Raw genomic sequence first — 72,089 nt, 5'->3', positions numbered from 1 at the left:
TAAAAATGAAAACCTAATAATTTTTGTTTCATTTCTTTATTTCCTCTCTCATCTGAAAATGTTTGTATAATTTCTTTCTTTAAGAAAATTTAGACATATTGATTCTGGACATATTTTATGTTTTCTGGTTTTTTTTTTCAGGGTTTTTTGGCCATTGTTTTAGCTTTGTTGTAATTTATGTTCTCATTAGAAAACCGCATTTTCTTCCTGGTTGGTTTTCTATTACTTCCTGAATCATTGCTTTTCCTCCACTTTCTTAGACTTTTCTTGTTTAAAGCCTACTGGATCTACCGGCTCTCATTTTCCCCATTTTTTTGTACATATTTGTCATGTTGTACTCTCTCCTAGAATGGTATTTGCATTTAATCTTGAAATTCTTTTATCTTTTACTTTGTTGTACTTCAGTTGTAGTCCATAAACATATTGTTAGAGGAAAAGCTCTAACAATATGTTTATGGACTTCCATGCTGTCTTCTTAAACAAGAACAGGCTATAGCAACATTAATCTGAAAGGTGAATGAATCTAATGAATAGTAGACATCAATTACACCCTAACCCTTGTCCTCCTAATTGCTGTGCCACAGGGGCATAGACTCTCTACTCTATTAAATACCTCAAATAGTAGAAGTCCAGGTAGGTTGCCCACCCACCAAGCTCCACACTCTCATCCTCTTCCCACCCTATACTCAGTCACCCACCCTTCTATTCACCACGCCTCAACCCCTAACTAGATAGAGATTACCAGCTATACTAGAAACCTGGCTGGAGCAGAGACTCCACACTTTACTAGAGACCTTCCAGATTGGGAAAAGCCTAGGTAGGTTCCCTGCCCACAAAACTCTCCACTCTCTCGACATCTGTGTCCCCCACCTTATCACCAGTCCTATGCCCTCCTAGTTGTTGTCCACCCATCTACAACTAGGGCAGAGACTCCCCCACTCTACCAGAGACTACATTGACTGGGAAAAGCCCAGGCCACACTGACCAAAAGAGCAGAGAAGAAACAGAAACCAAAGAACAAAACATCCATCCAACAAAGACAAACTCCGAAATTGGTACCTAGACCTTTAATTACCCCAAACCCAGATGTCAAGGGGCCAGAGTAAGACCACACACCAAAAAAAAGCCCAGTCAATACATTATGTTACAATCAGAACCCAGCTATCCTACAACAAGTAAGAATATTCCAACACAACAGAAGCACAAGAAGAAGACCGTAAAACCAACTTTATGAAGATGATTGGGGTCCTTAAGAAGGAAATGAATAAATCCCTTAAGGAAATGCAGAAAAACACAAACAACTGGGAAAAATGAATAAATTCCTTCAAGAAAGCCAAGAGGCAAACAAACAAACAAACAAACAAACAGCTCAAGGAAATTAATAAAACTGTTCAAGACCTGAAAATGGAAATAGAAGTAATAAAAAAAATATAAACTGAGGAAATTCTGGATATTAAAAATCTATGTGTGATGGGGTGTTCAGGGCTTGCTATGATGGGGGAATTGGGTTCCGATGATGCCATGTAACTTTGGTTTCTGTTGCTTACGTTCTTGCGCCTGCCTTTTGCCATCTGGTTAATTCTAGTGCTACCTGTACTTCTGTCTCTGATTGAAGCCTGTCTTTCCAGTTGTCTCGCTTGTGTTTGGTCTTCTAGGAGTCCAGATGTCTCTGTGATTTTTTCCAGCTGCCCTGATTACAGTGGTATCTCTAGGATGCCTCAGGATATGGTACCTCCAAGGTAGCAGTCCAGCTAGATGTCTGCTGTTCTGGGTGCAGTGTCTCCTCTTGAATATCTCAGGATATGTTGTCTGACACTCTGAGTTCAGTTGTTCCTCTGTGGCTCTGGGTTGAGTGGACCTTCCAGTATGTCTCAGGCGGTATCCGGGGTCCACACAACTGCAGACCTGGTAGAGGTCTGGTCCGGGACTCAGACCCGGGAGATGGGCAGAAGGGGAGTGCTAGCCGGCAGGGGCGCGGGGGAGGGGGGTGGGGAGGGGTATCTGCTGGGTTCTGAGCACTCAGGGCACCCAGCTATGAGCTCAGGGTAGTATGTGGGTTTTCCTACCTAAAGCTGGTTGTGGGATCTGTGGATCCCCCAGAATATGTCTGGCGGAATCCGGGGTGCACTCACCCGCAGGCCTCAGACCGGAGGAGGGGCGAGCGGCAGAAGGAGCGTGCTAGCGCTGGCTATGGGTTCTATGGATCCCCCAGAATGTGTCTAGCAGAATCCAGGGTGCACTCACCTGCAGGCCTCAGACCAGAGGAGGGGCGAGCAGCAAAAGGGGCGTGCTAGCACTGGCTATGGGTTCTATGGATCCCCCAGAATGTGTCTGGCGGAATCACTAGATGCTGAGAAAGCATTTGACAAAATTCAACATCCCTTCATGTTAAAAGTCTTTGAAAGATCAGGAATACAAGGCCCATATCTAAACATAGTAAAAGCAATATACAGCAAGCCAGTAGCCAACATCAAACTAAATGGAGAGAAACTTGAAGCAATCCCACTAAGATCAGGGACTAGGCAAGGCTGCCCACTCTCACCTTACCTATTCAATATAGTACTGGAAGTCTTAGCTAGAGCAATTAAACAACAAAAGGAAGTCAAAGGGATACAGATAGGAAAGGAAGAAGTCAAAATTTCACTATTTGCAGATGATATGATAGTATACTTAAGTGAACCTAAAACTTCCACCAGAGAACTCCTAAACCTGATAAACAACTTTAGCAATGTGGCTGGACATAAAATCAACTCAAACAAATCAGTAGCCTTCCTCTATTCAAAGGATAAACAGGCAGAGAAAGAAATCAGGGAAATGACACCCTTCACAATAGCCACGAATAAAATAAATTATCTTGGAGTGAATCTAACAAAGCAAGTGAAAGATCTGTATGACAAGAACTTCAAGTCTCTGAAGAAAGAAATTGAAGAAGATCTCAGAAGATGGAAAGATCTCCCATGCTCCTGGATTGGCAGGATTAATTTAGTAAAAATGGCTATCCTGCCAAAAGCAATCTACAGATTCAATGCAATACCCATCAAAATTCCAAATCAATTCTTCATAGAGATAGAAAGAGCAATTTACAAATTCATTTGGAATAACAAAAAACCTAGGATAGCAAGAACTATTCTCAACAATAAAAGAACCTCTGGGCGAATCACCATTCCGGACCTCAAACTGTACTACAGAGCAGTAGTGATAAAAAACTGCTTGGTATTGGTACAGAGACAGACAGGGCGATCAATGGAACAGAATTGAAGACCCAGAAATGAACCCGCATACCTATGGTCACTTGATCTTTGACAAGGGAACTAAATTCATCCAGTGGAAAAAGGACAGCATTTTCAACAAGTGGTGCTGGCTCAACTGGAGGTCAACATGTAGAAGAATGCAAATTAATCCATTCTTATCCCCTTGCACAAAGCTCAACTCCAAGTGGATAAAGGACCTTCACATAAAGCCAGATACACTGAAACTATTAGAAGAGAAGTTGGGGAAGACCCTCGAATACCTAGGCACAGGGGAAAAGTTCCTGAACAGAACACCAATGACTTATGCTCTAAGATCAAGAATCGACAAATGGGACCTCATCAAATTGCAAAGCTTCTGTAAGGCAAAGGACACTGTCAACAAGACAAAACGGCAACCAACAGATTGGGAAAAGATCATTACCAATCCTACATCTGATAGGGGGCTAATATCGAATATTTACAAAGAACTCAAGAAATTAGACGCCAAACAACAAAATAACCCCATTAAAAAATGGGGTACAGAGCTAAACAAAGAATTCTCAACTGAGGAAACTCGAATGGCCGAGAAGCACCTTAAGAAATGCTCAACATCCTTAGTCATCAGGGAAATGCAAATCAAAACAACACTGAGATACCACCTCACACCAGTCAGAATGGCTAAGATCAAAAACTCAGGTGATAGTAGATGCTGGCGAGGATGTGAAGAAAGAGGAACACTCTTGCATTGTTGGTGGGGTTGCAAGCTGGTACAACCACTTTGGAAGTCAGTCTGGCAGTTCCTCAGAAAATTGGACATAGCACTACCTGAGGACCCAGCTATACCACTTCTGGGTATATACCCAGAAAATGCCCCAACAAATAACAAAGACATATGCTCCACTATGTTCATAGCAGCCCTATTTATAATAGCCAGAAGCTGGAAAGAACCCAGATGCCCTTCAACAGAGGAATGGATACAAAAAAATGTGGTACATTTACACAATGGAATATTACTCAGCTATTAAAAATAATGAATTCGAGAAATTCTTAGGTAAATGGATGGAACTAGAAAATATCATCCTGAGTGAGGTAACCCAATCACAAAAGAACACACATGGTATTTACTCACTGATAAGCGGAGATTAGCCCAAAAAATTTGAAACAACAAAGATTCAACTACTAGACGACATGAAGCTCATGAAGAAGAAAGAACAAGTAAGGATGCCTAGGTCTTTCTTAGAAGGAGTAACTAAATAACCAAGGGAGCAAATATGGAGACAAAGTGTGGGTCAGAATCTGAAGGGGGGGTTGTAGGGAGACCATTGTGTCTGGGTATTCATTCCATAGGCAGTCACCAAAAATAGACGCTGATAGGGATGTCAGGATGGGAAAGCTGACAGCAGCCTGATAAGGCTGTCTCCTTAGAGGTCTCTCAGAGTCGGACATACCCAGAGACAGATACCCACAGCTATCCATTAATCTGATCAAAGTTCCCAATGGAGGAGTTAGAGAGTAAATTGAAGGAACCGTGAACCTTAAGGGCTGGTGGCCCCGTGAGGAGAGCAACAATACCAACCAGCCAGAGCTCCCCAGGGTCTAAACCACCAGCCTAGGAGCACATAGGGAGAGACACATGACTCCAGCTGTATATGTAGGGGAGGATGGCCTTGTTGGGCATAGGTGGGAGACAAGATCATTGGTACCCTGAAGGCTGAGCACTGGGGGGGGGGGGGGGGTTGAGGGTGGGGAGGGAGGCTGGGGGTAGGTGGGTAAACACCTTCATAGAGGCAGGAGGAGGGGGGATGGGATAAGGGGTTCCTGGGTGGTGGGGGAAATATGGTAAGGGGATAAAATTTGAAATGTAAATATTATATCCAATAAAAGAGGGGAAAAATAGAAAAGCGGTTAGAACCAACATTCTTAATAAAATGTCAGCCCTCTTTAAAAAAAAAAACTATCTTGATACTAAAATTTGTTTTGAGAATTGTATATTGCAGAATGATCAGCCTTGGTGTATCTACTCAACAAGCAAGCTGGGCAGACCTGCTCAAACCTCTGAGGTCTGTGAATTCCATCTGGAGGCAGCGAAGACACAGCATCAGAGGATTGTCAATTTGCTCTCCTCCCCACTCCTCTTCTAATATCTCAACGCCCATAATCAGCTTGAAGAAGCTAATGATGAGTCAGCGCCCCTATTCCCTGGGCATGGGGACTAAGGTGGTAAATGTTGGGCTGTCTCTCTAGGGAAAAGTAGTGGTTTTGTCGGAATAGAGAGGATTAGCTAGGGTTTATTGCATAGCTATAACCTATTAGTAGAAATCTGTATAATTAATATCAAGATGAAGATATAAATTCTTAAATGGCACCAATTTACTTTGTTTACAAATTTTAAGGTTTTCATTGGCATGAGCTTCTTAGTGATATAAGAGTGAGATGAATATTGTTACTCTCATAAGCATTGTACCAGTATAACACATTTAGGAATACAAAGCTTAGACCCAGTCCTTCTTTAACTTTTTTAACTGATTTGAGATGGTCAGCCTGTGAGTTAAGGGACTATAGCAAACTCATGACTTGGAGTTTATTATAAGGGTGTTCTCTATGTTTTACTTAAGAAATAGCTGAGTGGAGTTAACAGGCAACAGTCCAGATTACCTTACATGGAATGCTGGTTTTCAAAACATCAGAAATCCTTAGAATTGACATGACAAACATTTCAGTATTAATGTTCATTTTCATTAGAGACCTGTCTGCTCCGGACAGCTTCCTATGTTAAATTCTAAGAAGAAATTGAGCATCCTTGGAGTTACTCCAGTTGTGGTGAGACAGCCACTAGGCAAGAATTGCCACTTTCCTTCTACAGACAAATTACTGTCCAGAAAAGGACACACTTGCAGAATAGTCGACTGATTATATCTGCCTAGACAGAGTAATCAGCCCTTAATAATTCTGCAGCACTAAGGTCTGTCAGATGATCCTGTGCCAGAAGGCAGAAGAACAGATGCTCCAACGTTTTGAAGTAGAGGGAGTGTTCAGGTGTTCAGAGGTCTCTATAAATTGGCTAAGTTTTAGAAGCTATGCTTTGTGCTTCCCACAATTATAGTTAACTCAGTCATTCTGGATTTCTGACGGGGTTGAAAACTTATAGCTATTTACCTTGAGAGAAAAGATTTGAGTGGATGGTCATCAGCTGACATTCATCCTAAAGCCAAGGAAAAAGCCAGGTTCAGAACTAAGTGTTTTAGTTAGGATAGATGACAGAGGTGCTGGTTAGTCAACAAAAGGATGGACTGGGTATTAGGACTATCTTGTACCTCACTGGTACAAATTGGCATAATTATGCTCTAATTGTACTTTGAGAGAAAAGTTTCCTTTTAAAGGAAGGGTGATGTGTAGGAGAAGCTAAGGTGGGAGGAGTACTGAGAGGAAGAAAAGGGGTAAGAAGAGGAGAAGAAGAAGGAGAGGAGAAGCTAGGTGATGAAAGAGAGATAGAGGGGGGAGACAGGGAGGCAGATGTTCATGTATCTCCACCAGTCAAAGATAGTTGATATATCTAGGTTGGGTAGTGGGTTACACCTCTGATTGAACAATACCAAACTTATAAAGCCTATGATTAACATTTTTTTCAAAAACGTATAAATGCAAAAAGGAAAAGGGGGCATGGGATAGGGGTTTTCTAAGGGGGGGGGGAATGGGGAAAGGGGATGGCATCTGAAGTGTAAATGAAAGATCTAATAAATAAAAAATATTTCTATTTAAAAAAAAAAATCTATGTACATGAACCAGAACCACAGACGCAAGCAACATCAACAAAATACAACAGATGAAAGAGAGAATTTCAGAGGTAGAAGACTGGATGGAAGAAATAGACACATTAGTAAAAAAATAAAATAAAATAAAAATAAAAAAAAATGTTACAACTAAAATTTCCTGACACAAAACATCCAGGAAATCTGGATGCCATAAAAAGACCAACCCTAAGGATAATAGGAATAGAAGAAAGAGAAGATTTCCAGCTTGAAGGCCCAGAAAATATTTTTAACAAAATTACAGAGGAAAAATTTCCTCACTTAAAAAAGGAGATGGCTATAAAAGTACAAGGAACTTACAGAACAACAAATATATGGCAATAGAAAAGGATCACCCCTTGCCATATAAAAACCAAAACATTAAATTTTCAGAACAAAGAAATAATACTAAAAGCTGCAAGGGGAAAAGACCAAGTAACATCTAAAGGCAGACCTATTAGAATTATACCTGACTTCTCAATGGAAGCTCAAAAAGCCATACGGGCCTAGACAGATGTCCTATAGATTCTAAGAAATGACAAATTCCAGCTCAAACTACTTCACACAGCAAAACCCTTGATAACCATAGACAGAGAAAAAAATGATATTCCATGACAAAGCCAAATTTAATATATGTCTATCAATAAACTCATCCCTACAGAAGGTACTATAAGGAAAATTCCAACCCAAGAGAGTTAACTATACCCATGAAAACACAATAAATAATCTCATCACAGCAAAACCAAAACAAAAGAACACACACATACCACCACCACTAAAATAACAAAAATTAATAATCATTGCTCATTGATACCTCTCAATATTAACATATTCAGTTTTCTAATAAAAGACATAGGCAAACACAATAGATGTGAGAGCAGGATCCATACTTCTGTGGCATACAAGAAACACAACTCACCATCAAAGATAGACATTACCTAAGAGTTAAAGCTTGGAAAAAGATTTTCTAAACAAATGGTCCAGAAAGCAAATGTGTTATAGCCATTCTAATATCTAAAAAACAGACTTCAACCTAAAATTAATCAAAAGAGATAGGAGAAAACATTTTATATTCATCAAAGGAAAATTCCATCAAAGTGATGTCACAATTCTGAACATCTATCTCTCAAAATCAAGAGCACCAACATTTATAAAAAAGTATTACTGAAGCTTAAATCACACATTGAACCCCACACAGTAGGAATAGGAGATTTCAGTAATCCACTCTCATTAATGGAGTGGTCATCCAAACAAAAACCAAACAGAAAAATAACAAAACTATCAAATATTGTGGCTCAAAGAAACCTAACAGATATCAACAGAATACTTCACCCAAACCCAAAAGAATATACCTTCTTCTCAGAACTTCATGTAACTTTCCCCAAAATTGAGCATACTCAGTCACGGAGCATTTCTTAACAGATAGAAAAAAAACTGAAATGCAATAAAATTCAAATAACGCCCTACATCCTATCAGAACATCAGACTAAAGCTGGACTTCAAAACAACAGAAACAACAGAAAGCCTATAGACTCATGGAAACTGAACAACTCTCTACTGAATGACTACTGGGTTAAGATAGATGAAAGAAATTAAAAACTTCCTAGAATTCAATAAAAATGAAGACACAACAATTTCAAACATATGGGACACAATGAAAGCAGTGCTAAAGAGAGAAGTTCAAAACACAGCCTTCATAAAGAAATTAGATGTCATACTAACAACTTAATAGCACACCTAAAATCACCAGAACAAAAAGACAAGCACACTCAAGATCAATAGGTGGCAGGAAATATCAAAATAATCAAATATCAAAGTAATCAAACTCAGGGTTGAAATCAACAAAATAGAAACAAAGAGAACAACACAAAGAATCAATGAAACAAATAGTTGTTTTGGGGGGGAACATCAACAAGATAGACAAACTGTAGACAAGCTAACTAAAATAAAGAGAATATCTAAATTAACAAAATCAGAAAGGAAAGGTGAAACAGATCATATCACTTGAAGATCTAGCTAGAGGAATAAGACAAATAAAGAAGACCAAATGGATACAAATTGGAGAGACAGAAGTCAAAATATCTCCATTTTCAGATGATATGATACTATGTATAAATGAGCCCAAAAAGTCTACCATTGAACTTCTACTGTTGGTAAATACCTTAAGCAAACTGGTTGGATACAAAATTAACTAAAATATAATCACTAGCCATCCTATACACAAACAACAAATGGGCCGAAAAAGAAATTAGCAAAACAACACCCTTCACAATAGCCACAATAATGTAAAATAGCTTTGGGGAACTCTAATTAGTCAAGTGAAAGACCTGGATGATAAGAACTTCAAGTCATGATTGAGTAAAGAAATTAAAGAAAGTATCAGAAGATAGAAAGATCACCCACCCTCATGGAACTGTAACATAGAAAAATACCCATCTTACCAAGAACAATCTACATATTCAATGCAATTTCCAACAAAATTCCAACACAATTCTTTACAGACCTTGAAAAATAATATTCAACCTCATATAGAAAAATAAAAAATCGAGGATAGTGGAAACGATCCTGTAGAATAAAACAACTTCTGGAGGTGTCACCATTCCTGATTTTAAGCTAGAGTGATAGAAAAAAAAAAAAACTGCTGGTATTGGCATAAAAACAGTCAGATTGAACAGTAGAATTAAACCCAATACCCAGAAGTAAATCCATGGACCTGTGGATGCTTAATTTTTGACATAGAAACCAACATTATACAATGGAAAAAGAAAGCATCTTCAACAAATGGTGCTGGTCTAACTGGATGTCTGCATGTAGAAGAATGCAAGTGATCTACTACCTTGGACAAAACTCATGCCCAAGTAGATCAAAAACCTCAACATAAAGCCAGATACCCTGAACCTAGTAGAAATGAAGGTGGGGGATAGCTTTGAATGCCTTGGCATAGGAGACAGCTTCCTGGACAAAACACCAATAGCACAGGCACTAAGATCAACAATTAATAAAGGGGACCTCATGAAACTGAAAAGCTTCTAAAGGCAAAAGACACTATCAATAGGACAAAACGGCAGGCTATGGAATAGGAAAAGATTTATATCAACTCTACATCTGACAGAGGGTAAAATTCCAAAATATATAAAGAACTGAAGAAACTAGATATCAAAAAAATCAAATAATCCAATTAAAACTGGGGTACTGATCTAAGGAGAAAGCTCATCAGAGGACTCAAATGTCTGAGAAGCACTTGAAGAAATGTCTAACATCCTTAGCCATTAGGCAAATGTAAATCAAAATGACTCTGAGACTTCATCTTACATCCATCAGAATTGTACTAGTGTCACTAGTGAGAGCTCATGCTGACAAGGATATGGAGCAAAGGAAACACTTCTCCATTGCTGGTGGGACTTCAAACTTACACAGCCACTTTGGAAACAGTTCTACCTTAAGACCCAGTTGTACCTCTCCTGTACATATACCCAAAAGATACTACATCCTACCACAAAGATCCTCGCTCAACTATGTTCATAGCAGCTTTGTTTGTAATATCAGAGACTTGAAACAGCATGGATGTCTCTTAACTGAAGAATGGATTTTTTTAAAACATGGTACATTTACACAATAGAGTATTGCTTAGCTGTTAAAAACAATGACATCATGACATTTGGAAGCAAATGGTTGGAACTAGACAAAAAAAATATCTTGAGTGAGGTAATGCAGATCCAGAAAGGCAAACATGATTGGTACCTAATCCAATTGTCACTAAAGACTCTTTATCCAGCAACTGATGGAAACAGATGCTGAAACCCATAGCCAGGCATTAGTTGGAGCTCAGGGAATCCTACTGAAGAAGGATTGTAGGAGCCAGAGGGGAGGGGTCAAGAACACCACAAGGAAATTCACAGAGTCAATAAACCTGTCATAGGGAAGCACTGAGACTGAACCGAAAAACAGGGAGTCTGCACAGGTCTTACCTAGGCCCCCTGCATATATGTTGTAGTAGTGGAGCTTGGTCTTCTTCTGCGACACCTAACAGTGGGAGCAGGGGAGGTCTCCGACTCTTTGGCACTCTTTGGGATCCTTCTGCTACTGGAGTGCCTCATCCAGTCTTATTATGAGGCCAGGTACCTAATCTTTTTGAAACTTGATATGCCATGTTTAGTTGCTATATCTTGGAGGTTCTGTCTTGTTCTAAAGAGAAATGGAGAAGTGGATGGGGAAAGAGGAGACGGGGGAGGGGAGTTTCTGGAAGAAGAGGAAGGAGGTGAAGTTATGGTCAGGACATAATACATGAGAGAATAAATTAATAAAAATCCCAATAAAATATGAACTGGGGCACGTCTCTGGTCACTGATAATTCTATCTGAGCAGCTGGAGCTCCTCTAGAAGCCATCTGTTTCACCTGGCATAAGTTAGCTGAAACATTTTGCTTTTAACGTCCTACAGAGTTGGTAGAGTAACTTCCTTGTCAAGGGCTGCTTATAACTGATGTATGGATTTCAACTAAACTTATGTTGCTTGGTTTCCATTAACTAGAATAGGTACGGTGCTCACAGACTTCCTAATAGGTAAAAGTAACAGTTTTTCTATTCATGAATCACACTGTATGCGCTAATTGAATAACAGAATTTGTATGTTTTCACACAATCTTTAAGACTAAAAATTTTACAATGTGACTGGAGCAAAACAAGAAAACTCTCCTGTCTTTCCAAACATTGTTAAAATCATGTTTGCTGTGTGTGTGTGTGTGTGTGTGTGTGTGTATGTGTGTGTGTAACATAAAGATATTATAAACCTATTATAATGTAAAACACAGAGATGGTTATACATTGAAGATAACTGGTTTGTCTGACTAAAAATAGCACCAGAAATCAAAACATAACAGTAGATAATCACTGAACGCAATGTGAGGCCTAGTAGGCAATGAAATTGTTTCTTAAACTTAACAATTCCAGGAAGAACAGAAAAGGACTCTAAAAGATTATCACTTATGCCTGGCTTTATAAACTTGATTCTAAATCTATGAATTTTTTCAACTCATATTCTTTTATGACATCTATTCATTTGACTAGCTCCAAGTATACACTTCATCAACTGCTCTGAGAAAATTTGACTGGGACCTTAAACTGTTTCCCTTTCAAAACGATAAACTTTGCCAGCAGAGAGCACTCCAGAGACAGTGTAGACAGTCCTTCTCAGGGTCTGATACACTAGCTTAGATTTAGTATCCTGGACAACTTTGTCAACACCTAATCTTGTAGTGCACAGGCATCAGTGGCCAGCCTCTTCTGGTGTCATCCTTGGTGCTTTGGTGCTTATGGGATTTCAGAGACACCTTTCTCTAAAGATTTGAAAGGAAGATATTCAATAAGTTCCGCTGCTGTCCACCCACATCTAAGCCTCTGACAGTCAGTGAGCAAACCCTTCACTATGTCCTCCCCCAACAAGATCTGAATCAGTTCTTAGTGGGGAAGAGGGGGGAAGGCTTGGAAGAGGTTATGGGTTCTTCACTGGGTGATCTGCCATTGCTTTCTATAGTGTTTCAAATTGTCCTTAAGTCCTGCTGACCAATCTCCAGTCTCAATTGCTTATGATTCAGTACATTAAACTTTCTATGCTTAATACTTTATGCCTTTCTATCTCTTAATCAAACCCTGATTAGTGAAAAAAATAGATTCCTATATTTTGTAACTTATCTCCTACATTACAAATAGGCAGAATTCTGATGAGTAATATTTGGTTACACACACACAAACAAACACTCATAGACATATACACACATTAACATATACATACACATACACACATACATATACACATGCATACACACATACACATCCACACATATGCACATGTACATAGACATACACACACACACACACCACACATTGATTTTCATTTACTCTCCCTTTCTTTTGTAATTCATAAAACACACCCCCATGAATTACTGTTACTAACATTAGCAACTTATTAACATCTTCAGGACACAATACTAAAGTTCACCACCAAGGAAAAACTAGTATTTACAATGAAAACAACAAGATACCAAATTAAATTTTATGTAATTGAATTTTGATTAAGAAAAGTACTATTTTAAGGTCTTTCTTTTGAAGCTCTGAAGAGTAAAAATAATCAGTAAATGTTTAATAATCACAATTCTACCTTTTTCAAATTAGAAAGAAAACAAACAGTAAAAGTCTAACCTATTGAGAAGGAACAGCTGGTACTACCAACAAATAATAAATGAGTCCTGAGAACAGGAAGAATAGAGTTGAACAATAAATCTAATTCTTGATTGTTTCAGGAAAAGGCAACAAAAATTTATATTTCAAATTAGGCAAGTAAAGAAAAACTGTATTAATATAAATATCAACAAAGTATGATAGGAAGAGAAAAGATAGGTGAAAGGAAAATAATATAAGGAAATGAAATAATAACTAATTTGGAAATCTTTACTCATAAGTAAATTAAACATTTGTCCCTGGATGAAATTCTAAGAAAGCTGAAACAGCTACCTCCTTACAACCATAGAGATGCTGTCTGTAATTGCAGCACTCAGTGTAAAATTATGGAAGAATTTCCATGAATCCACAAATCCTGTAAAAAAAGGGGGGGTCTGAGAAGGGGTGGTTACAAAAGAGAAAAGGCAGAAGTGTTTCATTGTATTATAAATTATAAAACTTGGTAGTCATTTAGATTGACTAGTGGGAAACACTTTATCATTAATGAAATAAGTAAAATCCTACAGATGATTCCATGTATTCTTTTACATTAAATTTATTTACAGTGAAGCCCTAAATGTCCAATACCATTCTGTAAACTAAGAAGTTTTGAACACTATTAAGAGCCACAGACCTAGCAGAAGAAAAGACATTTACGACTCAGTATACCTTTCAAGTGCAACACGGTCAACAAACGAAGCCAACAGTGATGTTCCTGTCAGACTTCAACATCCATTTCCCACTGCTCTGCAAACACACAGCTCCCAGCCACCCAGCTCCTTGCTCTTACTGTGGTCACTGACTCTAACCAATGAGATGAACAGAAGTAGGATGCACTCTCTTGGAAGGTACCGGAGGCTGGAAAGGCAAGCTTTCCCACTGGAACTTTGTTGATTAAGTTATCCACTGAGCTGGCTGGGAAAGGGGCAGCTGCCTTGACCTGTATCATGGAAGTGCTGGTGTTTGGTGTAAAACTCAAGTGTGGTGGGATATGGTGAGTCAGAACTAGCCTAAATTTTCAAGCTAGCACATGACTCTAGTATGCCTACATTTCTGTGCATTCAGCGCTTCAGTCTTCTGAATTGTGTTGTGGTTTTAATCTTTGACTCATGGTTGATCTTGAGTAACACATGAGCCACTGTCCCAAACTAGCATAGCCTCTCTGCTTCCATGCAGACATCACAATTTCTCACTTTGTTTTTTGAGATTTGTATAAGCCAGTTTGATCATACCCACAACTCGCTTCAATACTATGCAACATTTTTTATAATACGTAGAAGCAAAAAACCTGCTCGTGCTAACAATTTAACTCTGGGTCAACCAATCAGAGTCTCTGCTGTTAGTTTTTTGTTTGTTTGCTTGTTTGCTTTTGTTTTTCATTTACAACCACGAGAATGACACCTACACACTACTATGAAGTGGACATTAGAACAGATGCTTTGTAGATAAGCAGAATTTCCGAGAAGTTCATTTCTCTAGTTTGCACAGGTCTGGATGGCATAGAATAGAAACCCAAACTCAAGTTCATCTTAGCTGCTATGTTCCTTCCAGGACAATTGTCTTCTGTTGCTCCAGTGAACCAGTAGTGACTAAGGGAACCTTTGAAGGTTGATTGCTTGTTATAGGATAGCTATACATTATCCCAGAGTTAGCTTCCCCTCTACCCTGGCGTATTGAAATTGTAACACTTTGCTTTCATGCTCTCTCTCTAACCTTACCTTATGAGAGCTCTGTTGAAGAATGGGGCTGGATGAAGTCCATGTTTAAATGAAAATATCACCAAATACAGTTTTACCCTTGAGGAATCCCAGGCTTGGTAATTTCTCAACAGATTGAATGCATTAAGCTTTTGTATATGTATATAGAGAGACCCTTGCTGGAAGATATACAAAGTTAATCAGAAAGTAACAACTCCTACCCTCTAAGAACTTATAGCTTAAAATATGCTGTGGAGACATGGCTCAAATGCGCAAATGCAAACAAACATCAATATGTGAACAGGGGAACAAACTGTGGACTTTCAGGGTTTTGTGCAGAGCTGCCTTTAACACACACAATATCTGCCATATTTAAACAGGAGTTACCACACATCCTTCATGAGTAGCAGGATGGAGAGCCTTTCTGAGAAAGGCATCCTTCCAAACAGGGTCACAACACAGTTCTTCTGACAGATGACTTCAAAATGACTTCAGAGACTAGGGTGCAAAATATGCTTGCCACACTAATTTTTGATTATTCAGCAAAGTCATTAGAAGCATTTCCTTTAAGACAATATAAAAAGAAGACAAAGTCAATGGACTTTTTTTTCCAGAAAAGAAAAAAAAAAAAAAAAAGTAGTCACAGAGAAGCAACCAGGCAAGGATTTTGACCTTCGCCAGTCTTCCATCAGGTGATTGTCAATCAAGAAACTCTTGGGAAAACTGTCAATGCTAAGGAACCTGACTCTTTGATCACACAGCTCTTGGTCATTTCCTTGCTTTATTTCTGGAATGTCCACGATGCACACACAGTAGTAGCAAACCTGCACTAGTTCAATTAACCACCCTCCCCACCTGCCTTCCCATTTCTCTGTTGTTCTCATTCACCCCTCCTAGAGGCTGGCTTTCATTTAGGAAAAACTTCTCACAGTAATTAGAGTCCAACCAACTCTGTCTGACCCTCTTCAAAACTTAAAGGCAGGCCCAGTTTCAATTGCAGCCCCTGGCTAAAGCTACCACCTGTGTATTGATAGATTTAAAAAAAATAAATATAGAGCCAAATTCTACCTCCTCTCCTGCTTATGAACCATAGGCTGGTAGATTAACCTGAAATTACAGTGGGAAGGATCCTGCAGAGATCCAATGCTAAATTTACAGACAGCCCCAAGCTGAGGGTTTTCATCTTCTCTGAGTTATTCCTTCCTTTCTTCATCTATTTCATTCCCAAGGCAGAGACTCAATCTTTTCTTCTATTGAAGTCATTGAAAGAGTGAAATCCGTTTCATGCAGCAAAACAATTTCATTCATCATACTGTACTCATATCAGTTAGGAGTTGGCGGGCTAAATAAAGCATCAAGGACCATTCATTTGACTCGAGATATTTTTCCACAGTGCCAAGACCTCGAAGTATTAATTTCTTTACTACTGATTTATTTATTAAGTATTATTGACTGCCCATTTGGGAAGCATGCAGTACACTAGGAACATGTTATTTTCGCTATGTACTTGATACTCTGTTGGTACAGTCACATGCTGAGGGTTCATTATATCTCTCATCTTCCAATAAAATCATTGAGAGTCAGGATGTGAGGAGTAAAAGGAACCATTTTCTTAGTTGCCTATCCTAGAATTCAAACAATATTTTCTTCAATAAATACTTTATATATGGAAGACCAGGTTTATACTACATGACTTTTCTGTTTGAAGTCTCATAAAACCCTAGCCATCTCAATTAAAAATTCTGATGTTTCTTTCTGGTCTGTGGAATGTAATGGGCAGAGTTTACCTCTCTACAAGTTAGAAGGAAATTAAATTTCTGCCTTTGGGGAATCACCTACATCTCAGACTCTGCCAGATGTGTTGGTTACACATGCCTGCTTTGTGACTACAGTGATTCCAACTTATTTTATCGACTGCATTAAAACAATGGCTAATTTTACTCGAGACTCCACAGTGTGTTACACAACTGTATGTGCCATAATAATATTATGAAACCTTGACTATGTTAGCACAAGACTTGCCAACTTCAAACATACCTTCAGTGGTGTCAACTGCTTGTGACTCTAGTTAGAGAGGAAATGTCTTTCCATCCTTTAGTCTTTGAATTACTGTTGGTATACAATCATGCCCCCTTGAATATCAAGGAATTAAAATCAAGTAATTTGCAATGCTTAATAATGTTTATATATTAAAGGATGTAAAATGGAAGTGGTTGTCTTCCTTGCTATTGACTCCTTAACACTAGGAACAAGTGTTAAGTTCTAAGTCCCTACATCTTCTATTCAAGCTAGAATATGTATATAGGATTTATTAACTTATTACAGACATATTAGGTCTGTAGCCATTAGCCTATTGCCCAACTCTGACCTAGGTAAACAAAAAAAAAAAAAAAAAAAAAACCATAGTAAATGAAAATGGTTCAATTAACAGAAAGAATCTCTGTAGAGTAAGTTACTGGTTACTTAGAGTTGCCTCTCTTTTTCTAATCAGGACAAACAATGCTTGCTGTCACTCTCAGACCTGAATACAGGAAAGGAAGATTTGATAGTCATGGATGATTTGAGACAAGTCTTTGGTTATATGACTCCTGACAACCTTTTCTGGTTGGAAAGAAAGACAACAAACTTTCTGTCCTGAAAGACAGAAGTTGTCTCTAAAGGCATAAGAAAGAAATACAGTGCAAGGGGAGTGGGGTTGAGTCAGACTGAGTCATTAATTCAACATGTTACAGAAAGCCCCTTCCAATAGGGCGCAGGAGCTCTACCACTGGAAATTAGCAGAAGCTAGAACTTATAAAGACAAAATGGACGTATCTTCTGCTTTAAGAAAGAGTGCAGCATGTTCCCAGGGAGGAGGCTGTCTTAATACTCACAAGATGGCCTCCAAAGACAGATAGTAGTGTTACTTTGGAAAGCTAAAGTTCTAGAACATAATATTTAGCTGGATTAGAGGCCACTACTTCTCCATGATGTGAACATTTCCACTAACATAAGCTGAGTAGCTCCAACATGCCTTTATAACATATGTGAAACTTTTGAAACCGTGAACCCAAATAAATCTCTTCTTCCTTACCTTATTTCCTTCTGGCACTGTGGTCATAGTAATATGGAAAGCACTTATACTCTTTAATCAACCAAGAATCTCCCCACTTCTAGATTCTTCTCTTTCCCCTCATCCAATCCTAGAAAGCCAGAGATAGCCTAATGAGTTTAGTATCTTTCTCCTCTGCTATCTTTGAGGAACTGACATAGCTCTTTATAAGGATGTTCAAATACCCTGAGGACCAGTTTTGTGCAGAAAGCAACAAAGTCATGGCCGTAGTTCCAGCCACACAACAGAGTTGTCTTGAACTAGACTAGCCAGTCCCCAGTTAACTCATATCTTCTGACGAATGTAGAGCACAGATGCGCCAGCCTTGCCCAGATTGCAAACTGATAAAATGAAGTTCTTACTGTGGTGTGAAGTCACTACCTCAGGGAGTATATTGTTACCTAGGAATAGTAACTGGAACAGATTATTCAAATTAAAGAATATAAAAGGAGCTTTAGATTGAGAAATATTAACACTTTGATAACAGATGCACTGTATTTTAAAATGCAGGAAACGGCCCACTGAATCATTAAAATCTTTCCAGAGTCTGTCTGAGAGGATGTGCAGAATTGAAAAGGAAACTCCTGTCTCTTCCAAATGATTTAAAATGTATCAATAAGGAACAATAGATTAAAGCCTTTTTATTTGTTTATTTCAGTTTGCGCCACTCACATACCTTCCTAAGTAAATAAGTTACCCACTAAACAAAAGTTAGGATGGTCATTCATAATGTTAGAAAGGGTTGGTTGATGAGTTGGAATGATAATGTAAAGACATAAAAGTGGCATTATATATAACTATCATTTTTACTTTGGAATGGCTATTTGTAGAACCACCTAGGATCTCCTATTTCAAACTTATCAGTAGACATTAAAGTAAGCATAAAATTATGAATATTTCAGAATATGCATCCCTACCTCAAACTTCAGCAGGGTTATGACTACTGAATGAATAAAGGAATAAATGACTTAGTTTTTAGAAAATTAATCTGTCTACTTAGTTGAAAATTACAGTGCTGGGCAGTGATGGCACACGCCTTTAATCCCAGCACTTGAGAGGCAGAAGCAGCACTTGGGAGGCAGAAGCAGGTGGATGTCTGAGTTCGAGGCCAGCCTGGTCTACAGAGTGAGTTCCAGGACAGCCAGGGCTACACAGAGAAACCCTGTCTCGAAAAACCAAAAAAAAAAAAAAAATTACAATACCAAAATTGGAAACTTGTTTCTATTATTGAATTCATCTTGACCTTCAACACATTGACTCACAATGCCATAGACTATGGACAGCTTTCCATGGCTATGTTTCTGGTTAGAACCATACAATATCTTCATAGATGTCATAAGGGCAAGATCTTCTATCTGCACCCAGGCAGGGAAGAATTAAGCTAAGGTATCAAAGAAAATTTTTAATAATATGGCCTTGTTACAAATTGTTTAAAAGTAATATTCATGGTAAATGTTATTGAAAGTTCCTTACTCTTAAAAACATGATGCCTGGAAAACATACATACTTGACTTTTAAGTGATTATTTGTTAGTATTATTTATATTATCCAGTCATTTCTGTCATTTTGAGAACTCACTGTACTACAAATCAATCCACTTCATACAGAATTATGAAATGCACAAGCCAAAATTATCTTTAAAATCACACAATCTAATTTTGTGATTTATGATTAAGAAAATTTAAATTATAGAAATGAGAGCTCACTTACCATAATGCATATCTTTAAAAAGGGAAAAGAAATACATTACTTTTATTATGAGGTGTTTTTTATTCTTCTTAATATATATTTCATTTTATGTGTTATGAATGTTTTACCTGAACATATGTGTGTGCATCACATGGGTGCCTGGTTTACTCTGAAGTCAGAGGACAGTATTGGATTTTTTGCAACTCAAATTACAGATGATTGTTAGTTGCCACGTGAGTTCTGGGGGCCAGACCCAGGTACTCTGATGAGTATTGACTGCTCCTAACTCTGGAGGTATCATTCTGTTCCTGTATCTTTTGTTGTTTTTATTGCTTTGGTTTTTCAGGGTCTCTCTACCTAACTCTGGCTATCCTGAAACTTGCCATTTAGATGAGTTGTCCTTGAACTCACAGAGATCTACCTGCCTCTGGCTCCTAATTCCTGGAGGTAAATGAGTATACCACCATGCCTGTCTTATTTGGGGTTTTTTTGAGTATCCTATGTCTTAAAATTTATTAAATATAGAACTTTAATAACTATAAAATTTTGAAGAAATAGACTAATAAAGATACTAAGGTTATGAACATGAGTTAATGGAATGATATGTTGAGACATGCATAATACAGAACTTGCATGTATGCTTTAATGAAAAATTATTTCAAATTATTTGAAGCATTATCTTACATTATGATAAAATATGGTTCTCAAATCTAAATAGCACATCTCACAACTTTTCCCTCATTCTGTAAACAACAACTGGATATTCTCCTTGTGCCAAAGATTCAGGGAGACACTCAATAAGCTTTGAATCAAATATGAAGTTTAGAATTTAGAGTTCAAAAGAAAATAGAGCCCATAAAAGTATGGCATTATGTGGCAACTCACCTATTCCGTGGCAGGAACACTCAGACTGGTCTAAGAAGTACATGAGACTTACTTGCAAAAATTACACTATGAAGTGAGAATTAGCCAAGAAGGATCATGGGTATGTTATAGGAGAAAGAGTAGACTATTACAAACCGGAAGGACTGGAAATCAGAGCAGCTGCACCTCTCTTGAGGAACCATGGTTGTGCTGTCCCGTTCAACAGCCTCTAATAATGTGCACATACGTGTGAATGGAAGTAGATGGCAATTCAATAAACCCAACTCCTTGGTCATACCATTCACATTGCACGTTCTCAATAGTTACATGTGGCTTCTGGTTAACATATAGGCAAGCACAGACATACCATTTCTCCTACCAAGGTAAGCTCTGGAGGGCACTGAACTGGATCTTGAAGACTGACAATCCATATGGCTAGAGAATCAAGTGAGGGAAGAGACTGTCATAATCTTTGGAGGCATATCAGTAGAAAGAGAAATGTAAGTCTTAACAATGTATATATTGAACAATATATATAATCTCACATTGTACATTAAAATAAAATGATTTTATGTCAGTGCACATTGCTTAATTATTATATTTCTAGTGAGAAATTTAGAAGTAAAAATGTTAAGATAGTCTTCTTAACTGCAGTTCCACTCTGTGCTTTGCCCCAAACCGAACCACACTTAATTGAAATTTCAAAATAGAATGTCTCCTGCGTCTTTTCAACAAGTATATGTGACTAAATATAATCACATTATATTTTTTGTTTACTTGTAGACAAATTCTTATGGAAAACATTAATATTTCTGTCTACACATTTTAAAGTATTGATGTTATAAAAATGTTGATAACATAATTGAAAGGATCGTCTCAGGATTACTTTCTACAAATAGCCTAATTTTACCTTTGTATTTTTTCTACCCAAGGTCGATTAGAGACACTTCTCCATAGAAAGTGAAGTAACCTTGAGGGGGTTTAATCATTGGCACAGTTAAGAGTGGCATTGAGAACTGTGAGAAAGACACACACAAGGTCCATCTAATATTTTGTCTTTGCACGATGGGGCATAATCACCGCTTTTAAAAGTATAATGTAGTCTTTTATTAATTAACTTGGCAATATTAAAAATTGTTCCTATTGTGTGAGCAAAGCACATTCCTTACATTATTAATCTCTCTGAAACCTTCATGTCCAGACTATTTCATGATTTAAAAAAACACTTAAGAAACGATAAAACAAGATGAAGTGCTGCATCGCAGTCTCAGAGGAATGCTACCTGAGGTCCATGGCTGGAATAAAAACATTTCCTATATTGTGAGGTAGACAGCATTCATATTAAAGCCACTTTACAGTGGGTGGTTGGCTGGGCTTTGTTCACTCCTTCGACTTAGCCCTTCTCAAGAGCTTGTGAAGGTTATGATGCTTGTTCACAAGGACTCTTTATTATAAATGGAGTGATATGTCAAGACCAACAAAGCAATTTGCAAAATATTAGGTATTATACTCAGCCACACTGTTATAATATACAGCCCTCAGAAATGTTGAGAATGGATGGCATATTCAAATGAATAGACTAAATAAATCATTTACTATCAGAACTCTGGTCTCACAGTACATCGATTTCTTCAACTTAAAACTTTCCTCAGCAAACCATCAATGTACAAGCCTATTCACTGGCAGTCATCAAATTTATTCACTTTAAATCAAATACATATTAATATTCTTACTCAAATTTTACTAGACATATTCATTTTTTCCATTATTGGGGCTAAGGAAATCTATTTCCATTTTCTAATAAGAAATATTAATTTTTTAAAAGTTCCCATACTGAGTCACTGAGTACAATTCAACAAAACCCATATCATTGTAATTTTTCACAAATTAAGTATTTATTTTAAATATACACACGTGTGTGTGTGAATAAATGTATATAAAAATAGGTTGAAATTTTGGCAACCAGAAAGAGCTTTCTAGTAGACAAAAGTACATGAGTCCAGAAGTCAGGGATACATACACTAAAAATTGACTATTTATATCTGTGATTTGTTTGCTACTAAAGCTCTCCACACATAAAGAGTAGGGTCACCTCTAAAATTCACCTTAATGTTTTTTATGTACTCTAACTACAATCATCTTATCCATGGAGTAAAATGAATGTTTCATTTTACACACTAAGAAACTGGGACAAGAGATCTAATCACCTCCCTGGGTTATTTGGAATTAAACCAGTATGCAAAGCACAAGCTTTTCAGTATAATACTGGTCTCTCCACAATATTTCACTGTGTCTTAGACTCGACAAGTTTTAATGCTTCCACAGCTACCAAGATGCCACTTACAGCAATTTCCTCCTTATAGGACATTGCTTCTCAAAAAAAAAAAAAAAAAAATCTAGAATCTCCTTTGTAAACTAGGTGAAAATAAGATTGAATCTGAACTGAGCAGAAGTAATGTTTCTTGAGGTTTAAAAAAAATCCCTATGGCCAAATCATTTCATATTCCATTGAAAGGGATAAAATATTACTCAAATTGCAATTATCTGTAAAGAACAATCTTCCTCTAGGTGCTCTGTTTGGAGAAATTGATTGATTCTTTATGTCCCTCGTTTACTCACTTTTCTTATACTTAAGGGCTGACTAGTGACCATTTCATTATCAGAAGATACTTCTCTCTTTTCAACAACTGATTCTTCTCTTCCTTGTGCTTAATGGTAGTGGAAATGTTCGTAGTTAGATCTAGATTCATTTGCAATGACAAAGTGATTTTGTAGATGATTTCCTGACCATATCAGGCTTTCTTGAATGTTTTGCTGTAGTAAGAGATCTATACAACTTGTTGAAATTTTCCTTGGATGCATTTGTCTTAATCTTTCCTGAAGGTAAGTCCTTCCAGGCCAAGAAAGAGGAAAGAGAATCATGGCTATGTGTGGCTCAGATTTATGGCTCACCTATGTCATAGTACTCTGGTGTGGAGAGAATCTCTCTTTGTATTGCTACTCTTTGTCTGCACCCATACAAATTTTGCCACCACAGAATAAAAGCCAATCAGGGATTTTAATTGCCTAAATGACAAACAGCCCAGATGTGCAATAAAATAACCTGAGCTTGTATCTCAAACTAAACCTTTTTTTGTGAAGGTGGGGGTTCAAATGCAAATGGCCTCCACAGGTTCCTGTGTTTGAATACTTGGTCTTCAGTTGATTGGAACTGTTGGACAGAATGGGAAATGCGGAATGTATATAAGAGGACACAATAAAGAAATTTCCAACAAGACTGGTTCAGCTCTACTGGGTATTGTGACTAAGAGGGACACAATATCCGAAAGTGTCCAAAAGAATCCAGAGCAAAGAGAAAAGAAAGCAAATAGGACATGACCAGGGTTAGGAAAGCAAGAGAGAGCAGTGAGTTAAAGAGGTAGCAAGAAATAGAATAGAAAATATCTAGAGAACAAGAGGACAGCAATTGATAGAGTTAGAGAGGATAGCCAGAAAATGTATAGTGAATGAATACTAAGTGGATCTATATTTAAGGAGGATGAGGAGCTGGGGAGAGAGAAGTCTGTGAACTACAGGGACTGTAGAGTAGAGATGAGAAGGATATGTTCATGTGAAGTTTTGGATGTATAGGGGGTACTGGTGATGCTGAGGGAGCTTGGAAGTCATCATGGGCTTCCGTATGCTGACTGACACCATGAGTATATGTCAACTGAAAGCCAAAGGAAATTACTTCTTTAGGGGAAGAAAACTCATTTCACATGCTTCTGAGGAATACTGGCTTTGATCCAACCACCAGGAATCCTTCTACAGTTCACCTTGAGCTCATTTCTGGATATATGGGCAGCCTAAGACCTAAAATGAACTTGTCAGAGGAGGTGTGTCACAGGGAAAGGCTTTGAAGTTTCAAAAGTCTCCTGTAAGTCCCAAGACACCATCTGCCTCCTACTTAACATCTTGGAAGTTAAGCTTTCAACTGTTCCTACAGCCATGCCTTTGCTCTTCCATCATGGACTCCAACCCTCTGGGCTGGTAAGTCTTATGAAATGCTTTATTTTATAAATCGCCTTGGCCATGTTGTTCTATCACACCAATAGAAAAGCAACTTGTACCGTGAAATTGTTTATTTTATCTCAAAAGTTCTGTGTGTGTGTGTGTGTGTGTGTGTGTGTGTGTGTGTGTGTCTGTGTGTGCTCATGCATGCAGGTGCTCATGAAGGCTAAAGAGAGCACTGAATCTCTAGAGCTGGAGTTACAGGTAGTTGTGAGCTACCTGATGCAGGTACTGAGAACCAAAATCTTATCCTCCACAAAAGGGGCAAGTATTTTTTTTAATACAGACCCATCTTTCTAACTCCCTAAAATATTTTATTTTACCTTAATATCTTTACCTTTAAAAATTGATATTAGTGGTTCCCCCCTTACAGATTGCTTGTGATAACCCACATAGTAAGGATGGAAAGCAAATTTGTTACCAGCATGGATCCTCATCCCTTCACCTAAAAAGAGCCAACAGTCACCAACTTTCTTTTGCTCCTCTATCTGCCCATGCTTACATGCTTTGTCCTCAACAAGACTCAGCACTTTTCACAACCTCCAAGACTAAGGATATTTTCTAAGCTTCCTGTACTGTGATTAATTCCAAAGGGAAAAATACTGTGTACTAGTGCTTGGAAACCAAGATTATCCTCTGCTGCTGCTTCTCAGGCATTAGACTCAAGGGATTCTTCACAATTCAATAGGCTTGATGAAACCAAGAAGGAAACTTAACAGCATCAGTAAATGGTATGACAGCCTGAGCAGTTGGCTCACTACTGTGCCACTAACCTGGTAGCTATTACCCAAACTGACATAAGATAGAAAGGATTTCAATATTGGAGGTCTGGAAATTCAGAGATCCACTATATTAGTTATTTTCTGTTCTTGTGCTAAATATCCTAACAAACGCAAATCTCTTACTTACCTTTCTATTGCTGTGACCAAGACAATTTATAAGACAAAAAAACTGTGTAATTTGGGGATCATGGTGGCAGAGGGTTTGAGACCATGACCATCAGGATGAAGAAGATGACAGCAGGCTGGAAGGCATAGCTCTAGACTAACAGCTGAGAACTATATCTTGATCCACAAGCACACAACAGATGGAGAGGGGGAAGGGTCAGAATGATGTCATCTTTTAAAACTTTAAAGTCTGCCTCCAGTGACACACCTCCTCTAACAAGGCCGTATCTCCTAATGCTTCCCAAACAGTCCCATCAACTGGGGACATATATTCCAACATGTGAGCCTACTGGTATTCTAAATCAAGCCATCAAGACAACTTACGACAAACATGGTTTATTTTAGTTTATGGTTTCAGAAGAATAGAGTCCATCATGGAAGAAAAGGCACAACATGGTAATAGAAACAGGAAGTTAGCTAAACATATCTTTATCTACATACAGGAAGCAGAGAAATAACAGGAAGTAGAACAAGGCAATAAGTTGTCAAAGCCTGTCTCTGGTGATATACTTGTCCAGCGAGGCTTCGTGTCATAAAAGTCCCACAACCTCCCCAAACAATGCAAACAACTGGAGAGCAAGTGTTTGAAATCATGAGCCTAATTGGGACATCTCTCATTAAAACCACATCTTCCCTTTATCCAATGGATTCATTGCCAACTCATTATGCAAAGTTTATTTAACCCAACATTCAAAGTTCCTATAGTCTCTAAATAATCTCCCAACATAGTTCAAAAATCAAAAGTCCAAAGTCTTCTATGAATCTCTCAGTAACCTCTTAACTGTGATTCCTTGTAAATTGAAAGTTTAAATATGACACAAATTATATATAGTTCTAACTTACAGTCGCACAGTACTTATATTTCAATTTTAAAAAAAAGAAGAGGAATGGGGAATAGGGCAGAAAACTTGAGCCAAAGCAAGACTGAAATCCAGTAGGACAAGAAGCAAATTCTGTAGCACTATGACTGTTGTCTAGAGATTTGCTTTCAGGCTTAGATAACTCTGTCCTTCCAACTTTGCTGCATAAAACAGACATCTCACCCTTGGACTGGTGCTACTCCCTTTTTGAATCTCTCTATAGCAAGATATCTTATGACTCTGGCATCTCCAACATCTTTGAGTCTTCATTGCAACCAGGCTTCACTATAACAGCTTCATGCTGTGTCCTCTCAGGATGTTTTCATGGACCTTCTACCCTCCTACACATTGCCTGGCCTTTGTAGCTCTCTCAAACTGCAAGGAAATAATCCATGACCACTGCAGTTTTGCCTCTTTCTTGTCTCCAAAACCAGGACCACATAGACAGCCTGCCAAGTATGGCTGCCAGCTTGGGATGGGCCCTGGAACCCTTGGACCACAGTTGCATCAGCTTATGAAGCTATTGAAAAAAAAAATCTTCCTAGACAACTGCTTTCTAGGAGCAAGCAATCCCTTAGGGTGTTTTTTCACAGATTTGAAGCTTATCTTTGTAGAGTCTGGCCTTTAGGGCACCTTTCCTGTTGTTTTTCTATTGTTTCAATGTAGATCAGTTAGAGTCTCTGTTATGCACTAATCTAACAATTATAGTCTCTGTTTTCAGCATGTGTCTTGGTTACCACAGTAAGCTTCCTGGTGATCTTTTTTTCCTTCAAGCTATACACTTTAGTTTTTCCTTCCCTTCTTGTTATTAGCTTTTAATATGCATATGCATACGACTAATAAGAAATATCTGTGCCCCAGACTCAATGTTTTAATATCATGAAATTTCCTCTGTAGAAAGATATTCATGCATTGTGTTTTAATTTGTCCCCACACAAATTCTCGGGTTATAGGCAGAATAGGGTTTGATGGTTTGCCAGAATATCCCATGAATAGTCCAGTAGTTCATACAGTTCTTGTTCCCTTCTAAAACCTCATGAACTAGTTAATCTTCCACCACCCTCGTTACTCTCAGCCCTGCCTTCCCAGCTTTTGCTGGAATGGCCCACTAACCTCTGTCTATAGCTTTCAATGTTTTTTTTTCTACTACAAAGTTTTAAAATGTTCCACATTATTCTAAAAGCATCATTGTCAGGGGATTCACAGCAATGGTCTCACTTTTCTGTATTCGTTTCTTTTCTGTGACAACATTAGTAATCAAATACCCTCACAAAGGAAACCTAAGGAAGAAATGGTTTAAGCTTATGGTTTCAGAGATAGTGTTTGTCTTGGCAGAGAAAGCATGGCATGGTAGCAGGAGCAGGAGGCTGGCTACTACTGAGCTATCAAGCTGGTAGTGGTGGCACCCTATTAGAGATAGAGACAAGGTAGAGCTTCCTCTCAGGATAACAGATCTAAACATTTAGAGATCCAGGCTTCAAAGCTAAGTCCTGTTCATGGTTGTCTCCTTTATCACTGTGACAAAGTCTCCTGCTGTAGAATTTCTCAAAAATAGGTTTGGGCTTATTTACAAACTAGCAGCCATGAAAACCACACACATTGTGGTTTTTAAGGCCATAGTTCAGAAGGCTTTCACTAACCTACTTAATTTTGTCAGTGAGTATAATTACTCATAGAATATTTACCTAAGCCCATCCATATCACAGAAAATATCCTAAGATCTGAAAATTTTTAAAATGCAGGGACAAATGGCCTTTTTCACAGAGAGTTGATGTGAGAATAAAAAAGATAAATATTAATCAAGTAAGCAAAAATATTTTTAAAGGTAAAATAAAAGCAATTTAAATGATTAGACAATAAACAGATAGGCCATGCCAGAATGCTAAAAGAGATATAGATTATACAGCAGAGCAGAGAACACATAAAATAGGTATATAAATAGGTAAATAAAATAGACTATGATTAGATAGAGATAACAAAATGTTCAGTCATAAATAAATTATGACAAAATTTATTTTAAAACAATTCTTTGGTATTTTTTCTTTTTTATTCAACATTTTATTTATTTATATTTCGGATTTTATCCCCTTTCCCCATCCCCTCCCCCATTAATCCCCTATCCCATCCCTCCTCCTCCTTTTTTACTTTTATACCATTTAAATTACATGCAAGTGTTAAAGTCAGTTCTAGGTTGAAAAAGTAACAATACAATAGATGCAAACAGTCAAGGAACAAGCAAGACAGTAAACTCAGATAGTCAAAGGACACAGAGGACAAAAAACAGAGTTTTGTGGTCACTACTGTGATCACTATTTCTAGGCTTATCAGAATGATCAAAATATCTGAGCCTATTTCCCTGTCCCAGACCAAAAAGTATTAGAAAACCTTGATTCTCTGAAAAAAGCTTGAAAGTGCTGGAAGAAGTGAGTTAGGCTTTAAGCAGAAGCAAGAGGGTAGTGGGCTTGATGATTGTTGGTATAACAATTTTAATTACATTAATTGCTAGCACCACTGCTGCGATAGCTTTGACACAAGAAGTTAAGATAGCTACTTTTGTTAATCGCCTAGCAAAAAAAAATGTTACTAATGTGTTGAGTGTACAAGAGGATTTATATAGGTGTTTGGAACAACAGATTGATGCTCTATATCCTATTACATTATCGGAAGGAGTTTCAGGGTTTAAGAGTTAGGAGCCATTTCGAGTGTCATGACAAATACCATTGGAGTGGTGTTACTTCTAAAATTTACAGTGATAGTCATTATAATTTTTAAAAAGCTTAAAGACACCTGTAGAGTATTTGGCATAATTCTAACACCTCTCTGGATGTTTTAACTTTGCATAGTGAAATTATACATCCTTTGGTATTTTAAAAGTAATTTTACTATTAAAGACAAAAGCAAAATTGAACACTAATGAGATAGATGTGCACCTTCTGCCTGTTTCTTTGATTTCTCTTCTATCTTTCTTACCCTCTCTCCCTCTCTTACCATGAATGACACAGAAAGAAATCTATTGCCAGATGCCAACACCTTGTTAGTGGATCTCCTTACCCCAGAACAGTAAGGGATAAACTTGTCCACCTATAAATTCTCTTAAATCTTGTTACAATACAGAGACCAAATCAGAATCAAAAAGAGAAAATCTCAAGAACAGTGGGAAAAAAAAGGAATGAGAGGGACCATTTTGGATAAGTAACAAGCCTGGAAAGAATTGTGGACAGATGGTATACCCTTTGGATAAGATTTAGCCTTCCAGAGGCAGGGTTCCCTAAACCACTTTCAGGAAGTCTCTAAGGTCAAAACTGTCTTCATAACAATGCTGACATGCTGTCCTCTGTCTAATAACCTCACAATACAGACTTGTTGCTATGTTTTCTCATTCTGCATTGGAGCTCACCTTTAAGAAGCTTACTGAGTTTGAGTACATTATCAAAGCTGAGCAGTCACAGTGTGTGGTTACTGTGTCTGCTCAAGAATGCATCACAGATTACCATAGAAAACAATAAAATTTTCCCTTGTTATGAAAGTCAGCAAGTCTAAGATCAAAGAGATTCAGCATCTAATGAGGGTCTGTTTCCTAACTCTATGTGACCTCAGATGGTAGAAACTTGGGAGGAAGATTTCTAGAGTTTGTTTTAAAGAGGAAATGATGCCATTCATGAGGACTCCAGTACTCAAAGGACCCAAAAGACCAGAGGTGAATGTTGCAATATGTGAAACTTTGGAACACAGTCAATGTTGCTATCAACATGGAAATACTCACTCTTGAGCTAGGTTGTTTAGCACCAATTGACACAGTCAAGGGAATCCCCTACAGACATCTGATCAACTCTAGGTAGTCTCTCATCGAGACTCTGTTGAGTCGCTAATTAAAACTGATCATCACAGGCTATATCACAAAAAGATTGAGGACTGTTTGTCTAGGCAGTTTGCTTCACACTTTGTTCAATTTAGAAGTTAATAATTTACACAACATCTATAATCTTTTATGCAACTACTCAGTCTTTTCCATTGAAAATCTGCTTAAATCCTGTGACAGATTGTGTTTTTTTAAAAAATTGTTTTCATCAATGATCATGGTCCCAAAAATTTTGATATCCTTCCTATTAAAAGGCAATATCTAGTTCCCTCACCAAATTTTAGCCAACTTTACTGGCTTATTTCCAATTAAGGGAAAGTAGTGAGCAGCTCTGGGTGAGTCTCACAAGCAGCCTAGACTATGCCTAGTATTCTCATTCAATATGCCTGGTATATTTTCATCCCATCTCTCCCAACCCTCATGACCTTGTGGAACTCCCTAGCATCATTTGGGGAATATTTGGGGAAGATTCCCTGAAGACAGTGCATGAAAGAAGTAATCTCTATCTGCTCTACATTCTGGGCCACATCAACTCTCCTATGTAAGATGGTCTACAGTCCCCTGCCCCATCTTCAAATTATGCTCACTGTATCACTGGGGCAAGGAAGAGTGACCTCCACCAACTTTCACCCAAACTGCAAATGTGTGCAAAGCTAATGTTGTCATCATTGAATTTGCTACACAATCTGAACTAACTAAAAACTCAATTTGCTATACAACCTGAACTAACTGAAGAAAACTCTGTTTTGGGTGCTGTGAAATTGTCAGCGGGTGCAGTGGGACGTGCAGTAAGGAGAGTGGTGAATGAACAGTGTGGTGCGCAGGGAGACTAGTGGGAGAAAGCGTTCTTCAGCATCTTTCTTACTAAGGACCACTGGTCATGGAGGAACATCAGCCAGGCAGCATCAGTGACACAGATGAAGGGATAGTGAGGTCTTGTGTTCATTCTTCCATATCCAGGAAGATGCTGATCAATCAAAGCATAGAAGGCAAAATGAGAATCAAAACTTGCCAAATTCAGCATTAGAACCAGTGAGGGAAAGGAGAAACCAGCACAAGCGGCACTAGAAAGAATCATTGTTTTATAAAGCTTACAATAATGATTATAGCAGCTGTAGAATCATAATAAAATGTTATATATTATATTAGATGCATTATGTATTATCTATTTTTACTGGTTTTACTATTTATTAAGAAAACATTACCATTTTCTATGATAGATGAGAAAATACATGATGCCAAAGGCTGCTTAACAATCTCCCTGAAAGCACAGACACATAATAAACTTAGAAACCCTGACATTTTTTGTATATTAAGGTAAATCCCCCCTCTCTGAATAAATAATGTGGCCTCAAATTTCATGCTCTAATCTAAGATACGGGGAGAGTAAATATGTCAAACTTCAAAGGCAGTATTTCTGCTTCCCTCCTGAGGGAGAATTATCTGCAGAGCCATGAGAAGACTTGGCTAATAGCAGGTGGCGATAGGGAGAAGATGGGACGAGGAGAAGGCTAACAATTTACTATAAATGATTTTTCAATTCAAGAGAAACAGGAAATGTGCCAGAAGGCTGTGGATCAGAGGTCAACACCTGCTCCTCCCTCTGCGTGTCCACAGATTCTGACATCTCATCTGCTGGGAAATCAGATGCACTGAGATGCCAGCCAAGCCAGAGAGCACCAGGGTCTTTCTGCCAGCTACTGCCAGGTCTTAGCCTCTTGAATGCCACTCAGCAGCATTCTGCTCCTTGAAGTGACTCCCACCACCCTAATGTACTGTGGCAAAATAAAGGCTGAGTGTGATTTTACGTGAGGAGCAGATGCCCAGATGCCTCTCTGGTACGTGTCACAAGTAGCATATGTATTGCTTCATTGCAAATGTGCAGTCGCAGGAATCTGTAGGAATGGAGAAGGAGCTTGCTCCTTTGGAAAGGGCTGAAACAGAAAATTTTAAGCACCCACTGTGTCTAGGAGCTGGTATTTACTAGTGAACATTGGCTTAGGGTTCTAGTTTCTCGGGTGACTTCCATGCCAAGCCTTAGGCCCATGACAACTTTCATTCTTTCCTCATTCTGATACAAGATAGAAATGTCTAGTGTTCATTCAATGCTAACAAATCTTTCTAATACCTGCTGTACATTAGGAGCTGGAGGTGGTAGAAGCCTATGATGCCCTTCCTGAATCGGAGCTAATACGTAAATCCACAGACAAGCAGTCCACACTTGGTTCCTTGTCCTGTAAGTCATTCAGTCCCAATTATTCTCCTAGTTTGTGGAGCCATGATTTCTTCTTTTCTCATCAGGTTTTCCTGTCCTAACTTGGAACTTAATTATTAATTTACTCTTGACATCAGGGTCTCACTAACAATACCCAGGGTACTCAAACTCCCAAGTTTAATACATTTTCTCACTCCCTTCTCAAGTGCAGGGATTACAGGTGCATATCACATGTCCAGCTTTAATTATTTAATTATTCTATTTGATTATCATTTATTCAATTTAGCAAACATTTGGAAGGAGTTTTTTTGGTAGCTCAAATGGCTTTCAGGGGGAGAGAATTAACATGGAAATGGTTTATTGAATCCTGATTTTCTCTGTTGAATAGAGTTATGAATAGAGACTAGAAAATGAAGAAAATTAAACAGTGTTATAGAGAAGATGGACATCACAAAACACACAAGTACATATCTGGGTTAGAAGAAAAGGAAAAAAAAAAAACCTCAAAACTTCCAAGACACACTGATGAGTTATCTATTACCCAAGATGATCAATGAATTTACAGTAGGAAAAGTCAAGGAGATCTAAAACAAAACAAATAAACTAAATTAAATAAGCTCTCCCCCTTTTATTGAAAATATAATCTCTTTTCATACAATAAGTCCTGATTACAGTTTCCCTCCCATGTCCACTTCCATCCACTTCCTGTTTGTCTCTCATTACAAAAAATAGGCATCTGGGAGACAGCAACAAATCATAACAAAATAAAAAATATAATAGAAAAAACATTATCAAATTGAAGTTGGAAAAGGCAAATTAACAGAAGGAAAAGAGCCCAAGAAAAGCCACAAGAATAAGAGACCCACAAGTTCTTACACTTGGGAGTCCCCCCTATAACGTAAACTGAAAGCCATAATATAAAAGTTTATGTCAAGAATACACATGAACTAATAAATATAAAGAAATAAAATTAAATAGTTTTAATAAGCAATAAGTAAGGAAAATAAATACTTTGAAATAAACAGGAATAAAGATATATTATGCAAAAATATACAAGATACAAATCTAGGATTTTAAAATGATATTTATAACTTTTAATGACTAGATTATTAACAAAATTACTGAAATTGGTAACCTAACCTTTGATCTGAGAAAAAGTATGGCAGATTAACCCTACTTCAAACAGGAAGAAGAAAAAGTTAAATATAGAAAATCAATTCATGAAATAAATAATGAAGTATACAAAAAGCCATTAAACAAAGCAGTTTTGAAATACTTATTCAGTAAAAAGTTCTAACTATATAGTCAGGGCTGGCCTAAAGCCAACAATTTTCCTAGTTCAGCTTCCCAAGTGCTGCAGTTACAAGTGTGTAACACCTAGGAGAAAACTAATCTTTTGCTTCTTAAATATTCATTTAATATCTGTTAGCATTTGAAATCTGCAATATTTTAATACTTTTAAAATTTCCATAAAATATACTTTGATCATATTCTTTCCTTTATCTCAAGCCTTTCAAAATTCTTCTCATCTCCCTCTACCCACCTAAATTCATGTAGTTCCCTTCCTCTCTCTCTCTCTCTCTCTCTCTCTCTCTCTCTCTCTCTCTGAAAAGAGACAACAACAAGAGCGTATGGATAAACACTGAGTCTGTTTAAAGTTGGTCAGCTACTCTTGGGCATAAGGCTTTTGATAGATCAAGAAAACTGTAAGCACTTAGACCTATTCACCAAGATAAAAAGAAAAAAACTCAACAAATTATTGATTATTGATGTATGAAATAGGAGAGAGGTCAATGTTAGTTTTGACCTTACAAAAATAAAAATGACTTTAAAGGAAGGTAGTAGTTAATAGAAATTTTCGGATTTAATGGAAAAATATCTAGGATAACATAGACTACCAAAACTAACTCACAATGTACATATTATGAATATCTGTACGCTATATTATATAAAAATGCACAAAAACTTTACTACTGAATGCTACTAAACATTTGGAGGCTAAATGTCAATTCTTCACAAAATTCACCACAAAAAGAAATGTAACCATTAATTATTTTGTCATATATTGTGATACTATTATTACTTTGATCTCAAAATTGTACTTGAAACAACATTAGAAAGATATGGGCCGGTATCACGTATGACTACAGTAGCATATATCAGCACAACAAACCCAGAAAAATGAAAAAAAAAAAAAACATACAAACAAAAAATACCTTCGATGTTTAAGTGAGAACAGTTCACTGAATGGAGTGGCTTTGTTAGTCCTAATAGACGATATTGAAACACAAGAAATAAAAAACTACATTTGAAAATGATGTAATTCTAGGAAATCCACTGAAAACGACTGGAACTAGCCAGCACATTCAGCACCTCTGCAAGCAAAACTGCAGAAGCAACTCCATGTGTAATAGCATCGATACAAAACATGGAGATGAAGGTACATGTAGCGACAAGTAGCACTACAGACTCAAGGTCACTATAGAAACCCAATATAAAGTCAATATAGAAATGATGCATTTCTGTAAACTGACAAGCTATGCTGAAATATACGGAATTATAAAGCACAAAGAAGAACTAGACACAATCTTCTGAAAAAAATGAAAATATGAAAAATACACACTTCATAATTTCAAAACTTACTACAACTAAATGGTAATCAAGACAGTGACATTTTCACAATGATAGAAAATTAATAGAACATAGCAGAGTGCAAAAATAGATATTATATATACAAATATACACACACATATATATATGTATGTGTATATACATATATATATACATATGAGAAAGCTGCTTGCAGAGTAATGAAGTTTGGCCTGACTTTATAATATTCCATAAAGCAATGAAAAAGCAATTAAAATGTATTAAGAATGCACTGTAAGGCTAAAGCTATAAAATTCTAGAAAAAAAAAACCATGGGGGTCAATGTCTGTTCTTTGATTTGGAATAATTGGTCATATGAAACCAAAGAGTATGCAGCAGGAGAACAAATAATCAGGCTGCATCAAAGCTAAAAAGTCCAATGTGTGCAGGAATTATTAGGAAGATGAATATGAGAAACCATACAATGAGAAAATATACTTTAAAACCACATATCAGATGTAATCCTATCATTTAGAATATAGAGTTATAGCTAAAGATACAAAAATCCAATATAAAAATGAGCGTAAAATTTTTGTAGAATTTTTTTCCACAGAAACTATATAAAGGACAACAATCACACAAAATATGTTCAATGTAATTTGCCCTTCAGGAAATTCTAATCATATCACTTTAATGAAATATCACTTTACATAGGACAGATAGGAATACAAAATGTACCTGCCACTGTGCAAAACAGTTTTATGTCTCCTAAAATGTCTCAATATGTAGAATTACTATGCAACCAGTAATTCCATTTCTAGGTATATACAATAAGACACTGTGAAACTTAAAAATAATTCTTTGGAGGTAAAAATACACATTTCCTAGAGCTTCTAATAAACGACAACCAAACAAAGTCTAGCTAAACAAATCAGCACTAGAAATAAAGGGAGAATTACGTTATGCAAACAAGGCCATGAAAAGAGAAAAGGAGAAACAAAGAGCAGATCTCAGAGTAAGGAAACAGTGAAACGCATGTAGAGACTGGAGCACATCTGGAATTAGGGTAAGTGCAAGTATTTGGCCTGTGAGATGGTCAGTGGGTAAAGGCTCTTGCTACCAAGTCTGTTGACCTGACTTCAAGCCTTCCACCTATAGGATAGGAGCAAAACCAAACTGAGGAAGTTGACTTTTGCCTTCCACACCTGCAGGACACACACACACACACACACACACACACACACACACACACGAATAAACAGATGAAATAAAATATCTTTTAAAATAAATGATGTTGAACAATAACATAAATATTCCAGTTAAAAGGAACAGAGGTAACAAGATCCAAACAGACCTTGTAAGAGATGCTCACCAGACTGTGTTATGCTAATGCCAACGGGAAGGTCAAGCTGTGCTATTGTTCTTTGATGGGCTTTCTTACACACTGCTCTACTTACCCCAGAAAGGGAACCAAAGTACACACTGGTAAACCTGTGAGTTTACATTGGGCTTAGCAATGAGTGAAGGGGTTCTTACAGCAGTGAGGTTGACTTAAAGCAGCTGCAACACCAAAAAAAAAAAAAAAAAAAAAAAAAAAAAAAAAAGATCACCCCATACAGGGATTGGCAATTCAGAAAAACACAGCCCTTGGGCTCTCTGCTGAGATCCTCCCTGCAGCTCAGCTGGCCAGTCTCCACCCCAGCACTGGTTACTCCCCTCTGTAAAGTGGTTAAGGGCCTTTTTGAGAATCTTTTTGAGAGTATTTTTGCTTCTATGGTTCCCAAACCTGGGACGGTTAGTTTACCTCCTGAGTTTCAGCAGCCTTCCGATTTCACCTACAGGGAATATTTCAACTAGAGGAAACTGCTATACAGAACCTACGTAAATGTTACTAATAAGTTTATGAATGGAAAAATAAATGGCTAAATTAATTGTGAAATTTCAGAACTAGGAATATTATCAGGAACATAGAAGGACATTTTGTAAAGGAATGGAGATCCATTCATCACAAGTGCATAGCTACTCCAAATGTTTATATATCCAGTAATTTATAAGTTCAATTTTATAAATAAAAAAGAACCTTAACTTCCCAGAAGAAATACAAAGATGTATAATTACAGTTGTGAGCCTGATGCTTCTCTTTCTGTAATTAATTGAAGGAAAAGATGATAAATCAGTAAGCCTTTTAAGGCAATCAATTTAATTTATAGGTTATACATTCAGAATGTACACATACTGAAGATTTATTTTCTTTGTGTATGTGTGTGCGCACGTGCACACGCGTGTGCATGGGCGTGCGTGTTTGTGCTTATGCGTGTATGTGTGCGTGTGTGTGTGCACATGCGTGTGTGTGTGTGTGTGTGTGTGTGTGTGCTTGAGCATATGTATGTGCACCATGTACATACAAGTGTTGGTGTATGCCAGAAGAGGACATCATGCCCATCATGCCCATGTAACTATAGTTACAGGCGAGTGTGAGCCATCCAGTATGGATGCTGGAAGTCAAACCCATGTCCTAAGAGCAGCAAGTGTTCCCCCTGAACCAGCTCTCTAGCCCCAAGAATGTACATGATCTTAAAGTACACATTGAGTTTCCCAAACTACCAGTCAGCGGTCTCTAGAAATATGGTTCCAATAGGTCAGATACAGACATACACTAAAAGATTTGCTCTAGGAATGGACTCATGCCCTATAGAGGCTGTGAGGTCCTATGGTGTGAAATGTGCTGTATTCAAGCTACAGAGCAAGGAAGCTGAGATGTAGCTCAATCCAAGTCCAATGATCTGGGAATCACAAGAATTGATTTGATTCTCAGTCAAAAACTGAAGGGCTGAGAAACAGTGACACAGTATACCTTTCAAGTATCATGAAAGACAATGAAAGACAGAATCATCACAGCCTTAAAAGACTACAAAGAAGTAACATTGAAATGTAATGTAGATGCAGGAACAGAAAATATACATTAGTGGGAGATACTGACAAATTTCCAGTAAGTTCTGTAGTTAATGTGGCTGCCAAGGTTAGTTTTTTTCTTCTCTTCTCTTTTCTTCTCTTCTCTTCTCTTCTCTTCTCTTCTCTTCTCTCTCTCTCTCTTTCTCTCTCTCTCTCTTTCTTTCTTTCTTTCTTTCTCTCTTCAGTATATTATTTGATTTTATTTAACTAATCATTAAATGCCCCACACTTAAGATCATAATAAAGACATAAACCGCAGATGCACCTGTCTGAAGCCAAATGGATAAATGGATGAAGAACAACCTGGACAGCCTTTCCCTGGGAACTGTTCTTAATAACTCCTTATAAAGTTTCCAATGTCCCATAAGTGGAGTCTGTGTTTCTACACAAAGCAAATCAAGTAAGGGATAGTTTCTTAAGTGTGCTCTCTGCTCTGTAGTTTGTGGGGTTCTAACATGGTGGGAGTGTGTGTGAAAAACACACTAGTCCTTTGTGTCCAGTGTGTGATCTTTTCAAATGTACAATAATTCCAAATCAAGAATTCAAACCAAAGTCAGAGGCCTTGTTTTGACATAAACTGGCAAGCTGCTTTAACACTGGGAAGCTGAAAAACAGACAAAATGCATTTTTTGATCATCAGAATTGGAGTCATTTGCTGAATTCAAGAAACGACAAAGCTCCACAATAAGGACAGGTGGTCTTTCTATGAGAATAAAAATATAGATTAATAGAACAGAACAGATTCTAGAAACATTTATTCCTTGTGTATATTGGCAATTGTGATTTGAACAAATATGTCTAGCCAAATCACTGGAGAAATAAGTCCTTTTAAAGAAAAGGATATTCATTTAAAAATCAAACAGACAGACATTAATTATGTATTCTAAATCATAGACTTAAGAATACATATTAAAACTTTGTATTTTTAAAAGAAGATGAAAGTTTGTACCAGGATAGGAAAGTTATATTAAATAGAGCAAACAAAAAATATAACTTAAAAAGGATAAGTTGGAATTCACCAAAATTAATTTCACCAAAAGATTATATGCCTTTCAAATGTTTAATCTGGAAAAAAGTCACAAAGCCTTCCTATCCAGACTGAATAAAATCTCTTCAGACTCAATTGCATGTGTTGGGTGGTGGGTGCTCATGATGTGTGTGTATGTAGAGGCCAAATGTCAATACTGAGTGTCTTTCCACCTTACATTTTGAGACAGTTTCTCACTGAACCTGGAGCTTGCTGATTGGCTGGGCTGGCTGGCCAGTGAACTCTCATAACCACATCTCTGCCCCCTGGTGTTGGGAGGGTAGATGTGCACCGTAGCATCTACCTTTTAAGTATGTGCTTGGGATCCAAACCCAGCCCTTCATATTTGCATACTGCGTGTTTACTAACTGGGGCACCTCCCATCTCTTATTGCTCAGTTAAATGACTCAATGAACATGAGCAAAAAAATTAAATTTACACAAAACACCACATGAAGAGCAGCAAATACACATTCTACTCGATGTCTTAAACAGTGCTGACTCCGCGGATATAACAAAAGGCACTGTTCTCAATCAGGCATCAGAAGGAAGGGAACTAACATCGTTTCTACAAAGAAAGATGTAAGTGTGTCACCTAACAGAGACAAGAAAATCAATAAACTTTTCCAAAAGCCTGTGAATTCTGTTTTTATCAATTCAAGGTCATATTTTTGCCCAAAGAATATATTTTAACTAGCAAAATAATTCTAGACCATTTAATCATAAAATGGTGATGAAAATAAAAAAATAAATAAAACAACAAAAACAAATTTGAAAGAAGCAACATTAGGAATAAAAAAAAAAAACAGGGTGGAAATGAGCTATAATAGAATATGCACTATATCCATTTATGTGAGTGTCTTGAATCCATGGCCAAAGCTGGCAGGAAGCAGATCAACAGAGATACACACTCACATGGAACACACTCAAATGATGAGCATGTCCCACTGTCTAGAGTGCTCTCCACATCAAAATATCAGAGATACAAGTAAATTAGGAAACAGTCTCTGACAATGTTTACTGACTTGCATACATATATACATGTATTGTGTGTGTACTAATAGATGCTGAATTAGCTTGATTTTGATTTTCAGATGGACACACACATATGCAAATAGTAAATTATGCCCCCCCACACACTAAATACCATCAATATTGAGCTTACGGACTGACTCTGTATGAGTGAAGTGTGCCATGAACAAGATAGCATCATCAGGACTGCAATAAGCTTTTACTGTCATTTCTCTGTCATCTAATTTTCAATCAAAACATTATCTAAACATAGGCCTCTGGAACCAATGTGCTAAAACATATATTGAAGCTAACATGCATGTCGACCTTGATTTTTCTCACTCCATGACATGGCCTGAATCTTAAAACTTCCCCAAATGGAGCGCGATGCACTTCTGCAGATCCCAGGATGCCAATGGCCCCATTTCCATGGTAACTTTAATGCTCGAGAAGTAAAAAACAGAAGGAGTCTTAAGAAAATTGCACAAAGTGAACAAAATAAATTATTAGATTGAACATATGTGGCATAAACAAAATATGGGGTGCCGTTATTAAAAATGAATTGCCTTTTTAAAGTGAAAACAAGCGTAACTCAGGCATGGAACTTCAACTTATGGGAAACGTGGTCATTCCACACTCAGCAGACGATCTCAGAACATCCTGGGATGCAAAACTATAGCTCACAAAGACATCAAAATAGTCAGTCTCCTTTTATTGCCCAGGTACATGCTTTTATGTGATTATAAATTATCAATGAATAAAGGTAACAAAACATAATTGGAAGTCATTAGATTTATACCCGTAAGAACATGTGTCTACCATTTATATTACAGCAGCACATTATATATTTACTATTATTAAATGTATTTTCAATCCACAACATGAATACACTGTCAATCTTATGCCACAAAATAATTTTTAAAATGTTTTCATTGAGATGACACCCAAAAGTCCCACTTAAGCCTGATATTTGCAGGCAAGCCATTGACACTGGAAAAATTCACAATGAATTGATCATATGATGACAGATGCCGAATGTAGAATTAAATCTGCCATAGTCAAGTAAAATATTCTCTTTATTTATGAATGTGTTTGAATTGGCTGAACTCAAGTTAAGCCAAGTTTGCCTTTCAAAGACATTTGTCTCCTTGCTGAAGACTACCTTAGACTTAACTAATCTGTGTTATTACTTCCACCTCATTCAATCATCACTATCTTGGTCTGGCTTTCAATGTCAATGTTTTTATTTCTACCAATTGTGAGTGAATTACATCCTTGCTACCAAATATCTTTGGAAAGAACAATGTAGATTTCCTGGAGACTCACTTGGCCTAGCTCATCATTTTGCTTTAATAGTATTAATGCCCTAAACTGAAAAATAAAATTTGATTTTCAGTGTTCAAGGCCTCTAATCCAATAAAACCATGAATAATAAGATGTGATGTCTTCAGAATTATAAACTAAAATTTGATTTTCAATTGCTTATTTACCCATCCAATGAGTGTACGCAATGATGACTGTACACGAGGCACTGTCCTCGGCACTGAAAACCCAGGCATGGATCTGATATACCACATCTAATGGGGCTGCCTGGTTAGGTAATCCAAGAGAAAAATATGCTAATAATGCCCTTTAATGTAGTAAAACATAGAACGATATGTCTGAATAAAAAAGAAGTCTGGATGTAAGAAATAAAATAAATGCTAGATATTTTTTCTTGTATAGGTCTTTTGTTTACATTTCCCCCCTAGTTTTATAATGATTAAACCCAGGGCTATACGCATGGTAGAAAAGTGTTCTGCCATTGAGATACACCACAATCCTCTTGTATGTCTAGAAAATCAGTTACTGATGACAAATACATCTATGCATGTTTGTCTGCATGCATGCATATGTGTGTGTGTGTGTGTGAGTGTGTGTGTGTGTGTGTGTGTGTGTGTGTGTGTGTGTGTGTTTCCAAGGTCTTGTCAACATATACAGAGAAATGCCTCTGTTATCTCTGTGTGCATTTACAGACACAAATGCTGTGGTTTATGAAAACAAAGTGTGAACTTCACTGAAAATCAGAAGAAGGGATTTTATATTAGTGTTTTTCCTGGTGCCAAAAAAAAAAAAAAAAAAAAAAAAAAAAAAAAAGGAAAATATAGCATCATAGATCTGGTATATTATAAACCAAGAAGGGCAGTGCAGTTCACAGTTATGATCCAAAATCTAGGGGGCACATGATGCCCTTCTTGCCGACAAAATCCTGAGGTAGCACAGAGCAGGAATAAAATGGGAGGCAGGAAGAACATGGCCTTTTCATCAGGTCTCCTTCTGATCTTCAAATATGAGTCACCTCCCAAAGGCCCAACCTCTAAACTCTGTAATCACATTAGATTCCCTCCCTCTCTCCTTAGCTTCCAATGGTGATAAAGTTCTTCTGTGAATTTGGAAGGGGGAGATGATATTCCAATCATATACACTCTTGTTTGCCCTAATGTGTAGGTATGTAATATTGGCAAAATGTTCATCAAAAGTGTGGCTTCTTTATCTACTCTTAAATTTTCCCAGTTACTTTGAGACTTAAACATAGCAACAGATACAAAAGTACTTTGTAAGATTTAAAGCATAATGAATTGTAATCTTTCATAGCATTTCCCATAATAACTCTGAATGTATAAATAAGATGATTAATTTAATTGTGAGGAATTAACTGAATTATCAGAATGAATTGCATAGTTAATTGTGAATTAACAGAATAAAGTTTATTTAATTTTTTTCCAATTCATTATTTATTGTCAGGCTTGAAACATAAATACACAAATCAACAGAGAAGAAAAGCAATTAGCACACACAAAGAATATATTTCTATGCCTCCTTTCATTCTCAAAACAGCATAGGTGGTTATTGCTCCAAATACAACAGCTAATATATGGAATTGCACATGTAAATCATCAAAACTGGTACCTAGTGTACTAAGGAAGGAAACGTGTTCTACCCATCCAGGCAGTGGCATACAGAAATGGCTATCTCACCACATCTTCTTCCCTTTACCATCTATACTTAATGCAAATCGGCAAGGCCAGAAACAAATACAGCCCATACATGGCTTTTCTAAGTGTTGTCCCATGCTCTAGAGTAAAGCTTCGTTGAAGAATTTTAGAACTGAGATATTAGAGATGGAGTTATCAACGGTAGATGAAAGTAGATGGAAACTATAGTGTAGTCAAAAATAGAGGCACTTATACCCAAGTTATATGAAAGCAAAGTCCACTATTAACAGAAATATATATGGTACAGTACAGTGTGGGTGAATGGTGCATGGTATTAGAATAACAACCAGAAAGGAGAGATCACAAATGTGGGGTCTCAGCAGTGGTGATTAGAGATGAGGCGGCAGCAGCTTTGTCTGTAAGTATGATCATGTGAAGTCAGTCAGATGTTGAGCCATGCTGGGATCTCTTGGATTTTTTAATGCAGATCATCTAGGAAGCAGCCTTCAGAAATAGACAAATAGCTTATCAAAAGTTTAGTCAAGGCATTTTAGAAAAATACAATGCTTGAAATTAGAATGTGTGTCTAGAAATATGTGAAGCACGCCACACTGGATGTTTCCTATACTGTTCAGATCCATCCCCTTAGCCATGCCATTGACTCTAGCTACTGTTGCAGTCACTGGTTTCATGCAGTTTTGGTAACATGTAGTCATGAAATAACTAGATAGCATTTAACCTGGTCCCAATACCAATCACTCACTTACTGTCTTGGGAATTCTGTCATCATGGCATCTGGAATCTACATAGGAAGAGAGGGTGGTAGGTATTCACTTGTACATGAGAAGGACCAATACACAATTACCACTTCTCCAAGCCATAGTAACCATATACTTTTGAAGAAATCTATCTTTCAAAATGTAATAGATAGGGACTTTCTATAACACTTTCATGAACATCATGCTTAAACAACTTCACAGAGACCCAGAAGTCTACATGAGTGAGCATTTCACAGACCCCAAAGACCTGGGCAATCGTAGAGAATCTCATTTGAAGAGAAAATATAAACTGTTACAACTCCCACATCACAAAAACAAGGACAAGGCTTCTTTGTATTCTGAAAGCAACATACTCAACATTTTTACAAACTGTATTTATCACATGATTTAAATCAACAGTTTAAAGTGCGTAGGGAGTAGGCTAGAGTCTACAGCCATGTCATACTATGCTTCCAATGGCCTTAACTCTCAAGTCACATTCCCTGGAAGAAGTACAGTCAGTAGAGAAAGGCAAGGTAGATAAAGACACTATGAGGAATATCTGGCAAGCCACAAAAGGAAGGCTACAGTATGGCTCTTGCATTCTGGAGCAAAGCCATGCCTTTTACTACAGAGGACTATTGTATGTTGCAAGATTAATCTTGACTTGTAACTAACCAGATTGACTGTGAAACCAAACCTTTCCATAGTAAACTGGTATAATCAAATCCTTAGAGTCCTAAGCTAAGGAATGTAATGCAAAAACATGCCATTTGATGAAAACCATGTTTTTGAAGTCCAGAAGACACAAGTAAATCACAAAATTTCTAATTGATATCTACTATGGCCCAACCAGTGCTGTACTAAAATCTATGCTTCAGCTCAGAGTCATGATTCATGATGTATTTTTCTAGTACCAATTGTTGGAAGAGTAAAATTCTTTTGGCCTGGCTCACAGTCGATATTTGATATATTTGTCCTAAGCATACATGAAAGGCTTTAAGTAGTTCTCCTAATGGGCAACACTGAGTTATCCATTCAACCACAGGACAATGGAGGCAATGTGTGGTATGGATATAGATTCCTAGACCTAGATGATAAAAGAGGAGAATGAATATAGCACCATTAGACCATATAAAATGGAAGAAAAAAAAAACATTTTACTAGCCTACATGAACAGGCACATGAAAATTGAGTGTCTGGTTACACCCAGTAAAAAAGGAGACCTACTTTAGAAGATGCACTGAGTAACTCAGTTGAAAAATTGCTTCAAGAATGTTAGCTAGGCTTCCTCCTTAGTTGCTTAGTTGGAGAACAATGGTCTTTAATGGAGTAACTATGCTATCATAGGTGCAGGCTATTCATAAAACCATGAGCCAGAGTTTGCTCACATCATGGTTGAACCTTCCATTACCCCTCAAGGAAGTGGTCAGAAGAGATGAAAAGTAATCCCCTGATGTGGCAGTGCATTTGAAAATCAAGCTAACTACATGATACCACATACATTACCCCGAATCTCTTATACTGTGGAGTGAACAACAACATGTCATTATCACATCTCCTTCCTCTCTCATAGCAAGAACACGTGCCCTGCAGGTGTAATGTCCTGAACAATAGTATCTTTCATCAGGAAAATCACTTTGTGACAAAAGATGTTTGTCAATAGGGCCTACTGAGGGCTTCTCTCATTATTTATAAGCAGTTAGTATAATAAAGCAACACAGTAAAGTAGTGTAAGTTCTGATAAATCCTACTCAGGGCAACACCATTGAAGCCTGGAAAATTCTTTAAAGGTTACCTTATTTCTACTAAACTTATAGTAGTGTTTGGTTTTGCATTTCCCAAGCTATAATTTATTAATCTAGAAACCAATGAGTAACAATAGAGATAGCATCTCTCACCATCCAAAAATTCTAGTTCACACCATAGATTTGTCTTCTGCTACATCAAATCCCCTAGTTCCTAGGAGGCACTGTTCTCATGTGAAAATGCTTCAGGGGTTCCACTGTTTGTGAGGTAACAGTTCGTGAGGTAGTAGATTAGGAGTACTTACAAGTATATTACAAACAAACAAAAAAAAGGGTAAAGATGCTTTTCCAGAGTTACTAAACTTAATTATCACGTACATCTCAGTTTGCAGCTGAAAAAAAAAAAATGTGATCTAAAAAGCAAATGCTCTGGTGGAACATTTGGAGTACTACAGTGTCTGGTAGTACACCACAACTCACAGTAACAGAGAATGTGTGGTTGCCATAGCTAAAACCTGAATTATAAGTATCCCGAATTGTCTTGAGGAAGATATGGAACACACTACTGTTCCAGACGCTCAATTGAACAAGGTTCCTCTGAAAGAGAGAAAAATCATGAGTGATTAGCAAAAGTTTATAAAGGTTATGTGTATGAAACCACATCTATACGAATGTCTGTCCCTGCTGTACTAAGGTTCATGTATTCACCTGTGATGACATTGTATTTGACCTTCATGTTGAAGAGATATTTCTGGCACATTAAATTTATGTGGACCACAAGTGTCTCTGAAGTGGTTCTGAGTGACATCTGTGTCAGAATCAACTCTGCAATAGTCACTGCTACAGGAACACATTTACTACCACATTTATACTCAATTAATGATGGCATTTTAACATCATTATAATCATGACAGTATAACAAATTTCTAGAATGTTCTAATTTATTTCTTAACCTTTTCCCCTTCAGATTTAAAAATATTTTTTATTTTAATTGGGACCTAATTAAGGTGCAGTGTAATATTTCTGTATAAGCTGAAAGATACATTTTTCCCTACTTTCAGGAACATAGTGTTCTTAAAAAGATAACCTTAGCAGTGTTAGTCGTGAATGTCTAAATACGTTTCTCTGTATTCCCTTCCCATTACTCTCTAATTTATTCCTATTTTTGTTATGATTTTTCTTCTCTTGGTTTCTTTTCTTTTCTTCAGTGCTGGGGATTGGACACAGGGCACAGCAAGTGATGAGCAAGTTCTCTGCCATTGAGCCACGTTTCTAGTCCCCTAGATGACTCCTTGCCTTTGCTTCTTTCTAGGATTAATTTGCAGATCATTCTTTTTCTCTGGGTTCATGTAAAGGAATAGCTAGAAGAGGAAGAACACTAAAGTAAGACTAAAACTACAGTGGAGATTTCATAATTCTTCATATGAGCCAACAAACCTGGAATGCTCAGACATCACTCTTCCTGGATCTCTAGGCTCCGACAAATGGAAAAAAAAATTGCAGTTAAAAAATTGATAACCAACAAAAATATCATCACTTATAAGAAATAGTATAATTGGCTAGTAATGTAAATAAAAAGTTAACAATTTTCTGACACAATTAAGATAGAAACTTGAAGCCAAGAGAGAAGGAGAGGGCATGTGCTCAAGATTGATGAGCTCCAATTGAATCAACAAACTTTTCATGAGAAAAATAATCATCAGTGGTGAGAAATGTCAAAGAACACACTGGTCACCAAGTCCAGTGTAAAGCAGCAAGACATTTAAGAAAAGCCTGTGAGATGTTGGGCACTGTTTAAACATAAACTTATTGATACTTGATTCATGACACCCCTATGAAAGATGTGTGAGAGAGCTGAACTACAGGGATTAAATAACTTGCTTAAAGTTAGGTCAGGGGAAAAAAAATGACAAGTTTTGTGATTTAAAGGCTAGAAGATTGACATGGAGTCTACTATCACAGCCCCTAACAAACCTCCAAATCTATTTTTAGTTGTGAATTATATGTGTGTGTTACATATGTATAATAATATAAAACATATATGAGATATATACAGTATAAATTATATATATCATAAAATTGACCATTTAAACAAGTTAAGAGTATGATCAGGGAGTACTCTGGGGCACTCCCAGCTGCCCTGAGCCACCTGTTATCCTCTGTGAACCTCCAATTTTTTGTCACCTCTCTGCCTACCTTAATCAGACCTGCTGATTCCTAACATAGGGACTGGAGCATGGCTGTCCTCTGAGAGGCTCCACCTAGCAGCTGACAGCCAAACATTGGATGGAGCTTGGGGACACTTATGGGACACTTATGGAACAGTTAGAGGAAGCACTGAGGACCCCAAAGGAATAGAAACTCCACAGGAAAAACAACAGAGTCAACTAATCTTGACACTTGGGGGCTCTCAGAGACTGAAACACCAACCAAAGAGCATACATGGCTGAATCAACCTAACACACACAAACACACACACACACACACACACACACACACACACACACACACACACAGCAGATGTACAACATGGTCTCAATTTGGGCCTGAACAACCAGAGTATGAGTTATCCCAAAAGTTGTTGCATGTCTGTGGAATATGTTCTCCTAACTTGGCTGTCATGTCTGCCCTCAATAGGTGAAGAATAACCTAGTCCTGCATAGACATGATGTATTAGGGTGAGGAGATACTCAGTGGTGAGCCTCCACTTTCTCAGAAGAGGAGAAGAAGGAGATTAGAGAGAGAGACTGCGGGAGAAGGACTGGGAAAGGGGGAAGTGGGGAGCAACCAGGATACAAACTGAATAAATTTTTTAAAAAAAGAATATGGCATTCAGTATATTCACATTGTTATACACTAACACCATTCTCCAGTCCAAAAAAAATCAGTTTACAAATCTGAAACCTGTACTCACTAAATAGAAACTTCTAATATCCTGTAATCCTAACCCCTGACAGCTATCAGTTTTTTGACTATATGAATCTGAAGATTCTAAGCACTGCATGCAAATGGGATCGTATAAGAGTTATCTTTTTGTGACCTGATTATTTAATTCAGCAAAATGTCCTCAAGATTCATATACACAGTTGACAATAGAATCTGCTTGTTTTTAAGGACTAAACAGTATAGCATAGTATATATGTGTGTGTGTGTGTGTGTGTGTGTGTGTGTATTTCTATGTGTGTTATTGCTTTTGCTAAAAATGGATATGTAAATATCTCTTTGGACCCTTGACTTTAATATTCTAGTTTAGATTCAGGAGAGAACCTGGAGTTGGAGAGATGGCTCAGCAGTTAAAACCATGAACACAGAAGCTCACTCAAGTCTCTGGGGATCCAATACTCTCTTTTGACCTGAGATTGTAGTTTTGATTCTCAGTGCTGGTATTCTTGATGATGCTTACACCTTTTCACATTTATTAAGCAGCTGAGCATCATCCATGAGGAATATCTATTGAGCCGTTGTAAGCTGGTTATCTCTTTAAGTATATAAGGTCTTCATATGGTCTATGTAAATATTTCTTAACATATGTCTCATCATTAAATTGTTTTCTCTTATTGTATGGGCTGCATTTTTGTCTATTGTGTTCATTAACATATAGAAAATTTTAAGCTGTATCTAATTCAATTTACTTGTTTTATTTATTTTGCTAAAAAAAATCATTGTGAAATCTAATGTCATTAAACTTGTGTTTTATCCCTATGACAAAATGTCTGTAGAAGGAACTTAAAAGGGATTATTTAATTTGGCTCATAGTGTAGAATGTTTTAGATGGTTTAGTTAGGATTTCAAGGAAGTCTATGGTGTTGGGGAAGTATAATAAAACTCCTCCCATGGAAGGCAGATATTCATGAAGCAGGGATGGAACTAGAACCAGGCTGTGTTCTAACCTTCAAAGGCCATTCTTCAGTGGTACATTTCTCCTACTTTGGCCTTACCCCATGTAGGTCCTAAAGCCTCCAACACTTTATCATGAAATAGTTACTAAGTGTTCAAGAAGATGAGCCTATGGTAGACAATTCTTATTCAAATCTTAATATTTTTTTCCTCTACCAACAAGGTCATCTTCATCTGAAGACACAAAATAAATTTAGCCCATCCAACACCAAGCATCCTCACAGTCGCAACATCTACAACACTGTTAGGAAGTCTAATATGTTTCTGAGAGTCAAGGCAGACTATTTATTGTAAAATTTAAAACACAGTTTACACACATCAAAAATATAATTAATGACATAGAATTACCATTCTATCCCCAGAAGGAAGAAATAAAGGTATATTAAGGACCAGAGCAAGACCAAAAAAACAGTACAGCAGTATGAAACTGTGGATTTCTTGAGTATATGGTATAAATACCTGGGCTCCAACAGGATATGGCAGCCCTGCTTCCTGTAGAGTGTGTAAACACACTCCTCCTCTTGCTTCAGCTCTTGATCTCTCCTGGACCAGCTCCACTTCACAACCATATTCTCTCTAGGCAGATATTTCACCTCCCTGACATCAACAGCATCCTGAGGCACCCATTATACCTTAGCTTCATCTGCCTAGTTTCACATAGGAGCCTTCTAGAATCTACCCTGAATGCAAGCCCATATGGCTGTCAATCTTGCATTCTGCATGCCTGTAAAATGAGTACATTGATAACACTAAGTTCTGCTAAGTCAGGATGCACTCAAGTCTTTATGGCCCAAGACTTCAGTTGCCATTGAATATGAGGACAAACAGGGCAAAATATTTCCCTAGGCTGTACTCATTAAAAGGGTACCAAAAAAGGAGTATATCTCTTCACAAATCTAAGTTTTTTTAAGTGCATTTACATCTTTACATTCTCTAGTCTTCAGTGAGAAGAGTGTTTCCCTTATGGAGAAACCTTTTCTAATGTCTCTTTAATATTGCCAGCTCCTTTAACAGTCACAGTTACTTGTTAGTCCCTGGCTTATCAGCAAGTTGAAACAAATGGACAAAACATTTCTTATGAACTATAATTTTTGACATGTGAATCTGTTTTTTGCTCAGAATTCTTACTATAACTCTAGCTAAAAACAGTCACCAGTAGCCATATTAAAGCACGGATGTTGTGACTCTTAAATTTTCCTTTACCAAAGAAATTAGTCTTTTGAGTTTAGCTGTAGTAAAATTTTGAGATAAACTTTGAGAATGTAGCCAGGTTCTATGCCAGATTATAATACAGATGACCTCTAGTCCAATTCTTGAGAGAATACTATTCCCAATTGAAAAACTGTAAGCATAGAGTTTATTATTTCTATTGACATTATTAGCATTCTGGTCTTTTCACTCCAACTTCCCAAATAAATAGTCTTTACCACCCTATTCAAAAACCATTTGACTACAAATGTACATGCTGATATCCCATAATTTTATAGCCTCAGATCCAAATTGTTTGGTATTCTTCCAATAAACTTACAAGTCACATGGTTAGGTCTACAGGAGCAAAGACTCCACTTGATGTGCCAATTCTGTCTTAGTTTCCTTCTCACCGTAGTGGCCAAATAGATAAAATACCCAATGAAAGGAAGGAAAAATTAATTTTCCCCATTTGTTTAGAGCTACAGTTCATCATGCTATAGAAGAAACATCAGAGTGGCTCCAAGGTAGATTGTGCAAGTACCAAGGCTGGGCTGTAACACTCTAAGGCCCACCTCTAGTGCCATATTTAACACACAAGACCTCATTTTTTGGTGGTTACAAAGTCTCCCCAAATCACACCCTAGCTGGAGACCAAGAGTTCAAGCATATGAAGCATGGGGTCATTTTATATTCATTTCATAACAAATCTTTTCTCTTAACATTTTTACCCAAGGGTGTTTGTTTTAAATATTATGTCTAGACCTTTAATCCATTTTGTGTTAACTTTTGTCTGTGATATGAAAGTATTTTCCAACTTCATTTTGGGGATGTGGATAGTTCAGTTTTCATGATGTCTCTGTTAAAAGGCTGTGTTCTTCCCAAATAAATAGCCATATCACTTTATTCAAAAATCATTTAACAATATATGGTCAAATTTATTTCTGAAATCTCTATTCACTTCCTCTGCTCTCTATATATATCTGGTTTCATGAAAGCAAAATATTATTTTGATGGCTGTGGCTTCGTAAGTTGTGAAATTATAAAGTATGAAACCAATTTTTCTAAAGGTTTCATAGCCCTTAAAACATTGGCTTAATTCTTTCTTAATATCTAAGACAGTAAGGAAGAACTTTCCCCTTGAAACTTTAAGGAAGTAGATAACGCAATTTAGAAAATACTATTCTTTTACAGAATTTGTGTGTATCTATTGGTGGTTTGGTCAATATTAACTAATTCCTCCTACTATCAGTTGCTATTACTTGATACTTAATGATCAAATACTATTAATTGAAATATACTTGTCTTTTATTGTCATTTTTAAAAATACATTTTACTATTTAACAGGTCTTACAAGCATACTAATATATTAGTAGAGCAGTCTTGTACTGATCAGCATTAGACTTCCCCAAAATATAAAAACCCCAGTTATACTTTTCTTAAAGACATACTTTTTCATATCATAATTCAGTGGTATGTGGCCCAGGTATGAATTGGAACATACTATCTATAGATCCTCCTTTTCTGAGAAAACCACATGGTTTAGCATATATTGGTGGCAAAACATTGAGATGTTTGAAATGACATATGACAGGAAGTAACATTGCTTAGCAATTGCATAATAACAAGGCTATAGACAACACTTTATTTGTCTGAAACTGCTTAAAAGTGAGAATACTGAAGAGAAACTATTGGGGGAGTTGGTTAAAAGATGAAAACCTCACTTGTATCACAGTTATATTCAGTGCCAAGATATGTCAACTTTACTGAAATCTCATGAAGAGACAGGATTAAAAACGACTGTGATTTACTGAGCTAAACATAATGACCTGCAACTTTGAATTACAACTGAAGTTTTGCAACCCCAATAACATATATTCTCTTAAAAAATAAGCCTTTAGATTTATCTACTAGTTTAAATATTTGCACATATATGGCACCTCATATTCTATAAAAGAACAAAGTCCATCACTATTGCAGGAACTCCTGTTTGCCAGTCTATATAAATCCCACAAAGAGGAAACACAGGTAGCATTACAAATTTACATGCAATTTTATAGCTTGCTGTTATATTGATAGTTGGGGCAAATTAAACTGCGCAAAAGAGAATACAGTGAGCAATATTGCACATGAGCTGGCTGCTCAGACTTAGGCTGGGCTTTAGCCCACTGACCATTAGTTTGTCTTTGACTAAGTACACAAGTACCACATCCAAGCATTTCTCATACTGAGTAAGAAGAACATCTTTAAAGTCAATGATGGTGGCCCTCATACAAACCAATACACTATCTAAACTTTCTCCATTATATTCTTCCTACCCTTCCTCCACCAGCTCTGCTCATCAACCCCTGGCATTCTTATCCCTCATTTCTGTGCAAGAACCTGTGTTGAAAATTCCCATGTGAACAGTTAAATTAGTCCTGTGATTATACTCCCCCTGCTATCATTAGCTAATTTCCTTTACTTAAAAACATTTCTGGTGGTAAGAACATCTTCTCCATCTTCTCCTCTGTCTAGACTTCAAACTAAAACATTTTTCCTGATAACAGATCTCTCAATTACCAAATTCAATAGATGTTTTTTTTTTTTTAACTAGTGCTGTCTGTGTAATTTTGTCCGAGGCTATATTCTCCTATTTGAAAGTGGTCCATACTGTAGTTTTCTATGATATGCTCATGGTTCCTAGATCACCCTCTTATGTTAAGTGCTGCTGCTGGGTGGTACCATGTGCTCTTCTACTTTTATCACATATACTTTTGTCATCTGAAGTCCATGATTTCAGTTTCCAGAAATTACTGTAGAGCCAAGTGGTCCAGAATGAATATCTTACTGTACAAGTAACTTGGCTACTTGTACAGTAGCATACTTGGCTAGGTCATAAGATAATCTAGTATCTGATCAAAAAATGTAGGTTAATTGATTTCTGAAAACTAATTAGCATGTTTATTGGTAGTTCAAATAATTATTCCTCACCAGTGCAAGTGGACATCACCTAACTCATACGTAGCCTGAACAATAAGGCAGAAGAAGCTTGAATTATATTTTTTTAGCTGACCTTAAGCTCAGGATATTGGTATATATGGACTCAGATTTACACCTATTCTCAATTTGGCCTGGCTATTTTGCCAGCTCTCTTGTATTTCTAGACCACAGATAGCAACTTGTGAGACATTTTTACTTGCATAAATCTGTAAGTCAATTCTAGAAAACAAATCTCACACTTATATACATGATTATGCCATATGTATACCAATAACTCCTACCTGATTCTACTTGATTCAAAAAGTTAATTTTACTTTTTGAAGAATTCTAACAGACCTCTCAAGAGTCAGAGGTAGATTCATGCTCTTGAGTACTGGAGTAAAAAGTCTAGAAGCTTAGATGTATTCTTTTCCTTCACTCAACATGTACAATCATTAACAATCTCTATGGTTTCTAGAATCATCCCAACAGCATCTTTCTGAATACATCACCTATTCTCTTTCCAGAATTACTACAGTGGACTCATAATTGATCCCAGTGATTACCCATCTTTTAATGACCCCTGAAATTGGTGTCCCATGTTTTCTTTAAACTCCTCTATTCAGAAATCCCAGCTGTGTCTTCCTCCTCTTCAAAAATCTATGGGTGTGTGATTTCAGAATACGTTTCCAGCACACTGGCATAGCTGCAAAGACTTTCAGTCTTCCTCTGTAGACTCCTAGTTATATACCCCAGTTCCTGGTGATACTGAAGCTTTGAATTGTGTGTAAAACACTGTTTATGTTATTTCCTGCCCTACCCATTCATGTGATAGATCCTATGTTCCTTCTACAGTCTTCTACATCTCAACTCTGGTATCTTCCGAAAGGTCCTGTACAGTTTATCATTATGTGTTTCTATTCCTCTGTATTTTATATGCTTTCATAATTGTATTACCTCAGTATATCAGTCTACCTCCATTGAATGGTAAGTTTCTTAATACAGAGAGTACATTCCATTTACCTTTTATCTCAAGCATCTAGAAAAATGAGCCCTATGCTTCGACACTTAGGAAATGTTTGCAGAATGTAACTGATGGACTCATGATTCTCAGCACATGTTTTGGTTATTTTTGTTACAGTAATAGATTTTAAATCATATAATAGAGCTTCCAATTCTCAGTGACTGAATAAAGTAATATATTTACTTCCTTTCTTTTTCAAAAATCAATAAACACAGTGCAAAGGCAAAATGAATTAATAGTTAAGCAGAAAAGAGGAGGTGGAACTCTAAGAAATTCTATATTTTGACAAATTTGGTTTCTTGTGATGAGGAAAGGAGTTGCTGGAGAATAAACAGGAAAGGGAGAGATTTACAGCTTACACAATAGGGAGTTTTCTTTTTCTCAAATCTTCTGCAAGCAAATCTATGTGGTCAAAGTGGAACATTTTATAAAATAGGGTGAAAGACCAGGGGACTGTTTATAGGATTCTTACTAAGCAGCTGTTAACTACTTTCAATAATCCAAAGAATTCAAAATTCAGAATCAAGAGAGTGGAAGGTTTGTATCTGGAAGCAAAGCAGGTTTTCTTTAGACCTGAGGACATGCTATAACAACAAAAAAATGTATCCAACTTAGCTGGCTATCTGATTGTTGTCATGTTTTGCCTACTTACCAGGAAAGCATTTGCCTGCCCTCACAAAATTCAACAACAAAAGACTCTCCAGGATCCTTTAGGGTAAAGGAGATGGAGAACCAGAAGTTTAGAAGCAAGCAGAAGCTTGCTTACAACACAGAGCTGTTCATGCAGCTTCATGCAGCAGTGATGTTTCCTTCTATCTCAGTTTTTAAAGGTGTGACTAAGTAGACCATGCTTGCCTGAAACTTGCAATCTTCCTGCCTCGGTCTTAAAATACTGTGATTACAGACACGAATTACCATGCCTGGCTCTCAACTTATTTCTCTATTTATATTTATATTTATAGACAAGTCACCACTATGTATTTAAAGAAAATACCACTGTGTAATTAAAAAAACACCAAGTTTTTTTTTTTTTTAAAAAAAAAAAATGTAAGAATAGGAAAGGACAAAAACAATTACCAAATTGACAAGAGTACAGAATGAAAGAGAAGTTTGGAAGAATTCCATAGCATAAATGTTTACAGATGTAGTTCATTGACAAAGTGAATACAATCTATAACTAATGCATAGCATAGACTCTGAAAAAGTTCTTAAACCTTCAATTTAATGAAATTAAATAAATCCAAGTGTTAGATGTATGAATAAAAGTCTTAATGAAAGAGTAGAAGAAAATGGAACAACTACCTCAAACTGTATATGACACTCACAAATAAGGTGAGATAAAACACAGAATAAATAATCCAATGAATTAAATAAAATATATATATATAAAGAAATCTCTGCAAAGTAATGCCAGGTAATGTCTCAGAGCTGAAATGAAAAAAGAAGAAGAAATTTAAAGATACTGCCAAGTAATAAACTGGATCAATGAAAATATTGACATATCCAGACATCTTACAAAATTCTGAACTACTAAATTGGAAAGACATTCCATGAAGCTTTTAGAGAGAATTTAGAAGAGATTGCTGGAAGATGCTAGGAGGCAAAAGACTGATTTTTTTTTTATAAAAAAAAAATGGTGTTGAAGCTATAATTTTTATAACAAGCAAAACAACAACTTAACAAAATATACTATAAGAAATAAAAAGATTTATTTTAAAGTTGCTGGGCTTTGAGACGCTTAGACAATATTATACCTTAAAGTTAGTGAACAGAACTTGAAAAAATAGTTGGCAGAGAAACAGCTCAGTGGTGTGTGCTTTCCTGTTGTGCCTCAGCTTTAACATCTAGCATGGAAAACAATCAGATTAGAGAATAGACACAAGGCCCATTAACAAATTTATTATTTCTCATATACATTTTTAATGAGTACAAATTTAAAATGATGGTAAAGATAGAGTCATACACGAGGTGACAACAAACAGTTGTTCAGATACTAACACCAAAGTGAAGAAAAAGTGCAGGAAAAAAAAAAAGATTTTAAAATCTCTCCTCTTTCTCCTGCAGATATTAAATGTTTGAATCTATTGCCATGTACTTAGAGCACAACTATGATTACATTGTACTGTTCCCACATGGTCTCTATAGACTTCTCTCCCCAGTGGAAATGGGAGATATATTCCGTTGCCATACTTATGATATTTACTGATCCTCAAGTTCTTGCATACAGACTCCACAATATAATATAGATAGCCAACAGCTCTTTTGGATACTAGAAAGCATTCCTATTTGTATTTCTGAAATATTGAAGATCTGTAACAATAAATGGTATGGGTGAGAAAAGGGGATGAGAGAAAATTTATGTCACTGGGAGAAAACAGCACATAGAGGCAAGGTGAAGAAATGACTAGAGCCTACGGAGTCCTTTACTGTCAGTGGTGGGCATTTCATTCAGTGTCCAATCTGCACATAGTAGCCAGAAGTCAAGAATGGATCACACCATTCTTGAGACCCTCTATTATGATATCAAAGTATTTTGATGCTGTAAATGAAAAGATAGAGAAAGATAAAATTACTAGATATGGGAAAGAGAGAAAGAAATGGGAACATTTGGAACAAAGAATTGCCCGTTGCTTTGTCTTTAAGTGATAGAAAAGAAAGTGGAGTCATTTTTTAAATAACAAGTTTGGGTTTAAGATGTGAGACAGCATAGCAGGCAAAATCATATCGAGAACAAGAACAGCAGTAAGGAAAGATGAGAAAATCTTCAGTCATAGCTGTGGTCACACAACAGTAGCATGAACAAGGGGGTGTAACTTTCAGAAGCTCTAGTTTGTAAATTCTCATCATAGCCTGAGGAATTTCCTTGGGATTCAGAGGAAAATGAAGTGTACATAACACAGATGGATTACATAGCCCGTGAACCGCCTGTCACATAAAAGTGCCCCTTACACAAATTTATATTGAGGAAATAGGACGGACAGAGAGGAAACAATCAGACAGACTGAGGAGACTGTGGGATCAAAATGCTTATCCAAATGGTCACAAAAATAGACGCTAGCTAATTAAACTTGAAAAGATTTCTGACTTTTAAGACGGTGCTCTTCTAAATGTGTATCTGTGTATGTGTGTGTGTGTGTGTAAAAATATCTACTGAAAAAAAACATAAGTAAAACAAATTTATACATATTTGAGTGTAAAGATAAACACTATACCAAATCAAACTATCATTTGTATATGTGAGGGTTAAACAGAAATTCTATCAGACAAGTTAAAGTCTAGACATACACAACCACAGAGCTTTGAGAGAAAAGGGCCTTTGAGTAATATTCAAACCATAAGGAAAAAGTGATAATCATAAGGAATTTGCAAGCATTAAGAAGCAGTGGTAAATAATACAGATAGTAATTACATTATTATATCTAAATTAGAGTTACTATAGTGCTTTTTAAAGATTAAGACAGGTTTCAAGAAAATATTATTGAAATATATGCCACAGTAAGTTTAAAATATTTTTAAATATGGCAATGAATTTCAAATTACCTAAGTAACATCTATATAGTAAGGGATGGTGACAGTTGGAATTTTTATTTTGTTTGAGATATATAATGCATTTGCTCTTTTTTTTTATTTAACATTATTGTTGTACTTATTCTCTTTACATCCTACTCACTGCTCCCCTCACAGTCACCCCTCCCACAATCCTTCCATCCATCCTCCTCTGAGCAGGTGGGGGCCCCCTGGGTATTTTGAACCTTGGTACCTCAAGTCATTGTGATGCTAGGTGCTTCCTCCCCAGTGAGACCAGACAAGGCAGCCCAGCTAGAAGAACATATCCCATGTACAGGCAACGGCTTTTGGGACAGCCGCTGCTCTAGTTGTTCAGGACCCACATGAAAAACAAGCAGCACATCTGCTGCATATGAGCAGGGAGGCCTAGGGTTCAGTCCATGTACGTTCTTTGGTTGGTGATTCAGACTCTGATGCATTTTGGTATTAATAGTCAACTTGATTAAATAGAAAAAAATGAATTTTAAAGGATTTTAGGTAAATCATAAGAATTAAATCTGAATATTTAGCGCATAAACCATTAAAACACATAAGAAGAACAAAGAATCAACACAGCAAGACAGAGGCTACTAGAAAAAAAGTAAATATAAAATGATATAGTAAAGAAATAAAACTAAAGAAAAGATAGTTTCTCTATTAAGAAATTATTTAACCTTTTAATGAATATCATAGAGGTATATTAAATAATATGAAACAGTTAGCTTGACATAATTTTGCCTAGAAAATTACAAGTAATATAACATATGTAATTTCTCTCAATAAAAAAGAAGTATCTATGCATGTATAGGTATCTAGATTTATTAGTAAGGAAAATATATTAATGTTATTTTGTAGGAATGGGATTTTTGAGAAAATTTTATCACTTTTATATATTGCTAACTTAGTATTTAATAATGAACATATGTTATTTTATATTAAAATTAAATATTTTCATATTATTTTTAAAGCTAATACATTATTAGATCAAAGGTAAAAAAAAAAAAACAAACCTTCAATGTGCTACTTATAAGAAAATAAAATAAGCTAAAATTTTAAAAATGTCATGGGTGAGCCAAACTGTCACTGGCAATTTTAATTTTTTTAAAAAGTCAATGCACTATGAAGTGAGTCCAGTTTCTGCATAAAGAATTCAAAGAGCTGTAAGAAAGTAAGCAATAAGCAACAAGAGGGCAAGAGGGACAAGCAGATGCGAAAATAACCCCTTTTTATTAGAAGACAAGAAAGTAAGAAAGAATGGCAAAGTGACCCATGAAACCCAAACATCATCAGATGGAGGGAGAGGAGCCAGTGCAGCTTAGCAGGACCGCGGGAGAGAGGACGCCCATCAGCATCACGGGCCTGGATCCAGAGCACACCCACACACAGGCAAGGCCTGCGGATCATCTAGGAATAAGAAAGTCTCACTTACAGAGAATTTTAGAATTTCGAGAAGCAAAGAAATCAAGCAGATAACCTTGAAAAGTTGAAGGAGAAAAACATAAATATCACTTAAATGTTTAATCAAAGAAAGAAATCAGAATAACAATAGAAACAATATTTAAATTGCTGAACTGGGCTTCTCAGAAAATGTTAGCCTACTTGATCTTATCAGGAAGTTTCATTAAGATAACTAGAGAAAATTAATTTTATACTTTTCCTGAGAAAAAGAAATACATTTTTCCATACAAATAATAACGTAACCCACAAAACATTGAGCATTATTATAGAATAAGAAACCACAGCTATGACTATGATATATAAATTCTAAATACATTATTAGTAAATTAAATCAAGCAATCTATTAAAGAATATACCATAACTGTGAATATTATTTAAATATATAATTTATTTAAATAAGTATACAATACATATAAAATAACAATTTATTCTCTACAAAAATGCAAGACAATTTTAACATTAGATAGTCCATTAAATATTATGAATTTCATTAATAAGTTGAAAAAGAAAGGCTTAAATTCACAAGTACCCAAAATTTAAAGCAAAATGTAACCTAAAATTCTAAATAAAAAGAATGAAAAAATAGTTCTATAAGTAGAAATAAATTTTAAATTACAAATAAAAATTTCATTGAAGAATTAAAAAAATTAGTGGTGCTGCTTTAATAAAATCAATGAAGAAAAAAAATGAAGATTTACATAACTCTTAAAGTATCTTAGAGGAAATGTTCTCTGCGTTACAAGTGTAGAGAACAAACTTGGGCTTATGCAGCAGACATGCTTGCCTTACTGTATAGGGGAACTTCAGCCTCCACAGAGACTCCTCTGTGGGACAGCACCATCCCCCACTTCCTGCTTTAACCAAACAAGGGTGGGGGAGTGGAAATGGAGACCGACCAGGGGTGGAGTACAAGGATTTGTGAAGGGGTGTCCTCAGCTATTACCTAGTATCTGAATTCACCTGCAGTGACTAACATTCGAGAACATTCCAGTAAGTGGTGCTTTTTCCTTGGTCTCTCTTTGAGGTGAGAAAACTGAGCTCTGCCCACAGAAAACCCCATTGAGAGACTGTTCCATTGAGATACTGACTGCTAGTGCCTGATGCTTTGTAACCTTGAACAAATGACTTAACAGGACTCAAGCTCCACCGTCAGCAGGTGGAGGATCAATTGCCCATAACATTCATGGGCTGCTATAACACACAAATGAACAATTCCAGTGTTTGGTATTTCATAAAATCAACTAAGACAGAAAACATACTCGTCAGGATTCCAGACCTTACCATGCTAATTGTTTATCTGAGTGAAAAACTGACTGACCTAACTATCATGTCCAGGCACTGATGATGTGGTCCAGAGAGTCAATGTAGTTTCTCAGAGGGGAACAGTGCGGGGCAATGGAAGGGAGCCGTGAGTGATGAAGTGGCCACTTAAGTATGAAGGGCTCTTGAACTCAGCTGTCATTAGAAAACTCTGCTTGAAAACGTTTTTTAATATCTTATTTTGTTACTAATTATTATCATTATCATTATTATTATTATTACCTCTTTTTATGGTCCAGCCATTGCCTTCTTCCCGGTACCCCCTCCCACAGTTCCTCATTCCATTCCTCCTCCCCTCTGTCTTCAAGAGGATGCTCCCCTTTCATTCCCTGAAGTTCCTGAAAACTCAAATGGGAAATTCAAGTAAAACGGGACATTCCTCATCAAGGCTTCTTTTGAGGCTGCAATTTCTTTAAAAACCAATCACTATTCATGGCCTGATTCATGTAATAACTTGGTTATTATATTTGTCATTTTAGTGCTAATATTCACAAATCTCAAGCCGATGTGTTTATAGTCAAGAAACAACATGACAAGTCTACACATATGTGTGCTTACAGATTCATCAGATTCAATAGAAAGTGCCTTCTTTGGTGTTAGGATCCTATCCTTTGCTCAGTCAGCTTTTGCCTGCAACTGTCCCCAAACCTTAGCCTGCTCTTTCACTGTTTGCATCTTGAGTAAACCTCCCTAGTAAACAATGCTACACAGGCCTGTATTGTCACAACTTCTAGACACAGATCAATTGAAACTGGGGTAATTGGAGTTTGTAGCAGCGACCCTACTGTAAAAATAAGGAAGTAAAACAAAAGGATGCCTACATAGAAATTGCAAAATACCAAAGGTATAAAATTAATCAAAAGATATACAACTTAATCAAAAGGATAGTAGATTTTTTAAAGTTCTTTGATGACTAGGAGATTAGGGGTAAGGACATCAGAGGCAACCATGGAAGGGGCACAGGGCATCCATCTATTAAAGAAACTGAGCAAGAAGTAGATAGGGCTATAATTCCACCCTGGGAGTTCTGGTGACAAACCACTCAGATTGATTTCATGGTACATGTCACTGCCAGCACCCCTCAGTGGAATAATAACCTTGCATTACAGGGTTGCTTGTCTGTTATTATGCTCAAAAGAACTTAGAAAATACGCCCAGTGTTGTTAAAATGAGAAGTAGAGTCAGCCAGGCATAACTTACAATCAAGATCTTCCCAAGTATGTTCCAGGAAGGCTTTGTTGACTGAAGTGGTGGCCACATGGCCTTCCTATCTTCAATGATGTTTATATTCCATCAGATTTCATTTATTTCTCACTAGGCCATAGTAATTTCTAATTCACTCTCTCTATTAATAGTTTACCTCATAGTGTTGATAACAAGGCCAGAAATAACTGTTAGACTTGAACTCGAGTTTCTTATAGAGCATCCATTAGGCGGTTCAATATAGAAAGAGTGAGCAAAGAGACTTAAGGACAAACCAAGGAAAACAAAACACAATGGACCAAGTTGGCCTGCTGAAAGCCTGCACTGTGCTCTCTACCATCCTGCTTGCTCTGCCGTTGGGACCAAAGCACAAAAACTGATTGCCTACAATATTAGAATTTCTTTCTCATTCAATTTCAGTGAGCTTCTATCTGGAGCTATAAGTGATGGGAACTCTTCAGACATTCTTAAGTAGAATACAGGATCAAACAGATCTGACTATAAAAGGTGTGATAGCATGGTTAATTCTCATCAGAATGAATTTGAACATAGTCTATATTTTGCTACCAATGTCAAACTCTTAGTGTCCTGCTCCTAATAGTTACTGGAAACTTGAATAAGCATTTAAATGAGTCCTTCGAGTACCTACCTACGGATAGATGGATAGACAGACATTCCAAGCTTACAAGCAAAGTAACCACTGAAAGTAGGACACTCATGGCTCGTTTTATAACCCTGGTCATGAATCCAAGACTATCCCCATATCTTCAATTTTGGTTGTCATTCCCTTATTCAAGACACTTATTTTACGAATGCCTTGAAACCTTTAGGTTTACAGAAGGTCACCTGAGAGAAACTGTAGAATGACTAACATTCTTCACCACATTTTTGCTCAAGTAAGGGGCGTTGCAGGGGTTGAATTTAGAAATAAGTTGGGTGTGGTGAGAAGGCTCAGTATTTCTGATGAGGACAGTTTCTCACCTACGAAAACGATGTTGGATTTTATTTTTCTCAACTAAGGCTATACATGTGGGTACCTGAGAAATGATGCAAGTGAATTCACATAGAACAAATTGCCCAACATCTCTCAAACAAAAGCAAACTGGAAAATATTGCCCTTTCTATCTAGCCTCTGAATCCAATACTAGATTATTTTCCTTTTCATATACGTTTTAAGATAGTTCAACTTTATGAAATAATGGATGTCAATGAATCAATGGCTGAGTAAAGAAATTGGATTTGGTAAAAAAAAAAATGAGGCAAATAATTTAGTATTGTTGACAAAACAGAAAATGAAGCAATTAAGAAAAATGTAAACAGTTCCTTTTATGAACATTTTATGAACCCTTCTAGAATAATTGTAAAATGTCATACATACTGTCATCATTTGATGAGTTTCCTCTTTCATTCCAATGAGCATAGAGCTTCCTTCCTTTTGTCCTAACTATATCATCTACATTACCTAATCCCATATGGAGAACAAGATTCCTGTCTAGCTGTCCTTGGGAAACTTAAATGGCCCATTTGTGTCTCGTTTGCTTTTTTTTTTTTTTTTTTTTAAATCTAGAAAGCTTAAGTAATACTTAACAAAGTAGAGATGTGTAGAGAATTTTGGCTAACATCTACATGAGTTAGTGAACCAGAAATTAGATCTAAATGGCACACTGATGTCGTATGTTCAGTCAGTAACCTAACTTCAATAGAAACTTTACATCTATATAGAAGCACTACCAAACCTATATCTTAAACTATCAGAATCTATTCTGGACATCTGCGGCAGCCAAGAGATGCCTGCTCAGTCTCCTGGAACCCTCATCATCAGAACACCCTTTGCCATTGCCTTAACAAGATCTAACACTCTATCACTGTCTGGTTCTCCCTAGAGAATCAGGAGTCTATGGTTTTGTAACAGTTCTCCTAAATGTAGTATCTGAAAACAAAGAACAAGCATTGTTCTGATGTATGCACACACCTGACAGATAGTTCTCCTGATCTGGGTCTGGCTTTGCTTATCTTTGATAGACTCCCATGGGCCTGCAGTCAGTTGATAATTCAGGAACTCCTTCTGACCAAAGATGGCTTCACTCACCTTGTCAAGTGGTTTATTGACTGTTGCTTTTAGTAATGGTGTGAATGGGTCATTATCAGCAAGCTGTTGTTACCAGCTGACTGACTCTCAGAGCAGGGCCAGGAGGGTTCAAGAAAGGGAGGGTAAGCATCTAGACCAGGTTATAGAGAAAGCCCTAATCCAAACATCAGAAAATCTTGCAACAGTAGAAGATACAAATGTACATTGTTGAGAGAACAAACACAGAAATGTAAAAGAAGTTGGCATTTGCCTTCAATTCACTGTACTGCACTGGGAATAAGTTTTAAACCCTTACTACATTATCAGGTTTTCCCTGACAAGACAGCTTGGGCTGTCTTGTGCCTTCCTCTGTATTCTTCCCTCAGTTTCTATAACCAGACATACCTGCCTTCCCAACACTTGCTGTACATGCTGACTTTAATCTCACCCTGGAGTCCTTTTCCTTACTCATTGCCCACTGGAATCACCAGCCAAGACTGCCGTTCATCTCGCTCCCCCTCCCCTGCCCCTTCTCCTCTCCCTCTTCCTTTTATTCTGTGGGGCTGGAAACCAGACTCATGTCTCTACATGTGCTAGAGAAGAACTCTACCACTGAGTTATGCCCATGACTCTATGTTTTCTTACCTTTTCCCCTTTTTGCACACTAATGCGCAAGCATCCTGTCTTCCAGGAGCTCTTTCCTGACCACACTTAAGCATTCATCTTCAGTTGGTTCTCATCTTAGTCTTACTTTTCTGTATCTGAAATATTAGATTTTCTTAGCTGCTTATTTCAGCTAAAGGATAGGAAATCTGTCTTGTTTACACACATCTCCTCCATTACCTAGAACAATAGCTACAGTTATATATTTATATATAAATATTATATATTTATAGAATGTGTTGTATAAGTATCTGAGTGTTAGTTATGTGTCTAATATCACTAATATCATCTCTGTTACTACCTACCTGATGAGGTTGAAATGGCTGTCACTTGCCCTGGTCAAGAACCAAGACTAGAGTGGACAACCCATACTCTCAGCTTCCATCCATCTCCAAGTACCGCATAAAGAAGTATGTTGTGCACTCGTGTGTTTCTTCTTCCTTTTCAGTTTTTACTCTCTCTCTTTCTCTTTCTCTCTCTTTCTCTCTCTCCAACACAATATCTGTTCAAACAATAAAGATTTATCTAAAATCATCCCTCTAGGACACTTCTTAGAGTCAGGAGATGTACACTGTTGGTACCAGTCATTAGAAGATGCCCAGGAAATCAGGTATTTCCCAAATGCTATGAGAATAGTTGTGTCCGGAGGATTCCCAGGAACATCTGTCTAGATGCACTACCTTGTCTTCTGAGTCCATTCCTAAATGAGTCATTTCAACCATAGCCCTTCACTTTTCCTGAGGAATTTCCAGTGGAGAATCTAATAAGTGCTGAAGTCTTAGAGTTGTCCCTGTGGCTCTTCATAATTCTGTATTTGATTCAATAAGTCTGTGTTGTCTCTTTGGGTCCATACAGTATGGTTTCTGCTTTTGGTCCAGATCAGAAATCCATCTATGTCAGAGTCTATTCAAATGTAGTCCATATCGAAAACCATCAATTCTAAAATCAAATGAAGGGCTAATTACAAAAATTAAATTGAAGGGTATTATTACCTTTCAAAATAAATCCATAAATATTTGTTAAGGAGAAAAAAAGAATAGAGGTAAATCAGATTTATTCTGAGCTGGTACAGGCTGCTGGAGGGCTGCTAGGTTGACCTATTGCATTAATTTTTGAGCAAGGAGAAGGCTTTCTATGTAGACATGTTCCAGAGGAATTTAATGATGTTTGAAAACAGAAGAATTATTTGAATGCTGTTTGGTTTTCAAGGAAAGTTACCTTTTGAGGAAAAATTAAAAACAAGCCAGTACACCTACTTAGGTTCACAGCAACAACAACAACAAAAATACAGGGTATTGTAAATTCCCGAAAATCAGATCCGTGTTCTGGATCACACGCTATTAAACAAACATCCCCCAATATTGCAGCCTGGCAGTTTTAATTTCATCTCAAAAATGCATCTTGTTTCTTTCAACCCTTGACTGTTTTGACATTTTCTTCGATTAAATTATAAACAAGCATGAAGCCTGATGGTGAGGCTGGAGCCACTAATTTCCCTAATTGTTTGCAGTTGTCTGGCCTGCAGAAGGCCGGCCCTGTTAAGAAGTCAATGATTACAGGTCTAAAGACTTCCTCTGTGTGTTTACTCAGCAGATAGGGTTCAAACATTCAGATTATTTAAATTATAGATTTAAATTTCACTGGAAGACATGGGCCCTGAAAAACATCTCTGGCAGCTTTCACAGAAGATGGAGCCCTCCGGGTACAATTGCGTCCTATAAACATTTCATGTCGTGAAGACTGGCTCAAGGCACCCTGTCCCTCCACAGATGCCCCAGTTTCTCAGTGCTCAGCAGAAAAGATCAGTTAATTATCAGCTGACTGGTTAGCCATCTATTTATTTTATTAGTAATTATTGCAACAGAGCAGTAGAAGAACTTAGTGTGGGCTGTCCAAAGTCTACGGTGAACTCTTCTTTGCTTTCCTTTAAAGCTTCAGCGGTCTACATTCCTTGCCTTTCTAAGTTCATAATTAACTGATAATTAACTGCTTTGTAACAGCACCTTGACTTCTTGGTGGCAATAAAAACTGGCAATAAATAAGAAGGAAGCAGGAATGTCCCCTTGGCTTATCGCAGCCACATCTTATCTTTATTATCAAGGGATACGCCTCTCAGGCACAACCCAACTGGGTGCTCCTCTGTTTATTGTCCCACCTGTAGAAACAGATTATTGCTGCTCAATAATATCATTTGCCTCTGAAGTATATACCTCATAACCCTTCATTTCTGGTCCCAACCCAATGTGAGAAAAAAACAAAACGACTGTAGAAAATTGTTGGCCTCAAATGTAAACTGTAGAAGAAAGAAGCCTTCTATATGAACCATGTTAAACATATATAAATACATACATTTCGCTGCTCTTCCAGATACAATGAAACCTTTAACTAGATAGACATATTCCTCTTCATGTGTCGTCCATAATCAATATCTGGTGTTCTATCAACTCTTTATCCATTTAGCCTCCAATTTAAGAGTCTAAAGAGACCTCCGGCATTTAGAAATGTCAATGTTATATGGCAAACCCACTTCTTTACTATGGGTTAATACTAAAGATAGAGTAATGATAAATGCTAGCATATTCAGAATTTAAATAATCAGAAATCCCACATAAATCAAGGTTTTATTTTACAGTGTGAGTGCTTCACAACATTTATCTATATTGTCTAGTTCTTTAGAAACTAGAAGGCAACTTTGTTTATTAGAGGACTTACAATGTGGCCCTGTGTTTAAGAGATGTGGGTAGATATTAAAAGCCTACTCAATACCTAAATAGACATTTCCCACTTGTCTCATATAGGAAGAGTAGAATTAATAACGTTGGCAAAGAAAGTTGCTCCCATCTGTTAAAAGGTATAAACGTGGAAGACTTAGAACGTTAGCTATCCACTGACTGCCTGTATGGAGTTTGTTTCTAATAAGTCCACATAGTGTGGATAAATGCAGAAAGGAAAGTACTAAGTTCTAAGTGCCCAGACTGAGTCTGAAGCAGAATGCCTGAAGGAGAAAGATGTCATCACACAGATAACCTGTTCACACACTATCTCTACCAGCTAGAAAAGGGAGGATCATTCCCAAAGAGGAATGGGGGAAATCATTCTTCTAGAGGTTCCAGAGAGCAAATATCCAGACCAACTTTCCTAAATTCTCTATGCAGCTTCTTGTAAACACTGTATAGCTCTCACTCAGGAGCCATGACTCCAGCTTAAAGGTGAAACACCGCTGAAATAAGATTATTGAACCTTAACTTAAAACCTGATATAATTGCTTCTGAACCTGTCGGGGTGCTCACAGGAGCACAGTTCACAGGTACTTCATACTCCCCTGCTGGGAAGTGTAGGCCTCGAGTGATGTATTAATGGAAATGTTTAAAGTACTAAAATATGATCAGCTTCCCTCCTTGATTTTACAGCCTCCACTAATGGAGAGAAAGAGGAAGCATGCCACACCATTCAATGCACATCTAAGCACCCAGGAACACAAAGAATGGCCTGGAAACTCCTAAAAAGCATACAATAATCGGCTGCCATTTGGCTGGATTTCCTGCCACGTACTGTACAAGTTGGGGAACCCGATCTGCAGTATCATTCATGGTGTATTATTCACTGTTTATTTTCCCATTGACAGCAAACGATTTACACTCGGAGTTACTATCCTTTTATTATCATCCCTGGGGTATTTGTATTGCCTGTGCTAAGGATTTATATAATCCCTTAAAATAATTTTAATACCATTTCAGCTTCAGAGAACTAGAAACTTGAAGGTAGTAAAGACATATTTACATCTACAACTTCAGATTAAATGAAAGTATGAATTCTAGGTACCTTCAGGAAGACAATGATGCCAGGCCAGGGTTTGTCTCCCGGGGATATTTCAGATATTACAAGTTTGGCTTTAGAACATAAATATTAGTACAGACTTTTACAAAAATGCTGCCTTTTTGCAATATACCAATCTTCCTTGTACAGTTGTTTATTTTCTTGTGAAGGTAAATACAAACTAAAAATTCTTACACAGTGAATCACTAATAGTACTGATTTTTACTTTAACCACAGATAGTCATTTAATCAGGAAAATACTCTCAACCACAAAGACATATAAACAATTGCTAGCAATACTTGAAAGATGGTATCCACCTTAATTGATTCATACTAAATGCATTGCTCCACTGGCAATATTTGTGGACAAAATTAAAATTAAATATATATTGTTTGCATATTTTTAAACAATTCTTTCTTTTATAATTATGTATATATGCTTGTGTGGGGGAGGGGCTGGGGGTGGGTGGGTGTACACTATGGGTATGCAGGTACCTGAGGAGGCCAGAAGAAGGTGTCAGATGTACTGAAACTGTGGCTACAGTTGGTTGGAAGCTGCCTACTGTGGGTTCTGAACATTGAACCCAGGTCCTCTCTGCAAGCTCAGTAAGAGCTCTGACCCTCAGACATCTCTCCAGCCACTGCCTGCATTGTTTAAACAATGTATGTGCTCAAATAACCCAGTAGCTGCCTTATTTAATGATTACATTTACTTTGTATAGTTAGATATCTAGAAGATAATTTGTTCAAAGGAATCAATAGAATAAAGCAGTAAGAGTCTGTCCAAGAGTGATGTGTCTTTTGTGTATCAGTAGCCAATTCAGGGCTGGAGAGAGGGCTCAGTGGTAAGGAGCAGTGACTGTTTATCCAGAGGACCTAGAATTGATTCACAGTACCCAGTTGGTGGCTCATGATGGTTTGTAATTCCAGTTACAGGGGCATTCAACTTTCCTCTTAACTCTAGGGTCACATGGTGCAAACACATTCAGGCAATCACCTATACACATAAAATATAATGAAATATAATTATGGTGGTGGTGATGATGATAAATTAAATAGTCAGTCAGGTTCAGTGGGTAGTACTTATTGCATAAGCATCCAGATACCCATCAGTTACATAAAAACTGGGTTCTATAATCCTGAGCTTCAGGGCTAGAGATGGAAGGATGTCTGGAGACTTCTAGCAAGACAACCTAATGCAAGCAGTGAACTCTATAGTCAAGTCGGAAGTGATAGAGTAGACATCAAATGTTGATATCTGGCCTCCACATATACAAGCACAGACATATACACCATTGCAAACACAAATGCACCACACACACACACACACACCTCACAATTTAAAATAAAAAGTCTACAAATAAGCAGCTAATTCACATGCATTTTGATCATATTACCCAGTTTGCGTGTGTCCATAAGAGGCTTCAAAACATACCACTAGAAAGTGATGGTCAATCAAATAGATTTTTATACACAGAAAGAAAACTATCTAAACATTTTCATTAATAAGTGAATAATTCAAATGAACCACTTTTAAAAAGCTTCCTTCACTTGATGTCTTAAAGTTATTATTAATTATTTAGTGTATAATATATTATTTAGTAAACAATAATATAGGAATATTTTTGAAATACCAATAATTGACTACTCAAGTCCCAAATCAATATTTCTTGGGAGCTCATAACTACATATGTACATAAATTTAAGCCTCATTCTGAATTTTCAAATATTAAGTAAGGTTTCATGCTAAACTATGTGAGGAAGGAACTACTATTATTCCCACTTTCTAGATGAGAACAACTGAGACTGAGAGATGTGGTCATTTCTCCAGGTTGCATATTCAGTTTTCAGTGAGAGAGCCACGATTTTGACACCAATGGATAGTGTCCAAAAGAATGTTACTATCCACCCTGACTTAGGGCAGCTTTCTTTTTTAGTTAAAAGAGTAGATAACGTTTTGGTCCTCAAATAAAAAATACTTGAAAAGATCCTCTGATTTGCTATTGTACAACTATTCTAGCTTCGGCCTCTGGTCCTCCCACAACTTCTGTGTGCCTTTCCTCCTTCCTCTCCTTCTCTGTCACACTAACCTGATGTTTTCTGAGTGAGTAGCAGGCAGGAGGAACATCCCCACACCAGTATCCCACCATCTCTCCCCATCACAGTAGCCTCAGCGGGGATTGCAATCCTTCCTAACAAATACTGTGGTTTTGAGGGGGTTTAGGAGATGAGAAGACCAGGATGATAAGTTAGCTCTCTTCCACTCACCCACTGGATTGTCTTAAGCAATTTATTTAACTCCTCTGTGCTTTAAGTCCCTTCTCTAAATGATGAGAATGGCAATTCCAACCTTACAAAGTTATTATATGCAGTCTCTCCCAGGACAAGAATACAACTTGAGGCCCATATACCATATGTCTAAATATTTAAAAGGTATAAATCAAGCCAACAAACTTAAGTAAAATATGTTGTATCTCACCTGACAAATATCCATTTATAATGATGAAATAAGAAGCATTGTGTGTAAAAAGCTATGCTTTTCATATGACCAAAAGTTGGCAAAGAGCGGTCTTTGTTTATTGGCCAGAGGATTGGGGATGAATAATAAAATAAAAAGACTAGAATGTAAATGATTATGCATGATCCATAAGAAAATCAGTTACTTTTTTAAAACACAAGAATTTCCATCATTTCCTTTTTTAGTACTAAAGACTGGACCCGAGGCCTAATATATTCTAGGCCAGTGTTACACACCGAGCTATATCCTTTATAACTTACTTTTTTATTGATCATAATGACGTAGAACAATGGTTCTCAATCTTCCTAATGCTGCAACTCTTTAATATAGTCCCTCACACTGTAATTTTGCTACTGTTATGAATTGTGATGTAAAAGTCTGATGTACAAAATATCTGACACACAACCTCCACAGATTAAGAGCCACGATGAAGAGCGTCCTTAGGTTAAGGTAAACACAACATTCTAATATGTCTTATCATTGCGAAGCATCAAACTTATACATAAAAATTATATAATAGAAATGAATTTTAACCCATTTATTATTTCATTATGGTAAAATATTCAAAACCTATTTTTCTAGCTTTTTAAAAACTAGAATCCACCAAAGTTTTCTGTCCCATCTCCCAACTAGTACTCTCAGTATCTGGAAAGTATTACTCTATTCTCAGCTTCCTTAACATTAACATTTTGTTTGTTTGTTTGGTTGGTTGGTTGGTTTTGTTTTCTGAGACAGGGTTTTTCTGTGTAGTCCTGGCTGTCCTGGAACTCACTCTGTAGACCAGGCTGGCCTCAAACTCAGAAATCCTCCTGCCTCTGCCTCCCAAGTGCTGGGATTAAAGGCTTGCTCCACCACTTCCCGGC

This window comes from Arvicanthis niloticus, chromosome 3 (assembly GCF_011762505.2).
Source record: "Arvicanthis niloticus isolate mArvNil1 chromosome 3, mArvNil1.pat.X, whole genome shotgun sequence".
NCBI lineage: Eukaryota > Metazoa > Chordata > Mammalia > Rodentia > Muridae > Arvicanthis > Arvicanthis niloticus.
Note: the sequence above shows the minus strand (reverse complement) of the source record.